The 68,499-nt window shown below is 43.7% G+C and overlaps 1 protein-coding gene across 1 annotated transcript; it reads right to left on the bottom strand.

Moving 5' to 3' along the window:
• Window positions 1–13,030: 13,030 nt before the first annotated feature.
• On the bottom strand, window positions 13,031–49,982 carry RIMKLB (ribosomal modification protein rimK like family member B; the record flags this gene model as incomplete). The annotated part of the gene is made up of 5 exons (XM_084277744.1): window positions 13,031–13,603; window positions 14,972–15,175; window positions 18,063–18,149; window positions 20,136–20,366; window positions 49,808–49,982. The coding sequence occupies 5 exons, from the start codon at window positions 49,980–49,982 to the stop codon at window positions 13,140–13,142; spliced, it is 1,161 nt and encodes a 386-aa protein (XP_084133870.1). The 3' UTR covers window positions 13,031–13,139.
• Between the last annotated feature and the right edge of the window lie 18,517 nt (window positions 49,983–68,499).

Genomic DNA, 68,499 nt, shown 5'->3' with positions numbered 1-68,499 from the left:
TGACCACGTCTATAACCAGCCCTGCCACTGTGGCCTCAAACTCTAAATGTACATTATCTGATAGTTTAAAGATTCTCTGATAGGTCAACAGAGTTGTAGTTCTTTGTCCAGCAGTCACCAATGCTACCAGTATAGTACAATTCTCCTTTTAAAACTCAAGAGACACCGTCTTCTCAGAGACTTGGGTGAACTTGTAATATGAGTGAAAACCAAAGGCCTGATACTGAGGTTTCCAAGGCATTCAGGAAAATTATTCATGTCAATATAAAGCACTTCAGAATCTTAGGCATTAAATTAATAGAGGGGAAAAAAAAAAAGGCTGGTGTGATGAATAATATCCTACAGGTTTTACTTTTTTGGCTTAGATGTAACAAATCTGCAAGACTGACAGGTTTCTAAAGTTAACCCATCACTTCAAGGATCAGGAGTTGGTGCAGAAGACAGCAAAAAGAGCCTGACACTCTCATTAATTAGTATTCACAAACTTTTTATTCAGTTCTCCATGTTAGTGGGACAGTGTTCATTATGACTGTTAACCCCAAGTGGTAACATCACCCCATTCCACACTGCTGCTGGTCCATCCTTTCTTCCCTTCACTGTGAAGGGGGCATTACCAAGAGATAAGCGTTCCCGCAGGAGGGAAGAGAAGAGCTCCTGCTGGTGTAGAAAAACCTAGAGAAATAAACCATTGAAGAAGTTAGTATTTTCCAAAAAAAAATATTCATATCAGAAATTCAAGCAGACATACAAAGAAAAGATCTGGCTTCTTTGATAGCTACATTACAGATGCACCAAGGACTGAGCCACGAGTACCAAACTCCTCTTCTGACCTTGGAAAATGGCCTTTACAGGTCAAGGAGTGAGATGCAGTGAAGGCTCTGTTCTAAAGGTAAAATCTAGTTCCTGTTACCTGTGGGTAGAGGAGTTCAATCTCTGCATCTGCTGATCCAGCATCTTTCACAAGTATTACATTCCTGAGGAAATATTTCACGTGGACAAAAAACTGTATAGAAATTTAGCAGAGGTAGAACTGCAGTCTCTTTCTGCCAGTTCTCTCAGTGACAAATCTTCATTATTTGCCATCAGATAAACAAACATTTCCATATAGGCACAGACATGTACCCCTACATCCCATGACATTTGCTGTACTCATGTAAAGATGGGTGGGGAGAGTAACCTTAACATTTGTATTGTTCCTCTTGGCCTCGTGCATGTTGGTGGGAGGGGAAAACGTACCAAGTTTCCTCATGAAACTTCCAAAATACAAGTTTCAGGCTTAATATGAAATACCACTGAACATCACAGTACGACAAAAGCAGTTATCTTGGCTCCTGGTCTCCCACCACGTTGACAAAACGGAGTTGAAAGGATACCTGTGTATACAGCTACTGCTTTGTCTTCGCTCTCTGCTTCACGGCACCTTCCTGTTTAGTCCACGCAGCTGTCGCCTCTCAGCTCCTTTCTCCCCAGAATTTATTTTATAAGACAGATAAGCTAAGCAGCAAGGGAGCTCAGTAGTGTCACTGCTTCTACCATAAACAGAAAATCTGCACAGAAAAAAATGCATGACTGGCCAAAGAGGTAACAACAACTAGGTTACTAGTTAACGTAACACGGATCTTGCCTCCCTCTCTAAGAACAAATGCTGTTTTGTACAACAGGGATTGTCCCAATAAACTCTGGAAATTAGCATATATCCCTGAAAATTTATGAATGTGAGAAATTATTTTTTCTGATTACAAATGTTATTGAGAAAAATCTAGTGAGTTCTAATAATGCTCCATTTCTTATCCATTCCTGTATTAAAATGCCTCTATTCAAATTTGTCTAAGACAAGAACTCCACCCTGATTTGGAAAACTCTATCTATCACATTACATTAAACCACAGATTAACATAATACAATGCCTACACCCAGGAAAACGCAAAGCATGAAGTGACAAGGGAAACTTAATGTTCCATTATTGATCAAAAGCAACTGCACCTTCCAGCGACAGCTACACAGGATACCATCTGACAAAGACTTCTGCTACTATCACACACACTGCAGTAAAAATACGCAGCCTGGCAAAATCTATGTCAGACTTAAGCCTTCTGTCCTCATCTGGTCAAGGCCCAGATTAGCAGAGCTGACTGTCCTTGGTCAGTGTGCTCCATGCCTACTCCCCCTCCAGCCCTGGCCTCAGCCCTACACACCACAGGCCTTTCAGCAGCCAGCAAGTTTTTAGCAATGTTAGTTTACAGAAGCACATCAAAGGTTTCTGAAAGCAAAAAGAAATGGCAACAGAAGAGGCAATACAACATGCACAACACTTTCAAAGTCCTTTCTCAGATGTTTCTGTCTCCTCTTATCAAAGACAGACCGAACAGCCTTCTCCACAGCAGCATCAGTGAGAGCTCACCTGACACCAGACCCTGGATACACACCAGTAGTGTAGTTCCTGTGCATTCCAACTGCTTGCTCTTAACCATTCTGCTCCCTATAGAAATGCACAACAGAATGATGGATTTACCTCCCCAAACACATCTCCTTCCTTCTGAAAAAGGATCTACTACCCTAAGGGAGAGTGCTATATGCAGTTACATTTAGCAAATTGCCCCCCAGCAGACTTAGCAGACACACAAAAATTCACATAAATCTTTTATGGGCCCTTCCCCCCCAGACACGTGGTGGAGGTTAATACACTGCTGTATCACTATGCAGGCTCTGGATGTTGCACTAACATAAGCAACTCTTTCTAAATGAAACAAAAGGGGGGTGCAGAAATACCTTGAAAATGCCTGGTTTCATCTTGGATAGAGGTAGTTTTCTTCCTAGTAGCTGTTACAGCTCTGTGGTTTGGATTTAGGGTGAGAATAATGTTGATATTACACTGATGGGTTTAGTTGTTGCTAAGTAATACTTATAGTAAGTCAAGAGCTTCTCAACTTCCCGTGCTTTGCCAGCAAGGAGGTGTGTAAGAAGCCAGGAGGAAGCACAGCCAGGACAGTTGACCCAAACTGACCAAAGGGACATTCCATACCGGATGACATCACACTCAGTACAGAAACTGGGGGAGTTGGCCAAGGGGTGATGAGCACTGTGCATCACTTGGTATTATTTCCTCTTCTTCTGCTGTCCCATTAAACTGGTTTTATCTCAATCCAGAAATGTTAATGTTTTCCCACTGATTCTCTTCCCCATCCCACTGGAAGTGGGGTGGAAGGTGAGTACCTACGTGGTGTGTGGCTGCTTGCCAGGTTAAACCACAACACATGCCCAAGTACAATGTCAATGGTAACTCTGCCATCAGTCTAATCTGCAATCTGCATTTCAGTTAGCACAAGGAACCTACCCATTCCTCTTTTCACATACCTACCACACCCTGTGGTGGTCTATGGTAAGAATGGAAAACATTCTGCCTCCTTCAAATATCCACCACATCAAAGTTGCAGAGAACAGGATGCTGTGTCACATCTAATAGAAAAAAAAAAAAACCCAACCTTTTGTACTGACAGCCACACGTGAAAACGTGGAGGATCTGAGGGAGTACTTTAAATTCCTGCTTTTTACACCCAGAAAACCTTTCCTAACAGTTGACCAAGTCCCCTGTAATGGTCCCCTTGCTCATTACAAAGGCTTACATACATTTCTATGCCTCTATCCCTTCCTATGCTGTGAAGCAAAAGGCTGCAGGTATATTTGAGCAAATAAGACCTTATTCCGGGCCAGATTAACACCATCCTTCCCAAGTTTTACTGTCATCTAAACTCAGTGTGGCAACACTTTCAGCTCTACTCCTGGATATACAGTCCCCAAAGGCTACCACACCTAGCATGTATTGTGCATAGGAAATCCAGTGACATTGCCCCTTACAACAAAAATCTGGGAACGCTCAAGATCTGCAAAAACTGTTTTACTGACTTGCCTTCCTCTCTCCTGACAGACGCTCCAGGCTCCTTGGCCTCTGCTACCAGTGTTCATTTTCTTTCCCCCTCTCTCTCTCTTTCCCCCTCTCTCTCTCTCACACATCTCCAGTCTGACTGGATTCAAAACGCTTTCTCCACGAGTTCCATCTCACATAGACTCTGCTCATCATCATATTTAAAAAAAAACTCTCTTCAAATCTAAAATATTTTTAGGTTTGCACGTGTGATCTCCTTCCATTCTGCAGTCATTCAGCTCCGGGATTTCCAGCCTGTGGTCCACGTTAATACTTTTAAAAGCCAATTTAAAAGTGAAAAGCCACTCAGAAAAGCATACCATTTGCCCACAGTTGTACATGGCACCTGATGTGCACTGGAGACTATTTATTTGCCTGAATATCAAAACTCAGACCCAGCTTAGTTCCTATATATACACATTGTTCCCAATTTTAGTGTGACTACCCCAAATAACAAGAGTTTGAAATTTATCAACTAATACTTAGCTGTGAGTAAACTAAAACCACATATGAGATTACAAAAGTTACTGCTGTGTTCTGCATATTAGTATTTATTCTGATGACGTTTTTTTTTCCCCTGCATCTTCAACTGATCCAGACTCCAACTGCCCCTATGGCAGACAGTTCACCAGCACTTCCATATCCTGCTGTTCTCTTTTACTTTCTTTTCAGAAAAAGAAGTCATCCTGCTAGAGATCAGCATTTTAATCCCTGGTAGGGGACTTAGTTAAAATTGAGGTATTGTTACAATGGAACATTTTAATGATGTGTGCAACTATCGTTCCTTGATGATGTCTAGATCAGTGTTCTCCAAAGCAGAGTGTGCACTCCCCAGGGGGGTACACAGGACATATAACGTACATATCAGTGTGTGTGTGTATCTTAGAAATAAAACACATATTGGAGGGAATGCTAAAACTTATTTTTACTGATAGCAATGTGCAGTTAAGAAGCTTCAAACACCAGTGGGCTAGATAACTGAAGAGATGTCTGCAACTGCTAGCCATGAAGTCAGAAACATCATAAACTTTGCATTTCCCACCTCCAAAAAGAATTTTAACCACTGCTGGTTTGAATATTACATTTTTTAAATTGTGACATATACCAAGCCTCCATAGACGACACCGTCCTTTACCATCATAGTGCTTCCATGGCATCTACCTCTTAATCTATAGAGTGCTCTATAAATACCACTACACAGTAACTAATGCCTACATAAGATACACAGAACAGAAAAACAGATACAGATTTTGGCTTATCCTAGTTTAAATCTTTTGTGTGATATTTCCAAGTTGGGACTGATGGCATTTGGGTTCCTGAAAACATGACAAAGTTTTACTCTGTTCCTGTATCAGTATCTTACCTCCCTCTTACACAAAAATCTCTTAACGTTATGTAGAAACAATTGTATGTTATGTAAAGACATTTGAGCAACTCCAATTAGTAAGAATTCCTGAAATCCTTTTTATTATATCATAATGGGCTAATGTCTAGTACAAGCCTAAGAAGCAATTTAGAGTTTGTACTTACCCGTTGGGATTTACTGATGTGACTGTTGAACTAATCAAAAAAAGGCCAGGGTTCAGAAACAGAAGGGAAAGTCTCAACCATGCTTTTTATATATAGGAAACTTCATACCAGAATTTTGAAAAATTTGTTTCAATTCATTTGAGTAAGTGTGCACCATTGTACCTACCACACAAAAGGGTGATTTAAGGATATAATTTGAAGTCAAACTCTTTGTTACAGGTGAATCTCTGCTGTTGTCCCTCAATCTCAAGTCACCAATGGGTATCCTGTGAGAATTCTGAATTTGTCAAGTGTTGTTACAGCATGGAGCTTGTTACTTGTTATATGCAGCTGTGAACTCTGCTCCTTGCACACAAAGAATGCATGTTGACAATACCAGGATGGAAGATCATAACCCTAAGAGGGGTACCAACCTTCAGATCCAATTAACCAACATCTGGTGTGAAATGTTAATATATATATATATACACACACACACAAGGAATTTCAGTCACCACCAAGTAACACGGTAACAAAATACTCAAGAACATTTCAAGACCAGAACTATCTGTACAGGAAGCACATAAGAGAATCACCCCAAAAGTAGCATTAGGGAGCACATGGGCAAAATGTTAGTAGTAAAAAAAAGAGATTTTAAAAAAAAAAAAAAGTCAAACCACTAGATGGGCTCTCAGCCCACAAAGCTGACCACTGGCTGACAGTAAGGATACTTTTTACCATCATAAAATAAATTTCTACAGGTAAAGACTGCAAAAGCTTCCCCATTCATCCCTTGGTTTTTAAACCAGGTTAAAAGAAACACATCAGCAATGGCATAAGGATGACTGATCCTCCTGCGGGGCAAAAAAACGTATGGATGAGCTAAATTCCTTCCAGCATAGAAATGTGGTAATTTTGGTGAAGTTTAATTTTTTAAGGCCTTACAGAGGCAGTGGTAAAGTAGAATGTTGACACGAAGATCAAGATTAGGACACCAGGTAACCAAACACCAAGTGAGACAGGTCTACGTGCCTACTGTACTAGTCTTTTGATTGTTAGAATTCTGTAAATTAGACTCACCATTCAAAGGGACAGTTCAGGGACTCTGTCTCTCTCCTCCGGCCCCCTTACTTCAGTAAATATTTTGCAATCCATTTCTCCCAGTACTGGAGGTTTCTCAGGTCACAGTCACATGAGTTTCTTCTGCTGCTGCCACCTACCAGTTTATTACTCTGTTGCAGCAGAAGGGCATACAGAAGAAGTTCGTGTTCAGCACGGACATAATCATGATGCTTTGTCTAAGATGTCATGGCTTATTAAAGTTCTACATTTCCCCATACTCTAGGCAAAGCACTGGGCACAACCAAGATCAATACCAGGCTCTGAAAGCCGTTCCATAAAAGGTAAGGAGCACGATCTGTAAAACCACCTTTCAAGAAACATTAAATATTAAGAGATTAACTTCTGCAGAATGCAGTAAATGACTATCAACTCTCCCCACCAAGGATCATTTGGAGACACTGCAAAGAACTAGTATTGCCTTTCTTTAGGGAAAACCTTGGGGTAATACATATAAAATTAGTTAGAGATGCAAAACCATGAGCCAACAGGAGCTTGTTCAACAAATGTCAATGAAAAGAATTCGTTTTTTCGACATTATTCCAAACCCACAAATCTCTCCCACAAAAAGACACCCAACCACATGCCTGAAAGTGTTACACCCGTGTCCTATAGCAGCTGATGCACAAAAATATACACAAATAAAGGAATAGGCCTGCCCAGTGCCGAGACGCAAGAAGTGGGGGTGTCTGAAAGGGAAAAGCATTGAAAACATAAATATAACAGCTCTGTAAAATTATCTTGCAAGCAAAATTAAAGACAAAGAGACAAATGATATACTTAATGATACCATTAAAAATGGATGTCACTCCACTGACTTTCAGAGTGATTTCAGGTTTATCTCAGTGTAACTGAGAGCAAACTTTGGCTCTAAAATTATTCCCTCCCATCTTAATTTGAAGCTGCAATTTATGGTATGGTTGATAAATTTGTAGAAAAAACCCCTCTGAAACAAGTGCTAATTCTTTACAGATGTCCTGGGAAATACTCCATCAGGAAACTTGGAAGCCTGTCTCTGAAGGCTCACATTCTTCCACTTTGAATGGTATTCCAATAGTCTAATATTTACCTCTGCAAGTAAAATACAGATACTCCTCCTTTGACAAAATAAGTTTTTAAAAAACACCAAAAAAACTAAGTCCCCAGCACTTTTAAGTGGTTTGGGATTAAGGGAGGGAGTTACCAGAGAAGGATAAAGTGGTAAGTACTGAGATGTAACAGTACAGGCAATACAAAATGTGTCACTTCATCCTCCAAAACCCTAAGTAATCAGCCCCACAGTATTTTTCTTTAGCACACATTGTCTCATCTGTCCTCTTTATAGGATTTTGCTCTGTTTTTTTTTGCTCTGTTGCATTTTATCAGATTTAACAGTAGTAGCAGTAGTTTTACATACCTATCGATTCCTAATGGATGCAGCTGTAATTTACGTTCACTTGGCAAACGGAAAGCATGGGTATCTTTCAAGCTAAAACAGTACACTTGAAGGAAAACTTGGTTGAAGTGATAAAGAAGATGTGGAATTAATGTGTTACAAAACTATCCCTCATATACTTACATGAGGGGACTCACTTTTGTCTTACCTGAGTAAAGCAAAGGACAGTGACAGAGTTTTCTTAAAGGTCAAGGTGTATAAGGACAGGAACATAAAGAGAAAAGTGGGATTTTCTCTGAGTATCTTTTCTAAATAAATCATTTGAGAAGTTTCACCAAAATGAACTGACGGCAAGAAAGGAAGGCAGACAAGTTAGCAAACTTATGAAGACTACAGTTAAGAGCAGAAAAGAGTCCATTTACCTGACAACAGGTCGGTTTTGGATGTCACCAAACTGCTGCGTTTACCATTTTACCGACTTGCATTACTGGGGGGAAAAGTTTAGGAAGGAACATTCTCAAGGACTTTTCATAAGGTCTCACTCTTGCCATCGGAAAGGGGAGAAGGGAAGGTTTTCTCTGGATTGTTTGACTTTTTTGGCTCCTGAAAAGTTTTGCAAAGAACAGTAACAAAGTGTGAACTGTTAGAACACATTTCTATAAGAAAAGCTAGAATAAGTGACAAAAAAATAGAGCAACAACATATCCCACCCAAAATCCACACATCTAATTCGTGCTGTTGGTTTAAACAAACAAACAAAATGAAAACTTTTCAACTCAAACTGGAAATGTGAGAGGTTTGGAGATTTCCAAGAGCAGGCCAAGATCCACCATCAGAATACTCCAAAAGGCACCCTCCAAGGTTAAGAAAGAGTTAAAGAAATAAAACAAAGGGAAAGGAAGCGAACATCTGGTTATAAATCCTGCAGCATTCAGTTTAAAACAATTCCTAGAACAGTGAAAAAATTAAAAATGAAAATAAAGACAGCAGCAACAGAAATTACCTGTCCGAGCACCTACTATTCCATAGAGAGGAGTGGGTCGTGTGTCTCACACCAGCCATAAAGCCCATAAACCTTCTCAAAAAGAGTGAGCCATGAGAAAGATACCGTACATGCAATTTGCTTTCCGAGTCTCTCTAAGCCCTTAAAGCCCCTTGAGCTTTAACTGACAGGTTTCTGCAGTAAGGGGGGGGGAAAGATATAGCAACCATCACTGGTTTCATGTGTTGGATTTTAAAGTCCAGTGTAACGCCTGAAGAAGGATCTCCTTTGCATCTGGCACGCACTGATGTTCCAGAGGTTATTTCCTGATTAAGTATCACACATAAAAGACACCATATGAAGCGGGAGAAAACGCTCCAAGAGCCACCATCAGCTCAGAACAGGAATGTTACCAGTCCACACACACATCGAGCATTAACGTTGTGTTACAGATGAGGTGTTGTAACAGCCCAAGGAACTGTTTTATAAGAGCACAGTAAAGCACTAAATACAAGGCTGAAGATACAATCCGTACACTGACATAGCAAGACATCAACTGTAAACACAGCAAGTTGCACAGAAAAAAAATCTCCATTGTTACACAGAACAAAACTTAAGGAACTTATCCTTGCAAACAGAAGTTTCTACCTGGCTCTTCCAAAGATTAAAATGTACAAAACCAGCTGTATCACCATCTGCTGCATCAGCATTATCGTCATCCAGCGCTACACTGACCGTTGTTTCAGCACATGCTTCCCAACCCCTACTGGGGGGCAGCCTTAGTGCAGCTCTAGGGAAGATGAGCCTGTGGTTTTCAACATACAGACCTGAAGGGAACGCAGTGTGTAAAGCTGCCATCTGTAAAGTGCACCTCCAATAGTTAACACTGCCTGATTTCCACAGGCTAGGTTTGTTGGGTTTTTTCCTTTCAGTTAAAAGAAGACACCTTTCCCTACCCCCAGCCCATTCTATACATTTTACTAGTTCAGGAGTAGTGGATAAGTAGGGAGTAAATACATGAGACAAGTGTGCCCCTTTGTACCAATGAACCCTGGAGTAATGTCTTCGTGCAGCATCAGTACCAAATGTCCAAACAAATGCACATGTGTTTCAAATCCTGTCTCCCTCCCTGACCACTACCACAGGCTTCAAACTAGCAGTGGAAGCACCAACCACAGAGCAGCATTTTATCCCGAGGGTGACAAACTGTCAATCTCTCAATCCACTGTTTGTCTTTCCAAAAAATATATAAATCTTATGTTTACTTCACACATTTTACTACTGTGAGGTGTAACCTGGACATTCTGAAAGGCTGACAAATATAAAAGTTCCTGTGAGCCACAAAATACTACAGAGACTCAAAAACCAGTCCAGAATGTTCAGCTACCAGCTCTTTCCTCTAAAAGATGCCTCCTGTGATGGAAATGCAGAGATCCCACTCTATCAATTAGCACATGTTTAGTCCCTGCTGTTATTCCACACATGCTCAGTGTGTGCCACAGCTGAAAAGTGAAGGACTGACCCTATCAGGCTCTCAGAGTGCAGACACTTACCAGCATATAAAACAAAAATCAAACAAACAAAACGAAAATAAAACAAAAAAAACACAACAACCCAAACCCACCAATCCAAACCACCACCACCCAAACCCCCCTTAGATAAACAAGTGGAGAAGAGTCACTGGAAAGAAGAGTTTCCTGCTCAGTGATGAGAAAATTAGGTTCCTTTCATGTTCTGTGCTTCTGCAACTCTTCGTGGAAGTTAAAAACCTTTGTATTCTTCAGGTATGACCCTGTGCACTTGAAGGCTCAGGAAGACTTGAAAATACCTTTACTGCTGAAGCTCCTTTTGTTGCTGGACCAGCTGGTCCACTCTCCTGCTTAAAACCAACAGTCAACCTTTCACTTGATTTTAATAATAATATTTAATTCTACAAAAAAAAAAGAGCCATTTTATTACATTCCTTTTAAAATAAAAAAAAACCAAACTGTACAAAGAAGCGTGATCAAACCTCCATAAAGCAGGTTAATACTGTTCTGTTTATTGCCTCTTGAAGACTCTCTGCATAGTGTCCGTGAGTTGTGTTTAAGGTCCAAGTGAAGGTAGAACAGCAGAGCGGCAGAGAGGTGAGGAAGGGCCACAGAGGTGGGCAGTGCAGAGCCTCAGAGGGTACACGGGACATGCTCCATTAAAGTATCCAGAAAACAGCAGCATTGCATACACACAACCCCTCCCCCCTCCAAACAAACCCTATTTTCACAAGATTATTTTTCAATTGTAAACATTTTCCTTTTTCTTTCTTTTTTTTTTTAAAAAAAAAGATACTTATCTTTTTATATCTTTTTATATGTGTGTATATATAGTTCCAGGGCTTTATGAACCCAGAGAATGAAAGAGGAATGAAAAGGGAGGAGGAGAAGGAGGAGGAAAAGGAGAGGGAGATCAAGACTGGAAAATGGACTCTCTGTATCTGTGTAGGTTATCCATTTTCCAAAACAGCTCAAGGCTCATGAGAAAATGCACAGCCAGAAGGACTAAAGAAAATCAGGCAAGCCTGCAAAAAAAATAGGAACTAAACATCCCAAACCCCAAAAAATGAATAAAGCAAAGCAAATGTGCACACACACACGCTCACAAAAGTGTGTGCACTCACACCACACACACATAAGGGTCCAGGATCAGCATGTTAATTGTTTGTGGATCTAAGTTCTTCTCCTTTTTTCCTTTTTTTCTGTTATTACATTCTGGCTGAGCTCTCTTCTTTTTTCCTTTCCTTTAATTTTTCCAATTTTTTTTCTTTTTTACATATGCTGCATGTTTCCCAAAGCTAAGAAGTGAATACTTCTCCCCAGTTACACTCTCTGGATTTCTGCCAACCTCAGCTTTTATGTTCAGTGGGGAAAATGTAAGCCTGGTAGGTATTGTATGAACTGCAGCTTTATTCTAAAGGACCTCTAGATGTCTAAGAATTTTTAATCAATTTTTTCCTCCTCTGCACCTCACCACATTTCCCCCCTCCCAAAGCAAAAAACCCAAAAAACCCCAAACCAAACCAAACCAAACCACCCCACCAATGTACAGGCTTTAACTCAAGTGTTTTCTTAACAAACAGTCTGCAGTGTTTTCACTTTGGCCACTGTGAAAGATGCAGGCATAGATAAGGGAGTGTTGGACTAGCATGTATTAAAGAAAAAGGAACATTAACATCGCAGATCTCTCTCAAAGACTAAAACACTAACAGATACAAGTCAATGCACGTTTGCTTTAAACTAGTGTAATTCTTTTTCACATTGGATTAAACATTATTTTGTACACCAAACATTACAGTGCTGTTTATCTCCTCCAGTCATGCAAAAAATAGTTAAAACGTGCCACTTCTGCCACAAACATAACCAATTCCCCTACATACCTTCCAAAAACAGGATTTGAAATGAGAAAAACACAAGTACTAGAAACCTCCTTCAAAAGCTTTATAAATAAATATAGACACAAAGCTGCCAATTAATACCAAGATGGCACAAGTTACAGATTTTACAGAAAGCTCGCATTATGTCAACTGACACTTCTCTCAGCCTCATCATTTGAAAAGCCATATCCTGCAAGGGCAGAAAGTGGTGACTCTGAAATGATCCTGAACTTACAGCTCCCCTCTACAAGAGTAGGAACAGCAAGTGTCCAGGAACTTTGAAATACCTGGTACTCAACACTTCCAACTCACATTGAGAACTTGAGGCACTCGGCAATTTACAGGATCAAGCCTTACAGAGGTAGAAGAGACTTAACTGGTGCAACAATTCACAGAAGTTTCTAGAGAGCTGCCAGACAGCTTTCTGAAAACCTTCAGGTGTGAATCATGCTTTTAATACTTTTCTGTGAACACACATGAACTGCAATAGGTCTGGGGACCAAAGCATCATCCAAATAAAATTCCCACTTAGGCTGTAAAACCAAGCATCTTCATTCTATAATGAAGTGTCTTCATTAGCTGCTGAAGAACGAACACAATTTTGTTCCGCAAAAAAGCAGGGGCAGCAATCGCAGCACGCGTGCCTTTTACTCTTGCCTTCTTGATTGATACCCCCCTTCCCCTTTCCTCGTTCCTCTGAGCTTCTCTGATAAACAGCATTGCAAGTTGGTTTTTTTTAAAAAAAAAAAAAAGAAAAAAAAGAAAAAAAAAAGAAAGAAAAAATTTACAAGAGAGAGTTCTGTTGGTCATCTATTTACATGTGGCATCACTCCACAAGAAGTTTGATCTCATTGGCTAATAGCTGGTTCATGTTGAATAGAGCCCCCGGGAGCTTGGTGAGCAACTCTCTCTCCGTGGTCTCAGGGTCGCTGTCGACAGAGCTGGAGCTAGCACTCATATTGTCGACAGCGGCACTAGCTGGAGGGCCCAGCTCTGGCTCGCTAGTCTCGCTTGCCGTGGACACCACAGAGAGCAAGGACATGCGCCGCGTCAAGCGGCCGGGGGCGAGGAGAGAGGCGGCATAGTCCGCTATGATACCAGCTACATCTAGATTACAAGCCTTGTCGAAGGCAATGAAACCTACGTTTGCATTGGCCTCGCAGACGTAGAAGGAGCCGTCGTCCTTCATCAGCAGGTCGATGCCGCACACGTCCATCCCCAGGATGTTGGACACTTGGACGGCCAGCTGCTTGCCTTGTTCGCTCAGGGAGCACATCATCCCTACGCCACCTGGGAAACGCGAAGGGAACTTGCGGTCAGGTCATAGGTGACTGACATCCTTCTCAAGCAGGCAGTGCTTCTCGGTTGGGAAGCTCCGAAGGGAGCCTGCAAGCATATACTGCTGATGATTCAGAAAGCAGCCTCCCTTCCACAGTCACTACTAATGAACTTGAAGCCACAGCAGGACCTCCAAAGACTCTGACCTGACAAAAACAGGTCAAGACTGTATATACCTTGTTTATAAAACAGTTAAGTGCTGACTTCTTAGTCAAGATACATTTTTACGATCCTGGGATATTAAAAAGATGACCTAATAAACCACCCTTGTTTCTTCTAAGGTAAAGGCTTTCCATGTAAAATTAAACCACATGTTCCTGAAGACTACAGCTCCTTGCAGATACAACGGGGGCCCAAGGGTTAAGACATTTTCATCTGCTTGTGTCCCTCCCAGCTTGCAGTTACAGGTTAATGCCTCTACAGCAAGAATAAGGGAATATTTGTGTCTGAACCTCAGGTGGTCCTGTTCATAGCCCATCATCTAAGTATTAACCCACTCAGACTTCATCTATCACAGCACTTAAGTTTCAAAAACCCAATCAATAATTAACAAACAAAAAAATGATTTAGCAGAAAAAACACTTCAAGCTGTATTTCCTCAGTATCAAGTGGTAGTTGAGACCTCTGAGGCATTTTGACTAACCAAAACTGTACTACACGTGAACACTTTTTATCCCATCCCTGCTCAGGTTCAGTACAATTTTGGCCAAGAAACCTCAACTCTCCTTCCTCCTTCTAACCTCAGAAACCTCCTGTCCTACAACCAAAGCTATGCAGAAACTCCGTTCTGAGAATGCTACTATCAGTGCGGTAACCCTCCTCTTCCTCCAGGCATGGTCTTTGGGGGGAAAAAAGGTAGCAGGAAAGAGTATGACAGACTGAAGGCAGCACAGCAGCTGCACAATGCAATCCAACTGCTTATTGCCTTCAGCTCTTTCCTCCCTTAACACACTCTTCTACCCTCTTGCCTCCCTCAATTTTGTATTATGTCTTCCTTCTTTTTCTGCTCCTCCTAACAGGATGAAATGAATGGTACCATGGCATTAGCATGACACTGCCACTACCAGATCAGCTGCTCCACTTGTGTTCCCACAGCCTTGTCTCCCTTCTGCATCTGTCCTACCCATCTAATACCTTGGGCACAGTCTCCCCTTCTGTTTGCTCAGCCTGCATCTGACTTAACCCTCAATCTCCTGTTTCCTCCGTAAACTCCCAACAGCTGGCACAATTAACAGAAAATAAAACCTGAAGCTTATTTCAGCTGGGTTTGGCATTTCTCAGCTGGACTGAAAGACTCTGATCGAAGAATGCTTTTCCTACCAAGCGAGCAGTTACTCTGCATCCTCCCGTCCGTCGAGCAGCGCAGCATGGTGCCCACCACGCGGCCCCCTACGACGATGACACGCACGTCCTTGCCGTGGGACTCCTTAACGTACTTCTGAAATAGGTACGGGGCGTCGTGGCGGATCAAATGGCTGAGGTCTGCCAAATGGTGCTTGTCTCGTGCCAGGAACACAGCCTTGCCTGCGTGAAGGGAGGAACATCAGAAGATTGGAAGAAGTTACTGGTTTGAGCCGCAACAGTGATTCAGCACTCTGAAGTCAAACCTGTAGCCAGCCTGCTGCCCATTTCTCACAGGGCCTCCTCTGTAGTTCACACCCATTTACAAATTCATCTGTGGACATCAGTGTTCCACTGCTTCAGCTCTTCTAAGCATTCAAGTAAAGTACTGACAGAGTTGAGGAGCCATATGAAGAGTAAATTAAAAAAATACAAAAAAAAATAGAAAAAGAAAGGAAAAACAGATTTAGATAAAGGAGGTGGTCTTGTAATTTCAACTCCTTTTGGTACAAGTCCTTAACGAGAGAAAACAAGGAAGAAATCCTTAAAGAGCAGCAGACATTTAATTAATGACACAGTTTTGTTAATCCAAGAGGACCCACAGCCTACAACTCTGACAGACAGAAACCAACGACATCAAGCTGTTAAGTAAATGCTGGGGAGCTAGGAACTCTGAAGCTGTTACTGTGCCACTGTAGAACCAACCACTTCCCTGCAGGGAAGTTGCCAAGCTGTTCTTCCCAATACACACAAGAGCTCACAACTCCAGAACAAGGCTTTGCAGTGGAACAACTACATTCAGAGGAAAACACCAGACTCCACAGCATCCAAGGTAACTTAGCAGAAGACTCCACAAGACATAAAATAAAGGGAATGTGCTACAATTTTGAAAAAAAAAACCCTCTTTAGAAATCACTAGCTTTTCTGCAAGCAAACTCTCAAGCAATTACTTAGTTTAACCTAAAACATGTCATTTAATTCCTTTTCATTTTTTGAGAACACCAATTACTTCTTTGTCCTTTTCCAATTTCACTAACACTGATGAAAGTCACTTCTGAAACACTCCCCTACTTTCCATCTCATTTCTAGTCTCACAAGATGGCACCCCTTTCCATCTTCAACTACATTTCCCAACTACTCTTCCCCTTTCTTAAGGGCTTTAGATTTATGTTTTGCACTAAGGCTGCACAATTTTTTTTGTAGTAGAATTGCCACTCAATTATGCTACAATGTTAACAGAATACAAAAATCAATCGGTAAGCTGCCTATCTTAACTAAGGGAACAGAAATGCAGCAGTAGCAGAACATGTAAAGAATTCTGCCAAGTGCTCCAAAGCACAACCAGAGTAGCCTCTATTTTGTCAGGATTTAAAGTCTCCATAACATAGAACATTGTTTGAGAAACAGAGAATTTCTCATCACAAAGTAGCAAAATATGAGCTTAAAAATCACGAAAGAAAGCAAAAATCTCCATGTGCTTTCTCCCATTCCCAACTTTAGCTCCCCTACTGGCACTTTGTTACCCTACTGTATTCTTAAAATGGGATAGGAAGAATGATGCCTTGGAGGGGGGCTACTTAGTTCTTGGGAATTATGCAGCATCGTGACATCCTGGCAATAGTGAGATTGGCACATTTGCTGCAGCAGCAAACTACGCAGACAATGGGCCTAGAACAGCATAGTTTGTTCATAAGCCAGTACCCATGACCATGTTTGCCTTCCCCCTCCCCCCCCAAAAAATACAATTTGCAAATAGTTGCTCTTCAATTACTTCAAAAACATTGCCCCCAAATCTTTTAATGTGGAAGGATATATACTGTGCATAAAGCTGCACTAACTGCCTGGTATTTAAAGTGCTCTAAAGCAGAACTTATAAACAGAGATTCACATGAAGTCTGGCTAAAAAAGGTAGAAGTCAATATATGCAAACTCTGTAATTACTTAGTAGATCTTAACAAGAGGTGGTATGAAGTGAAATCCACTGTCTCAGATACTCTGTAGTTGTCAAATTCAGCTTGCTGCAAAGTCAAACTCCAACTCAGCTTCATAGCTCCACAAACACTTTAAAACCATATAAACACTATCAATTGCCAACAGAAGTAGGACTGATCTTCCCCTGCCCCAACCTTTTGTTCCCACTCTTCCGTTACATCTACAGAACCTTTTGTTCAAGTAAATGATAAATCACCCAAGGAATTAACCCAAGTAAACATGACCCATCAAGATTCATCCAACATCAGTTCCTGAATGCATTTGCTACATGGCTACAGAAACAAGCCAGAGGAAGAGATGCACCAGAGCAGCACAGAGCAGGAACAAACTAAAGGACAAAAAGGAAGAAGTAGTGCCTCTTTGTTGTGCTTTTGTGTAAGGTAACTGCTGGTGCTTACACTTCAGTGTCAGTCTCTTTTTACTTCTAGTATTTATTAAATGGGTTTTAAAGTAAAATAAAACCAGTGCAACCCGCTGTGCAAATAACCTCTGAAATGTACTTTAAACCTGGTTTCCTTTGGTAGATCACTAATTTAATTTAAATAAAATTGATGTATTGTTTCATATTTGACACTTAAAATATTAATAACAGAACAATTTCATCTGAACCTGCTGCATTATCACCAGCACTGTCAACAGGTATTTTTTTCTGAAAAACAGTGATACAGTTTGACAAAGAATATATGAGCTTTTATTTAAATCGGAATCCTAATTATAGACAAATTAAATAAAGTAAGACTGCATTTCTTACACCTATTTAGAAACATCCCTAAAATCCATGTAGGATTCTCTCATCTTCCCTAAGGGCAGACTTTCTATACTTCCAGTTCAAACTTCTCCTCACAGAAGTCACCAATGCACCATGATTTAGAACCCCTATCTCCCCTGTATTGCAAGACTAAGCTCTACTGAGACTATTTCCTAATGGTGCAGCCTGCTCAACGTTCAGTTGAAGGGTGGTATCATTTAGATGTCCTGCAAAGAAGTCCAAGACCTAAGAGTAGACCTTCTTAACTATCACCCCTTAGGGAGTGCTGTTCAGAATACTCCTTCCCGTCACCCCTGACCTCACACCCACCTCGGTGACCCCGCGTGTTCTTCACCACCATAGGGAACTCCAGCACTTCCGCCTCATCAATCATTTTGGCAAAATTCTCATGACCACCTGGCAAAAAGAAAACCAACAGCATTATGTGCCACCCACCTGGCGTGGCCAAATGGGGATGTAGTTGCCACACATTCCTCCCACCCTTTCAGCTTAGGTAATGCAGAAAACAAACTATCAGTTAAGAGGAGCATGACCCGATTTTGAATGTGTTTGTAATCTGTGGGATACTAACTCCTACTTCCTTTGAAAGAGAAGGCACAAGTTGACAAAGTCCTCCTGGTTACAAAGCCAAGAAGTTCAATCCAAATCTTCCAAATTTGAATGTTCAAATTCCAACATCTTTTTCTAGTTCATACCTTTTACTTTATCACTCCCATCTTTTCAAATGTCTAGCAGGAAAATAACACCAGTAACAGTTCCACCCAAAAGACTAACCAGGAAAGCAACGTGGAATACAAGGACAAAACATAATCCAGAGAGCAGCAACAACCCAAATCTTGCCACTCTGCCTCCTCCCTTTCCAATGCTCTTGCATCTCATTCTCCCTATTTTCTGAAGTAGTACTTCAACCTTTTCATCTCATTGCATCTGTAAGGACCTTAGAGAGTAGCTTTTAATGACCATTCACATGATTATGGTTGATACTTCAAGTATTTGAGTTCAGTTCAATTCACAGAAGGCTGACCCCAGTACCAGAAATACAGGAGAGAAAGTCAGCAGACAGAGGTATGAGACTCCTCTAACAGCGTGTGCAGTACAGCGCAGAAGCCAAGCCAAGACACTGGTCACAAAGGCAGCAGCAGCCATCACTACCCTGACATGGATTTTAACGTGTGGCGTGGAATAACCCTAGAATAACCCATCGTTCAGCACATCCTGCTTTTCTTGGCAAAGTCAGTTCTCACTGATAATACTTGTGGGGTTTTTTGTTAATTTAAAAAAAAAAAGAAAAAAAGAAAAAAGGAACAAACAGTTATTCTTCCTTCAAATTCCAGACGTAGGTATTAAAAGAAGTGGCAGGGAATTATGAACAGAGATATTCTGCAATTACCCCATCATTCATGGCCTCCCTTTTCCCCCCAAAAAATTAAAACATCATTCCGTTCTCCAAGAGCAGGAGCACACAGCTATAAAGAGAGGGTATGTTTACTCTCCATTGCGTTTTCACAGTTATTGATGGAAATAACAATTCACACTAATTGATGGAAACACATGGTTTTGTTCCATGTTCGTTTGTGGTTTTGTCAAGTTCCCATTGCAAAAGCCTAATGGTGCAACCACAGAAACAGGAAGAAAGCACTGATGTTTCCCAAGAAGGAAAGGAAGGCTGAAAGGTATCTTCAGTACTTTACTATATTGTAATTGAAAGCAGAAATAGCATCAGGGTACTTCAGACAGATGGTTCTTCTAATCTAGGGCTCTGTCAGGAACCACGGACTCCTGAAGTAGGCACAAGAAACTTTAATAATCATAGAATTATAGAATATCCAGCCCAACTCCTGGCTCCATACAAGGCCAGACAAGTCAGAACTGCTCTGGTAAGAAATAAAACCCAAATAATTGTTAAAAGTTGAACACAGGTGCCTATACTCTTCCTGCACTTTCACAATTACTAATATATATATATTTGCAGATCTATTTATTTATCCAGAAGTTTCATCTACTTCCAGGTTTTACCAAACTCTACATCTCTGTATGGCATTTAGTTCTCCAAGTTCTTGTGTGTTGTTGTTTTGGTCACCTGGAAAAGAGTTCAAAGCAGTTTAGTAGTAGCTCTGTAGTAACAGCCAAAGTTAGCTGCTCAGGAAGCTGAGGTACAGTTAAAGTACTCTTCCCAAAGCATCACAGCTAATCAACAAAGCCAAAATCAGAACCTGAGTGTTGTGACTCATCTCCTATTCTGGTTACTCAACACCTATTTGTGGAACCAGCCACAACACAGTTCTATGGATTTCCAAAACTTGATTCCTATCTTTTGCACGGGAAAAGCCTAACTTACAGCAGGCAGCTATGCTATCTATCCTTTTGATCCAAACCCCTTACCATATGAAAAAGTGTCTGGAAGAGGCACACCATGACCAGCAAGTTCTTGAAACGTCCAGAACTTGTTGACACAGTTGAGGATGGCTTGGGGACGATTCATCAGTCGACAGCCCATCTTCTCCAGGTGGCGAAGGACTGTGATATCACTGTCACTCTGGACCCAAGGTGTTGGTACACGCACAACCACCACTTGTGGGTAGGCAGTAATGAGTTCCCCGTTCACCCGTAGACCTGCAGAAGGAAGAGATAAGCATCCCAATCAAATTACAAGGTCTTGAGAAGGTACACAGGCAAAGAAATGCTGCACTGTATGTGATCACAATGAGCATTAAAACAGCACAACTTCCCCTAAAGTGCCAAAGTAACAGACAATAGGTATGACCCTAAAAAACAAAACAAAACAGCACCATATTTTTAACACAAATATTTAATACAAGTCAGAATGTTGAAATTAAGTACTCAGAAATAACTTTATCAGCTTACAGGGCAGCACTCTATGATGTCAGGAACTAAGGAGGAAAGCCAGTTTTGCCACCAAGACCAGTGTATTACTTAATCATGACCTGTAGCTTTATAGACTGTATCTCTGAAAACAAAGCACTGAAATACAGGCTACAGGAATGGAAATATGATTGGTTTGGACAGGAAGGCATCAAGGCATCAATGAAAGACAGTCTGGCATCTGAGGATGGAAAAGGACACACAGGATTTGATATTCACTTACGATATCCGCATATGCCTTATGTTCCAAGTAAAACTTTCTGACTTCAGCAGCTCACACTGCTGTCAGCACATTGAGGGTTAAAACAGAGAAACAAGGTGAGCTCAGAAATCACAATGCCTCTCTATTTCTGTGCATACGAAAGGCAATCCAGATCCAGCCAAAATTAATTATCTGATTAGCTCTAGTCCAAATACGTTACTTTCCAAATACAGACTTGCATCTAATCAACCTGAAGACACATACTGCCAGGCAGTGTATTAAATTTCAAGGTGCATTTGAATTAATGGAGGCAGGAGGGAAAAGGGAGAGTGTCCCCATCTCCCTGTACTTTGCATTTTCTTCTCCCAACTGGGATGTATTGCAGGACTTGCCTTAAATACAGTGAAACAACCACTTGACTCCCAAAATGGAAGTAGAAATACGCTGCCCAGTCCTCGGGAGGACACAGAACCACAATGCGGAAAGGCCAAAACAGAGCCACATCCAACACAAATCCCTTTCTCCAATCCCCATTGCCATAATTGCATAGAGATGAGGAAACACAAGCAGACGGGTGCTCTGGCTGCTCACCTCATTAGCACCAAGCGCTGCCGCATTGCAGCTGACATGACTTGCGTGTTTAAGCAAGCAGGCTCCAGACACACACACACACACCATCTTACAGAGGCATTTCAAGGAAGATTAAAAACAAGACAGCGCTAAAAACCTAAGCAGAATACAAACAGCAGGAAATGGACCGCCACCCCCTTTAACAAGAAAAGGTGCACAGAGCAGCAAGCAGAAGATGTTTAGCTTATTAGTCAGACTCCACCTTACAGATGTATTTTCCCATTTAGGTGCACGCCCAGTTACACTTTTTTGCCACTGTAACTGCATGCACACCCTGCTACATGTGCAAGCTGTGTAGCAATCGTTTTTAAAAGAACCCCGTTTTCTACAGAGCCCCTGAAGCTTTGCCACTGTAGCTTTGTTGCGAACCAAAATTACATAGTTTCCTAATTCATAATCTTTCAGAGCCTGTTTTCTTGCTTTGCCTTAAAGTCAAACCACATGCTGAAGTTCTGCACAACAGAGTCTGAAAAACAGTGGTTTGAGCAGATGCATATGCCTCACCTGCAATTCTCCTCAATACCTGCATTAGATTTGACTACCAGACTGGTGCAAATTTAGCTAGGCTACCATCCCCCCATGGAGTGACTTTGGAAGTACAATGATGTTATCAAGAGAACAATCTGAGCTTTTGTTCCAGACTCAATCATTTTCTCTGGTCTGGATACTTTTCTCCCCGGGAAAAAAAAAAATAAATAAAAAATAAATAAATGAGATATTCTCTCCCCTCAACAGAAGACAGTTTACAAACAAAGAGAAGAGCTACTCAATGAAATGTATAATTTGAATCAGTACTACTGACATGCGCCATAAAAATTAGCTGCAGTCTCCCAGCAACACAGCGCTGCAAACAGAAGCAGCTTTATCACCGCAAAAAGGAGAGCCAGACTCTGCCATTTTGGAACAAGCTGGTATTCAGCATTCCATACGGGAGCCAGCAGTTAAAACCCAGGTCATTGTTGCTGAGTGGGATGATGAAATAATATTTATTCACTATACTGTGCTGAAAGCAGTAATACAGAAAATATTAATGCATACAATTCATTTACTTTCCCAAGAACCAATTCATGAATGGAAAGGGGGAGAAACTAAAAGAACATGTTACAGAGATGTTACTTAAAGAGTGGTTAAGAAGTAATCAAACTTTTTCTTTTTTCTTTCCCCATTTTTTTTTTAATGCAGATCAACTCTCTTCTCTTTGCAGTAACAGTAACGTCCTGGTCCCAGAACATTAGCAGTGAAGTTACAGTCACAGCTGCCTGTGGACAATGACCTGCCCTCACACACATGCAGAAGGGAAATGTTCAGATCATACAGAAGCACCTTGACAAATACCAAGTTGGTCCATTTGTCGGCTTTCTCTGTTGGTGCCCATGACACTGCAGACAGCTACACAGTCCCCTGAAGTACAAATACTGAGAGCCAGGAAAGGGAGATTTCATGTTCATCTAAATACTATGGGCAACCATTTATCAGTGCCTGGGAAACAGTTTCTTAGGTCATCATAAAATATCTGAGTATCCTTGGGTGCTATGAGATTAAGACTCCTGAGCTGGAGTATCATACTATGAAAATAAATGTAAATCCTGCACATGAACAGGACAGGACCTGTTCCTTCCCTCAGTATCAGCTTGCTTTGTTCTTCCTCTGCAAGACAAAACTCTCAAGAAAGGAATATGGTAGATTTTCAACATTATACACCACCGTATTCATTTGGAAGTAAGAAAGGATTTTCTGTAATGCAAATTGCAATCTCCTGATAACAAACTCAACCAGTTACACCACATCCCTCAAATAAGGGTGAAAAACCTAGAGTTCCTCCAAGACAACTCAAAGCATGACAGAACTGAGTGGGTAAATACATGACTCCTCATCGCTTGGCCCAATCTGCCCTGCTGCTTTTCCTTCACAAAGAACAGCAGGTGAGCTTAAAGTGCAAAGTAGCTTGTCTCTGCTAACAAGGCTTATTTTAACCCAAACCGATTAGAAGTCGCCACATGAACCTGTGATGCCTAGAAAACGGACACAGCATTAAACTCCAGTGAAGACAGAAGAAAGAAGCAGAAACTTCTATTGCCGTTACCAGCGAGATCAGAAGACCTATACCTTAAGAAAGTTCTCAAGATAGTAACAGATAACTAGATAGTAACGTGGTAGAGCCTATTTACATAGCACGATACTCAGGATGACAGCTGCCTCGACAACCTGATTTAGTACAACTTTAGGGTGGATGCACATACGCTGGAAAAACCCTAAAATCCTGTAACTTCCCAGCCCTCATTCATGCTTGCAGAGATTTTTTTTAGTACCTTCTGTCTTCTTCTCTATGACAAATTTATCTCAGAGTCACAATTTCTCAATTAAAAAGCTTCACTCTTGAGAGTTAGATGGCACTCATTCCCAGTGAAATGCTTCAAAATACAAACATACAAACAAAACTGACTTACCCTGATTTAACAAGTTGCTGCTCATCAGCAGCAAGATGACTCCTAAGATGACTATGTGGTTGTTCCCACCCTACAGCAAAACCCAAGGCCAAACTGCTTGACCTTGAGCTTCGTTACTGCAGAATCCCTTCACTGAATCTTGTCACACATCTGGGACAAGCTGCATGCCCACATGCAGGCTGCAAAGCCTGCAAGCCAAGCAACTCCTTCTGCAACTCAAGCACAACCACAGACAAAAGCCCCACTCCTTTTACCATCTGTAAACACTGGTGCTTCACCTACCCAGTTATCCTACTTCCTTGTGCTTTAGAAGCTCTAAGAAGCACTTCCACATTGATGGCCTTACGGATGGATACAAATCATCAAGATCTCAGTCCTGGGTAGAGCTTCTGAACGTTTTAATTCACACCCAAACAGCATTCTAAACTGCTAGGCATTTTTGAAACTCATTCTATTCAGTTTGCACTGAATAGTCTACACAAATCCCTTATAATCTCTCCAAGAATCAGTCCATCAGCAGAACTGTTACTGCAAAGCAGTGTATCTCATGTCCAGCTTCCACATTATGAACAATTGTACTTCCAGCTGAAACAATGCAAATCACAGGAGGAACTTGGCTTCAGGAAATAGGTCTAAAAATCTCAAAGATTTGCAAGGACATAAAAAATAACTGCAGTTTAGCTTTTATTATAGCAAATGAGGCATTTTTAACAAAAATAATTCTCGGTAATATAATTTATAATGATATTTTAATTATAATTTTGGAAAAACAAGCAAAACAAGCAAACTGAGTCACCAAGATCATGAAGTACTCAGGACTCAGATTCAGATCTCCAACTATATCATGTGACCATAAGAACCACAGGCAACGTCTTGAAGAAAACTGTATGATACAAAGCTAAATGCTCCAAATGTCTAATACACAAGCAGGAGATTTGAGTAAATACCAATTTGAGTAAAAACTGATATCAAGCTTTTATTTTTATACAGTTTGAATCATCAGTACTATTTTATAGACTACGATAGGTGAAAAGACTAAAGTAGCTGGAGATGTCAGAAACTATGGCTAGGGGAAGAAAACTAAGTAAGATTGACATAATAGTAATGAAGAGGAAACTTTCTCAGGGAGAAATACTAGATTTATGTTTACTTCTATAGCTAAGGTACACTCGAAAAACCTAAATCAATAAGCAGGTTTCCATGATGAAAAACACCAAGGTTTTCAATCTGTGCATGAAGACAATTGCTAACTGCTCTGCTACCTATGGAAGAAGTTCATGACCCATCACATCCCGTTTCTGACCAATTGGTCAAAAGAGCACGAATGATGCACAAAAGGTGGGTTTGCAGAAGCTCCCTACTCGGTGCTGCCATTAATCCAGCAACAAAAAACATCCCAGTCATTAAGCCTTCCTTCTTCCAACCTGGCTTGCAAATGTACACAATCCATAAATTACACAGAATTTATCCAAGAACTGTGTGACTGTGAGAAGTGCCCAAACGTGTCAAGAAAGTTAAACTAGTCCTTGTAGAGCATGGATAGCTACCAAAAAGAATCCTCACCTCTGTGGCCACATCTGTCAAAAGTAGCCACTTCTCAGAGGAAATCAACTTCAGTGATTGACTCTGTCTTTGGCAAACCCCTAACAAATGCCAGCTCCTCTGAAATGTCTAAGTAAAATGAAGCAGGAAAGAAGTACTTTGGCATTCAGACAGATCCAGTACACAGAATACATTTCTAAGAGGTGCAGCACACAAGTGGAGTAATGCACAGTCATCGTGCATGCAGCACTCCAAAAAATAAACATTTCATCCAATTTTCCGAAGCAGTAAACACACACTAGTTCCCACCACATTCCCTACAGGAGCTAACCAGGACTTCAACTTCCAAAAACATTACCCAGATTCTTCCTCAGAGATCTGTATGCTATCCTCAAAGTCTTCAGCTCTCTCAACTTCAGTAGACCAATTTATCCATCCATCCATGGCATTGCTAAACATTTCCCAAATGAACAGTCACTCAGCAAGCAGCCTATAATGAATTCAACTTGGCTGGAAGAAACAGGCTGTAGCCTTCCATCATACAAACCCTTCCTCCTACCTTGAGGACATCACATCCTGATACTTGTAGAAAAAAATCAGTCATTTTTGTCAGTTGTGCTAACAAAAATTACCAAATTTTTCTACAAACCAAGACTCATTCCTGTTCTCAAAACTGTGTGTTACTATTTCTGGTTCATTTGTCTTCCCAATATCGTCACCCACAAGACACTGCATAGTATCTGGGCAAAGTTCTAAAGTGTTTTAATAATTACTTGCAGTTTACCTGTAGGGAATTAAATGTGTTTCATCCTAATTGCTATGTAAAAGCATACTTAAAGCTCAGAAGAGAAATACCCTAAACTCTAACCACACATCACTGGCAGTAACAAGATATACGTTCCCTCAACAAACTCAAACACAAGCGCATCTCTAAAATAGTTCAAAGTCAGCAATACTTAGAACATAAATTCCGCCAAGAGTGTCAGAATATAGGAATAATTAACAAAAGTAGAATTAATATTAACAAAATACTATTCTATTCCTCAAAAACCTGCTGCAATACCTTGATTTAACTTCATTTTATCTTTTACCTACCTTAGAAAACAACTCTACGCAACATAAATTCCCAGGAACTGGAATATACAGTACAGTATAGCACTTCAAATGCATTTTCCTTTAAACTAGAACTTAACCTCTGAAGAGCAGATAAGCACTGGGTTTTTTGAAATCCACTGATGTATTAACACCAAACTTCACTTGCTCCTTTGGAGTTGCACAGGCTTTTTCTCCTCAGCATCACTTACCTCCTGACAACCACAGTTTATTCGTTTGAAGACTAAGTTGTCACAATTTCTCAAATCTTTCGCTGCCATGCAAAAGCTCCTTTGATATCTAGTACTACCAAGCTCTTCTTCACTCTAGTGTACACAGAAGAGGATTTCTACAACAGACCTGTGCTGGGTGTTTAAAGTTTACATTGTCCCCTTCCTATCCTACTTGTTTTTCTATCACAATTAAAAAGTGCTGGCATTTAACCCTGTATCTTTAATGACATAAACACATAAACATCACCAAAAATGCTGTTGAAGTTGAAGTGAAGCAGAGAGAAAACTTATCTAAAGCTGTATTAGCCCATTCCACTTTGAAACAGGGAAATAAAAGAGGAGAAGCTTCAGCTTCAATTCATAAATTCCTAACTGCACTGTGAAAACTCTGACAGAAGGCCACTCCAAGCTGCACCATGAAACAGAAAGCAAGCAGGTACACAAGTTAAATCAGTGCTACTTCGTCTCTCTTCCTTGACTCCGAAGAGCTCTTCCCTTCCCCAGGAAGAACACAGAATCACACTCAGAAACAAACATGTAATTGAAAATGGTGATCACAAACACAAATTAATTCCAGAGCACCATCTTGCTCTGAGAATTGATTTTATGGTAGGTGTATAAACATCAAAACTATACTGAAATCATGTTAAAGCTTTATCTAGAGTCACTAACAAAGAAATACATTTCCAGACACTACTTAAGACATTCAAACTAGAAAGAAATATACAGTATTTTAGCCCTACTCCCAAACATGGATGAATTAGTGAAATAACTTTTAAGCTGCATTTTAAATGGAATGATGTGAAACGACTGTAAAGAAAAATGCTACAAAAGGGGAACTGAAAGATTCATCAAACACAACGAAACAACGTTGAACAATATGTGATTTCAAACACCTTGAAAAGTCTGTTTTTATGTTTCCCACCGAGGGTTTTGGGTTTTTTTAAAGTTCTCATCACCCATGCTTTTATAATTTCTTCCCAGGCAAAGTTATAGGAATTTAAAATATTTTTTATAGCATAAAGTCAAAAGAAAAAATGTTCAGGGTAAGATACACTTAAAATTACTTAAATTAAAAATAAGGTGTAGTTGCTTATTTTAATTATAACGAAGTCTCTCACAGCTCAAGTTAATGACTCGAGTGCAAGGGAGATGGTTTGATTTGAACACTGCAAAAATGTCCCTTGATTCTTAAACAAGTACACGCATGCACACATGCCATAGTCACTGCGTAAGCAATCATACTGTAATTTGTCTATTAGATTCTCCATCAAAGCTCTAAATGAATATAATGATTCTTCATACTAAGAGAAAGCTCATGCTCACAAACAGGATTTCTCTTTTCTGCCCTCTTTATATGCCTTTATAATGTATTCCTAGTAACTTTCTTGCTTTTACACTTAAAAAAAACCCCAAAAAACCCCGCCCCAACACCCAAACAAACCCACCACCTTGGTTTTCATTATCAGTTCAAGGTGAACTGATCTAATCCAGAGCTGACAATCTTCCCTTTTACCATACACAGCAACGTGCCCCCAGCATCCCTCCTTTGTCCAGGTATTAGTGACTGAGGCGAAGAGGAAGCCAGGTTGGCGAGGCGGCACAGTACTAAGTTCTCAGCTTACCACAGCTTTACAGTTGTTAGTATCAACATTCTGAAAAAAAGCAAGGCATGATGAGAGAGAGAGAACCACTGCTACTTTGAGTAACAGAAAGGTATTAAATCAGCCTACACAAAAAAAACGTGAAGCTAACTTTGGGGTGAGGTTTCACAAGGGATCTGAACAAACAAACCTCACACCGAAAGGGAAGGAGGCAGTCCCACTGCCCTGCTCTGACCACATCATTCCACCCTCCTTTGCTGCATTTCTGGCACTTGTCACATCCTCTGAGTGAGTTATGTCAGACAGATAAATTTGCAGAGCACCATTCAGGACTCAGGTTACCTACCTGAGACATTTGTGAGGCAAGATCTCACTTAATCACATCTCCTACTGCACAGACAAGGATGGGTGAGGATTAGGACAGACTGCCCTTTGGGCAGGGAAAGCCCAGTCAGTTCAAACACATGACAAACCACCATACTTGGACACAAACACAGTACATTAACACAAGTCAACGCTGACATGGAAACCAACAGTCCTGCTCTTCTGCTGTTGAAGCTGCTGCTTCCAAATCCCACAATCCCTCTCCACTTTACCTGCAAAAGTATTTGCACACCTACATGATGATTTGAAGCCCCAGGAAAGCACAGAAGCAAAAACATGCAGGTAAGAATAAGGAAGGCTTTTTAGTTATTAGCTTCTTCTTAAATGGAAGGAGAAAGTTCTTGGCCAGAAGAAAACTACAAATGCAGAATACAAAAAGGTAATAGGAAAAAAGCAACATTTAAGAAAGTCTCTCTGAAAGGAAGCTCTCAAAAATAATTTTTTAAAGGTTCTAACACAGCACCTGTCCTATTTGCTTAATCAACTTCTAGTGTTCTTGTTCTCAACGATCAATAGTGCTGAAGGCTGCAAAGTAATTCCAAATTTTAAGCTTAGAAGTTTGCTGGAGAAAGGGTTTGTTTCATTCTTTTAATACAATAATAATAATGATACTAATAGTGTATTACTATTATTTTTATTAAAACAAGGAATGCCTTTTGGATGCGTGATTACATTCCCAAGTCTGACAGTAACACTGTTACCAGTAGCATCCATAAGCAGGAAAGACTTGCCTACCAGTAACTGCAAGATTGTTCTGTGCTAACCAATCCAAAGCCTGGCTGTGTAGACCATGGAAGTAGAAATGCTGTGCAGTAACTTCAGTAACCACACCTGTACAAAGGAATGCTGATGAATTTGGGGGGGTTAATGCAGTTTCTCCAGAAAAGTCTAGAATACGCCATGTTGATCTTCCCTAAAGAGAACGTGGAATCCTTTCTAGGTAGGCAGACTTCATAAAAAAACACGGGGAAGACTCCCCAAGAGAGAAGTGTTCAAATAAAATATGTAGCTTTATGTTGTATTTAACATGGTTTTACTGCGTGTTGCAGCAAAAAAGAAGTCACCTCATCCCCTGTACCGCCACATTCCTAATGCTCACCTTGCACCAGACCTAGTGACTCTCATAGGAAGTCAAATCATCTTGTTGCTCTGAGATGCAGGGTGGGGGGAGGAGATAAAACTAATACCAATGATTATTTTTGCATTTGATAACTAGCTAACCCAGCTCATCAAGCAGTCATTAAATCCTTAAGTGTTCCTATTGCTTTCCCTTGCAGTCTAATGTGTGAGGGAAGAGCAGGTTTCTCTCAGCAATGGTCTCCATGTATGTTAGGATACATTTTATTGTGCTTTTCACTTAATACTGTAGTTGCAAGACTTGAGTTTGCACTGGCATTCAAAAAAGGTGTTCCTATTCTACTCATAACACTCCCACTCTAGCTCTTCAAACTGTTCCTTCATCAGTGCTAGCTGCAACGTTCATGTAGCTGTAAAGTCAATCAGATAAGGCAATTACTCTGAATTAACACCAAACCACTAACACTTTCTTTTTCTTTTTCTTTTTTTTTTAAACTCCAGAGCAATTTCTAAGCTTGGTTTGTTACATAACTATTAAAAAAAGAAAAAAAAGAGTGTGAGCCAAGTGTGGAACCAGTGTGACAATTAAGCAATTACAGAGAGACCCATCGGCTGAGCACAGAGACAAGTGCTGGCCGGGCTATCACTGAGCAAGACTTGTCTGAAACAGTAACAGAGAGCAGTGAGAATGGTCAGGAATACAGCCCTATGCTGAAGGGTGTTATTTATTAACAGAGGACTCTGCACTACTTCCTTCAGATTATGTTTTGTCTTTTGCATTATGGTTTTTCAACTTAGAAGGGTATTCAGATAATCTGCAGTAAATGTGAATGTCAAATTAATATGATATCCTGACAACTGAACATGGTGTGAAGCAAAGGTGCATCGATACATTGATACAACTCTCATGACTGGCACCAACAGGTAGGAAAAACCCTCAACACAGACTGAAAACCCTACCATTTCAAAACGGTACCAAAACTATTGCAAAGTTAGTATTTATTATAAATACTTTGTACACCGTTAATAATGGTCTCAGAAACTCAGTGGTTTAACAACCTACAAACACTGTGAAAACAGACTGACAATCCCAAATTAAAAGCTGCTATCATATTAACATGCCAAAGCCAGCATGAACCAGGTCTAAGAAAAAAGTAAGGATAATAAAAGGAAATTTATCTATCTAGAAAACAAGAGATGAGACTGGAACAGACCACGCAAAGTTTAGTCAGCAGGGAAGAACTGGAACTTAGACAAGATTACTTGAGATCTTAATTCAGAACTGTCCTCCTCCCCCTTATCTACCTCTCTTCTGCTTACCAGACCTGCTTTAGTTAACAAAAACTGCAGCATCCTAACCCAACCAAATATCCACCAAATTAGAGACTCAGCCGTCTATTCGAGAAAAGTGAAAACATGGAAACACAACAAGGACATGTTCTGCCATCAAAGGAAGATATTCCTATGCCCATCTCCCTACTGCTTGTACTTAGGGCCAACTTAGGTACCCACACACTTGCATCACAGGCCACCTCAACAAGCCTGAGTGCCAGAAAATTGACAGGTGAGAACAGGTAAGATTTTTTTTTAATTTTTTTTTTAAGCAAACTTAAGTAGCCTGTGATCAGAAAATGAGTGAGTACTTGCTCAAGGAAGAAATTATGGCATAACTGGGAAGAGAGGTGTGAGAGGGAAACAAGGTCTCTCCATTTTGGAAGCCAGGAGCTGTGAATTTATTTGCAAGGCATCATGATGCAACCTTTACCTACAGCCACTACTCAGCACACACCACGCTTCAAAAGCTAAAGCAGACATCTGTTTATAATTCAGCCGTGATCTTTGAGTTTCTATGTGGCTGTAGGTGAGGCTTCTTGTATCTCATTAGGACTTTTGCACAATGGTTCCCACTAGCAGATCTCAGAGCATTCCTGAGGAAAAAAAAAAACAAAACCCAAACCCAAAACCAACCACGTTTTACAGGGTTTTAGAAGTCTAAAGCATCCTCAACTGACAGAACACCCTCTTGTGACACATACCCACCCAGAGCTCACCAACCCTGAGAGCCGTAGAAAGAACAAGTTCTGGTATGTATGCTCCCACCCCCAACTGCAGATAGTCATAACCTCTAAACAACCCCATCCTAAAGTGGAAGTCTTAAACGTTACAGAGTAAGAATAGAGCCTAAATATATGTAGACTAACATTACTGCAAACTCACCCCACTCTGAACACTCAGTCCCTCCTATGTTTTAAATGTCCAATTTCTGTTCATTTTAAATAACAGGTAAAGACAATAAACTAAGGACACACCTGAAAAGAAACAGATAATTGGAAAGGTCTTTCCAAAAGCAGAACACAATCCAGAAAAACAATTCAAGCAACCCAGAATGGCAAAGGGCTGTTCTCCCATCTAAAAAATCTAATCTAAAAAAGGAAAATCTAAAATTTTCCCCTCAATGCCAAAAACCTACTAAATGCCTTTAAAATGCATAACTTGTGCACCTCATCTCTCAATACCTTCTTTAATCTCAAAAATTCATCCCATTATTTAAGCAAACTGCTGAATGGAGAGGCATCCCATGGGAGTTTTCAACTTATAGCAAAGATATGCATCCTTCCTATCTGTCCCCCATAACAAGACAGACATCTAGAAGCACTTCTACGTTGTTAGAAACTTGTGTTAAATAATATCCCTTCCACGTGTTCCTGAACATATTTAAATAAGCCTGAATTCTGGGGAATGGAAAGAGCCCCTCAGATTACTGTTTTGACCTGTCATTCCACCCTAAGGACACTCTAGCCAAAGTTGTGTTAAATTTGTAAATTGGAGGCACTTACGTTGGAGACAAGTTTGTCCTTCTAAAAGGAAGCAATTTAACCATGGTATTTTAGGAAAATTTTGGGTTAAAACTAACTCTAAAGTTTGCACAGATAACATCAACTCTTATCTCCAAGGAGATTCTGTGTATCTTTTATATTTTGTGTGTGTCTGTGTGTGTCAGAAAAAAATCTGGATTTACTCAGGTACACACCATACAAGACTTTTGTGTCTCTTCATGAGTACAGTATTTTCCTACACCAAAAAAAAACCCAAAGGAAGACATAAAAGTTTCTACCAAAAGACATAACCCAAAAATTCTTAGTTTTGACAGACATTAATGTAAAGCCATACACAAAACAAACCTAGAGAAAGAAGAATTCCATTTTCCCCCACACATCTGCAGGCTCACTCACTGGGCTTGTTTCCTCTTTCCAGCTTTACAGGATTGAAACTACGCTGCGGGAGCGGCATGTGCTCCATGCCTACACTGCAATGGAAGCACAAGTATGACACCACAGTACTGTTTCTCACCTGTTCTGGATGCAGAAACTTCCACCTCGTGCCAAAAAGATGTTAACTAAATTAAGACATTTATTTAGTATGTTCCCCAATTAAGACACCCCACACAATCTCAAACTATCTTCTTAAAAGGAAAATGCTCCTCCATCACACAGGTACACAGCCCTTCCAAACAGACCAGTGAAATAGAAAAATCATGCAGTGGTAGTACTGTACTCACAGATAGCAGACTAAAGCAAGCAGAAGGGACATCCCCCACTGTCAGCTTGTTTTCACCTCTGAAGGCAACACATTGAGGAGATTAACTGGTTTACCACTAATCTCTGGATTATAAATGTAGTCCTGAGTTTACCAATGCCTACAAATTGCTAAATATCTTTATATGAATTTATTCTGCACTACAAGGTCTAAAGCTCTCTTTGTCTTCTCCGAAATAAGCATCTGCCCAATTCACAAAGAAACAAAAAGCACTGAGGGGCTACTCATCACCAAAAAAAACAATGGCAGAGATGGGAAACAGAAGCTTTTTTACCAGCAGCAGGTATGACAAGCTTCCTTTGTTATTTCACTCTTCCATAGATTCCTCTAAGAATGTCCTTCAAATATTTGCAGACTACATGTTTCTTCAATTTTTTCCACTTTACATCAACACAATCATAGAAATCTCATTACCAAATGCCACTCTTGATCCACTCTCAGTAACAGAATTGTAATTTACATTCACTCCTCAACTCTGCCTCTAATAATTTTAAAAGATTAACAATTCTTAGAGGAAAACGTTTAACTGCATGCTATGCACCTCAGAAGACACAAGCAAGAAAGGGGAAGAAAGGAGCACCTCTCCAGAAACCCCTTTGCTGGCCAAAACACTTAGATAAGGTTGCGGTTCTAAAACAATTTAAGTCACACTGCTGATTTACTCTCCAGACCCGTGCAATCCTATGGTGGTGCACAGTACCACCTACTCCCTAGCACTTGTACCAGTGCTCCTCACAGCCACTGGTGAGCAGGTAAGCTTCCCACACCACCAGGAAGCTGTTCTGCTCTTCTGTGGGATTCACTGTCTGCAGGTATCGCAAGCTGGACCGATCTGATCAACCCAGGGGTCAACTGCAACAGAGGCTGAATTACAGCAGTAACAGCCAGGATCTGAACAGCTTCAGCTGTCAGGATAGTGTCGTTCTGAGACTCTGAACTGTCTATAGTGAGGTTTCTCTTTTTTCCTCAACTCCACAGTCACTACACTAGCCCAGCTTCTCACATTTTAAAAACAAGCCTATCAGACCGATTTCTCTTTCTGCCTCTTGCTCTTCTGTCCTACGCAGCCAATACACACTGCAGTGGCTCCCACTCTGCCAGGTAAGAAAACTTTGCAGCAAAATCGCTTTCAAGGCCCAGCTGCCAGCTTTATTCAAGCATGACAAACAAGTACAAGCATTAAGGCATGCAGTTCACACGTATGGCATCCCTTTTGCCTGCAGCCACAGATCTTACTCGCCTCAAAGCATCCACAAAGGGCATGCACTTTCAGAATCCTGCCTCACCTTCAGTCCCAAGCATGTAAGGAGGAGTGCACAAAGAACCATTTCAGTCTTAGGCCAGAATGATCCTGGGAAGATTGACAGAAAAACAAAAGGAAGCAGGGTATGAACATCCACATCTCAAAACTGCCAGTCATTATTAACTTCTCTCTACCCTTCTACCAACACACACACAACGACTCCGGCCTGTAACCTCTCCTTATTGGCAGCTGGACAGTTCATGTGCCTGGAGTGCTCTGGTGAACAGATATATATGGGCTGCAAAAGTGAGAAGGGTCTGTGCCCCTTGCAAAGGAGCAGATCACATACTTGCAGCTTCAGGAGACAAGTAACAGATACATCTTACAAGCAGAGTTGTGGCCATGTATTTGCATTCCTCTCCCCTCGGTGAGGGTTGGCAAACTTTGTGACATATTGCCCTGAGACGTTATGGAGGCTCCATCCTTGGAGATAAAGAAAAAAGACCCAACTGGATATGTCCCATGCAGTCTTGATTTAACTTCAGAGCTGGCTCTAGCTTTCAGGCTGGCCCTGCTTTCAGCAGAAGGTTGGTCCAGACAACTTTTAAAAGGTAACTTCCAAACTAAATTATTCCATGGCTCTCCGTGGCATTCTCCTGTGTCACACCTGAACTCCTATGTGGCTGCAATCATAGGGTACATGCTTCACAACACACTATTTCACAGCTCAAACTAGATTTGTGGCTTCAGGGGGGAACACCCTTACTTTCTTTTCCGCAATCAAGATCATCTGACAAGTTTTTTATGGTCATTGAACAAAAATAAAGTTCTTCATGCTGAAAGTGAAAAGCATCTCTATAGGTCTGACAGTTATGAAGGAATCCACAGCCCAATTCGCTGACCACAATGAATGGAAAGAGATTTAAGAAGTTCAATATAAGGCATAGGCATACCCTGTCTGGAAAGCAGAATAACAAAGGTGTGGAAATGGTTGTGAAGCTTTTATTGTTAAGCTATGAACAAATAACTGAGAATAGGTTTTGCTCACCACTATTGCATCCTCCTTGCAGATGCAGCCATCCAGCAACAGTCCTTCACAGAAAGACATAGGAACTTGTCAGGGACACAAAAGGTCCCTTTAGGTCCTGAAATGAGTTTGAATCTAGTTTTGTGGAGCAAGTAAGAGCTACTCCAAACCTTAAAAAAAATGTTAAGGTACAACTACCAAACTGTCTCTGTGGGAATAAGCAGAGATGGACTGCAACCCAGGCAAAGGAACACTATATCTTTAATCTTAGTGTACAGGATATTAACAAAGATCATCTGAGTCAGGGAAACAGGGACACATAGTAACACTAGCAGGAGAACTCAATATTGTGTCTTTTATTATTAATAAATTACCTTTGTTGAAAAGGAAAAGGAATGAAAGCCACTCCTGAACAAGGTGAAGATGCGAGATTTGGATGACACCACCTTCTAGAACAGTGAGCTAAAAGATACATGGGGTTGGTGCAGGAAATCCTAGAACTCCCAAAAAACGATTTCAATATCTTAACAACTGACTGCTTCTACCATGGCAGGCTCAGCCAGGGTCACCAGTGCACCCTTCCTGCTCCATATAAAGGAATTTTTTCAAAAAAGCCAAATCACAACACGTCCCTCAACTCAAAGCACGACATCCTGCTGGGCCACAGGACTAAGACTGTAACTCACCCTTTGCGTTCCTCATCCAGAACAGAAGGTCCAATACTTCATGTTGATATTCAGAAGTAATGTATTTTTAAGTATATACACATATATACATGAAGAAGTTCTTAACCATGAAAGGTTAAGGTCTGCGAGGCACCTCATAAAATATAAAATACAAACACTGAGAGCAGTGCTGTCAAAAGAACCCAAACAAGAAGAATTCCAGGAATGGAATAAGCCATTTTCCAAAGCAATTTGAAAGTACAATTGACAGTGGGGACGCATCGATTTACATATTCATGAAAATAAGCATAAGGGAAAACAAGGCACAAGCACAATCTCTCCAGGTATTTGCACAGGTAAAATGTTTCCTCTGCCTCACTGGCAAGATACACAACTATCCTGAAAGTAAACATATCCATGGACTACTGTCCAAAGACAGAGCACTGGGTTACCCAAGTAACTGGTCATCACTGCACCTACGTTTTCCAAACCCTGGCCAGTAACCAGTGTTTATGTACCATCCAGCACAGCCCCTATGTGAATGGACATACATTATTCACCAAGAATGTGTGTATACAGCATTACATCTAAAAGCTACATTAAGGAAAAACTATAGAAGCCACAATGTCAAGAAGGTAAAGGTTAGAGAAAGCCACAACTAAGGCTATGTCTGTAACACTGATCGGCTACCCCACCCACACACCATCTTCAATTACACCAGCACAACAACACAGCATTTATCTCATGTGCACAGGAGGTACAGCAATCACTCAACAAGCAGCTACTCAGTGCTCTATTTTCTTTTATGTTGTTCAGCGTGTCATCCATGGATTGGGGTACTGAAATCCTTGCTTGAAACACACTATTATTAACTTCTTGAGTTTTATTTATTTTGCTTATCACAGTAACATTGAAGTGCTTCAAAATCTTAATTTATTTTGCCAACACCACAGGAAACCAGTGAGTCTTCTACTGATTTCCCATATGGGGAAGGGAAACCCAGAGATAAGTGTTGAAGGAGGACTTGTAAATGCCACATTTGGGAGACCATGTTTTCTTAGTTGCTGAGGCTGCTCCGACTGATCTTATTTGTGGATGCAAGCATTCAGCACTTTCACAAAGCTGATTCTAATCCTCAAAGTTTGGGTAGTCAGAAAATGCAAAAGCATGCAATAAAAGGCAGTTTCTGAACAGTCCAATTTAAATCACCAGACTAACACTTTTCTTCCAGCAATGTTCTGCTTCAATTGACACAAGTCCTCTCTTCCTCTATGCTGCAACTTACCTTTCTAGAGCAGCACACCCTGTACTTTTTAAGGAAGCTGAAGAAAAAGTAGCATGTGATCAAGTAAATTAAAATGCAGTATCTGAAAACAAATACACAACAAAGGAGACAAAAATGCAGATGTTTTTGACAGATCCTAATTTTTTTGGTTGTTTTTGCTGTTGCTCCTTATAATTTTGTCTTTATATTTGCAGTTAATCAAACACAAACTTCAACACTAAGTAAAATGTAAGTAACACATGCATGATGCTGGTGAAACAGGGCATGAGGGTTCGCATTGTTCCATCTACCATTCACACCTCTGACATCAGAGCTGACAGCTAAGAGGCAGCAGCACTGGCTCAGCAGCTTCTCCATGGAACAGCACTTAAGGTGAAGGGATTCCAGGGTCAGCAAATGCTTGTGTAACTAACTGGCAGAGGAATGTTTCTCTGCAGGAGAGAGCAGCTCTGGAAAGTTTGGTTCCACTCCAGGCATGGGAAGTCTGCAACTACTGCATGCAGCTTGCTTTGCCCCAATTTCTTGCTCATCGCTCACCCCCCATAGGATTCACCACCCTAGATGTCACACCCAAGCTTCCTCTTTCTTTGTGTCCCACTTTAATTATATTCACCTTATTTTTCCAGTTAATTTCCAAATTACAGACTTCTACTGTCAAGCAGCTTCTCTGCCTGCAGTTCTGAATACCACTCTAACCACTCAGTTTCCTGCCTTGCCTCCAAACTTACTGCCATTTGAGGCTCCTTGTTTTGTTTGCCTCTCTTCCCAAGGAAGTTTCCACACACAACCCACTCCCAGCTCCAATTTTTTTCTTGAGGGAAGCAATTTCTTACCTAAAAACAGCCTAACTACAATCCCTTCATGCCATCATTTCTTGTTCCAGCATGTTGGCAAAGCACACTTCTTCCGCACCAGACTTTTCCCCATGGACACCACAGTCCCCAATTCCAAATCGACTTCACTCTTCTTGTCCCTGCTACATTTGAATGGAGTGATTTACTCCACTTGGGTCTTTGAGAGAAGGTATAACCAACACAAAAGGAAGATGTCCATTTTAAATTGTGTGCTCAGACCAAAGTGTAGCCCATCCCACAGCAGACAAGGCCACAACACCTGAAGCCCTTTTTTTGCATAATACAGGAGTATTTTCCAAATGTTTTAGCTGTGAAGCTTAAGCAAGCTTTTAAGATGCTTAACAGCCTATTTTTTGAAATGGTAATAATTTGGGACAAATTGATGTCTACTTCCACAAGCCAAAGCCACTTCAGCCAAACTAAGTTCCTCTTCTAAGCTAGTTTTTAAAAAAACAAGCTGACAAATACAGGCAAAAGTAGAAAAACATGTTCTTTTTTCCTTAAAGTGCTTTCCTTACACTAATCACTTTGCAGAAAAATTCCAAAACTCCTTCAAGAAGAGTTAAGGGGGCAAGGGGGCATATTAATACAGAAGGGCTATCTTGCAATGGAGAGTTTGGACTCATTGTAATGTTAAGACAGGTGATAGGAGACCAATCCCCAGTGTCAAAAAACACCTCATACAATGTTTCATCATATACAGTATGTCACTTAGGGACAGAATCACCACTAAAACCCAAGATTTCCTCACCCACACTATGCAAAATACCACTTTTCTATCAGTGTCACCTGCCTGGCCATCAGATGAAATGATGTTTTTCTTTGGTTTCAGACGTAAGAGAGAAAGCAAGCAATACACTCTTCTTACTGGAAAGCAGGCAAGAAGGCATTACAGATTAGGACACCTTATCCATTTACCATCTTGAGTGTCTTTAGACTTTTACATAAACCCCGACTTTCAGTGGAGTAAACAATGTCAGTGCATCAGCAGTTCCAGCAGTTGGGTCACCCATCCAGGTGTCAAAGCATAAAATGGGTAAGTGATGTTGGAAATGCTGCTCTGAGTACCTAGAAGCGAACAGCTAGCAATACAGTCATAGGCATGAATCAAGTCTACTTAATGCAATGCCTTAGACAAGTCTCTTAACTTCCCCACATATTGTTTCTGCACTGGTACACATGGCAAGTCATTGCACTCATACTACAAGAATATTACTGAAGTTTTATCTGTGTTTTCAGAAAGCCCTAAAATTTTCAGATTCATATTAACTGGAGACTACTGAGTAAAACAGTTACACAACTGAAAAAAAAATCTGTTATCTCAACCTCCAAAACCTATCTACTACTAAGAGCTCAGACTCTTCTGTAGTAAAACAATATATGTGTTTGTGTTCCACTGTGATGTGTGGTACTGTCACTTTGAAGAACGCTGTTTGAACACATGCTCCCAAAATAGCAAAACCAAACTAACAAAAACACTAAAGGCCACAGTTCCCTTGAGTGTCAAATTTAATTCCTTCTAATCTATTTAAATAGTGTTTCTACCATAAATTAAATCCTCAGATGATTCACAATTCAGTGGTCTAAGCAGCTTCGAGAGTTAATTGAAAAATGAAGGCAAGTAATTTTAATTGGGGGTGGGGGAAAGCAAGAGAATCAATTTATTAATTCAAGATCTGCACAGTACTATTTGGAGCCTAAAAAGAAACCTGGAAGCAGCAGCTTGACTTTTCACACTAAGTTCACAAAGAGATTTTGGCACTTTCCATAGTAAGCATTCAGTGGTGGTGGAGATAATCTTTTACCTCAACATTCAAGGAGAGTTACTTAGATATGGAATCCAAATATTGACACAGTCATTAGGCTACACAATCTTCCTAAATCAGTCTCTCTCTGCTCCTATCAATTGGTTTTGTTTTACATAAAGCAAATGCCTAAAACAAGTCACAGTTGAAAACATGACACCTCTAAAGCCCAGGCACAAACCCAGGAAGAAATACACTTGCATTCCGTTACTTCCTACACCAAGGACAGAGGTTGTAAAAGAAGTCTCTTACATCCCAACAAATACTCCGGATTCTACACAGCTGACAGCTCTTCTTGCCATAGGATGATGGATCAGTAAAATCCTGAAATGACTCAGTGGAGGGTGGTGTGCTTGTGAAGCTCTGGGAACAATGTAGGAAGTGACTAGCCACACCGGTGGCAAAGCAAGCTGACCTTATACAAAGACAAAGGGAACCCAAAGGTGCAGTTTAAGGTAAAGGGGACTGACTCTCTGAGTGTATCAACTGGTTGTGTCAACGTCCAGGAGAGCAGCAAGAACAGGAGTATCTTCCTGAGATAACCAGACCAGCATGGGGCAGCATATACAGGGCTCAACCCACAAACACACACACACAAGGTTGGAAAAGACCTTTGAAGATCGTGAAGTCCAACCATTCCCATCCTAAGCTAAACCATGTCCCTAAGTACCTCATCTACCCTTTTTTTAAACACATCCAGGGAAGGTGACTCAACCCCCTCCCTGGGCAACCTGGTCCAGGCCCTGACAACTCTTTCAGTAAAAAAATTTTTTCTAATATCCAATCTAAACCTGCCCTGGCACAGCTTCATGCCATTTCCCCTTGTCCTATCTTCTGTCACCTGGCTGAAGAGACCATCGCCCACCTCTCTAAAACCTCCCTTCAGGTAGTTGTAGGTGGTAATAAGGCCAAACTAGAGTATAAAAACTGATGAATTATCCAAAAGATCTTTGAAGAGAGCAATGGACTTAAGCTACATTATGCCTTCCCAGTGCCTGGAGATGACCAGCATTGTGATGGTGGGTGTATCAGAAAGACATATAATGAAAATCACATCTGTATTGTGATCCAACAGCTCTATGCTACTTACTTATTTCCATTCCTAAACTAGTTCTCCAACAATCGGGTTTTGTATTCTGACCAACTAAAGGAAACAGCTTTTTTTAGAAACACTTTCCCTTTCTGTCCTTGCAAAAAACTTGCAAGGAAATTTCTCCCAGAAGTTCCACAGCACTGAACCAACACAATCAACACTTTCAAATCAAGTTCTTAGAACTCAAGCAACATACTCCTTATCTTCTGACCGATGTTTCCCTACCACATCTAATTCTTTTTTAGGCAGAAACTGCAAAGAAACAGCATTTGATAGCATAGATTTTGAGCATGTTATTTCAGTGATGTAACATTATAAATACTACTGTAAGCAAAACCATCTGCCCTATGTGCTGTGTCAGTGCAGCCCACCCCTCCTTCTCAGCTAAAAAAATCCATGACAGAACCCTGGCATATATTTAGGTTTTTTACCTCATCCCTTGCCAAAATGGATCAAATCACTAGTCTGTCTCTTCCACTCTGCTAGTCCTGGGCACATTTCATTTTCCCATATTCCTGCCTGTATCGTGCAACATTCTGTGTCTGAAAGAGAGACAACTTTCTTCACGTCAAGCACGCAGCGCAAGTACTCCACCGGATTATTATTTTTACTTTAGCTTCCCTCACCCCTCTCTTTCATGAAAATATATTCCTAGGGTCTGGAAACCAAATTCTTCACTGGTACAATTTCACTAAGAGGGAAAAAAGAAAAATAGAATGGAAGCATGCCCTTTCAAGAAAAGGGGAAAAAAAAAATCCACATTTTACTTTCAAGATGTGTCAGGGTGAGTAACAAGCTCAGCAAGACAGCCCCTGTTCAATACTTCCAGTTTGGAAGTACAGAGCAAGAAAACCTTTCTGTATGAGAAGAAAAGCTTTCTACTTGTTAAAGCAGTTAGGCCATTAATTCATGTAATTCTAGCAGGATTCCTCTGACAACATGAGCAGAATACCATTGCTCTCAGGTATCCTGATCATATTGTCAGAGCACATATAACACAGTCTGTTAATCAAAGTTTGCTTTAGCTTTTGACAATCATAAAAGCATTTTATAACTACATACCACATTTTTAATCCTAAAGTGGACTGGACCTTTAAACAGGTATGGAAATCATGTAAGCCCTTCCATTGAGAGACCAATAATTAAAAGGACACGAGCACAGATTTTTGTGACATTATAAATCTTAATTATTTAAAATACAAGGAAATAAAAAAAAAGAGTGATAGTTTCATTAGTGACACTTTTTTGTTGTTTTGGTTTTGTCAGATATAAAAGGAAAGTGTAATACTTGAAGCTGGTATTTCACCACACTTTATAGACAAAATTCATAATAAGAAAATACAGGGACTTGTCCACAGCCACTGGCACTCCTAGAATTCCGTATCAGGTAAAACACAGATCTGCACACCACAGGACCCATCTCAACACTGATCCAAGTTCAGTGCTACCAGTTTCTTTCATATTCAGAGTCACCAAGGATCAGTCAACTGCTCATCATTCACAAATGGGTAACAACCAGACTTGGAGAAAAGATGGAGAAAACTAAAGCTACTGTCACTGCTTAAAGAACAGGCAAGAAATGACTTCTATGATCACAAATCTGGTAAAACAAACGTAATTGTGAGCTTCCCAAGTTTTTCATACCGATACTTGTGGTGTCTCCTAATCTCTCACACCACATCACAGGCACTGCCCTCCTGATTTAAGCACTGCAGCACACCACATTTTGCGTGGTCATGTTGTCACCAGCGTCAGAGGAGTGATACAGCATTAGAAAACACCCTCCACCACACACAGAATGATTTGCTTTAAAACTACACCAGAGGGAAGACATGGTTCACCATGCAATGACTGTGCCAGCACACAACTTGTTTAGGTGACACAGCACGAGAACAGGGATTGTTGGAAAAGGGTCACAGAAACCCCCAGCCAGTTAACAATCGCTTTCTGAAATGTTAGGCTCATTTTAACTTCTTGACTGCGATGTAGGGCAATACCCCCTTCATCTTGCTTTTGGCTTTTTTCCATTGGTTCTTCCCCAGGCAGCCATTCTTGAGAATTCTTACAACACATTAAAAATCTGGTAATGTTTTCTAGCATTCTCAGATATGATGACATGCATGTATGTTCTAGGTGATGTGCCTTACAAGTCTGATTTTCCTGGCTGACTGCTCTAGAACACATGCAAATCAAGAACTTCTACCCTTAACACAGCCCTGTGAAATGACAGCAATAAAATATTTCCCTGTTTCCAGAGGCAGAAGCATTCCTGCCTGTCCAGCCTGCAAAGGCAGCTTTGGAATGAGCACGTCTCCACAACTGATGCTATACTGACATTTACTAAAGAATGATTTTGAGAAGATCAAATTCTTAGCCTTCATTATTTAGCATCAGCCTGAGATAACAGGTGATCATTCATGTAATAATAGAAATCCCTGACAGCAAAGAAGAAAACTGCAAGAACATACAGGGTCACAAGAGTATAAATCCTTTTTTCCTATAAGCATCATAAGAAAAATGTGTTTGGTGTCACAGCTCTGAAAGAAAACAATTCTGCCTAGAATATGAGACAGCTGTTGAAATGCTCTGTTACTACAAAGCAAAGCTTTGAATTGTTTTTTTTCTACCAGAGATGTGTTTGAGGTACCTAATGTTGGGGTGGTCAGAGTCACCCACCTCTCCACACAGCTACCATTCCAGAATCCCCTCTCTATAGTCCGTGACTGCCAACCAGTAACACTTACTGCTCAATAAGCTTTAACATCAAGTTGATGTTAACAGCAAGTGATCAGTTTCCATAGCAAAAGAACATCAGAAAGTTTCAAGTGGTTCTGAGCCCAGCACTCTGAACAAAGCCACATTCCCCTCTATGCCTAACCACCTTCCAGCCCTTTGCAAACAAAGAAGTTTCTTCTCCAGCTCTCACCAGTGAGTTACCAGCCATTTTCCCAACTCTGCAGATGAAGCAATGGCTGCTCTGGCTGTTGTGAGCAGCAGGAAAGAGGCCAACTCTGCAGTGCTCAACAAGGCACCTTGCCAAAGCCACTTGCCTCTGCTCCATCACTCCCAGAGCCGCTGCTGCGCACCTCAGGAAGAGCTCTTACAGTAAGGTGCACTCCTAGACTAACAAGTGCCAGGGAACTGCTGGAACAGCCAGCAGGAAGAGGAGGTGATTATGTTCCCTATTGTGTGATAGAAGACAATCTTCAGGTGACTTAAAGATGATTCAAAAATATTAAGAGCTCTGGTATTTTGAGATATCAATCATTTTGTAGATGTAAAAGCCCTCTCTTACCGTGGATCTAGCCGATGGAGTGCTTTTCTTACAAGACACTGAAAACACAGAAGTCTTTTTTTCCCTCTGCTTTCTATGCTGCACAGAAATCAAACTACCCTGATTCCTCCATGTTTATTTCCAATGCTATCTAACCCAGTTGGGGGGGAGGTGGAGGAAGGGGAAGAGAGGAAGTAGAAGATCACAACAGTTGTTACTACTTCAGACCAAATTAGAAACGAAGGACAGATCATATGATGCAAAATCATATTTTGCAAGATTAAAGACTTAAACTAAGTAGTGACTAATATTGGAAATTTCAGGCCCACACAGGAAACCCAGATGCCTTAACCAGCACACTAGCAACCTTCACCAAGCTAAAGGCATCTTCTAAATACTTCCTCTGCAGAAAAAAATGAAGGCAAGGGATAGTTCCCAGATGTCATCCATCTGACTTAAGGAAAACCAGCTGACCATGCACAATGTATTACTGTTTGGAAACAGATGACTATTATGTCCTCACCTACAGCAATCACTTGCTTTTAAATTCCCAGAGGGAAAGCCAAGAAAGTATTAGGGAAAGTTCACACTTTGTTCTATACTTTAAGACACTCCACTCATTCTAGCAACTTTAATAGTTCAAAGTTCCTCAAAGCAACTTTTATTAGGACTATATGCATTCATAGAACTATTCATAGAACTTCCCTTCTTACAACTATTTCCCTTCTGACAGTATCAGGAAATGCAGAGATTTAAAAAACCTACAATAAGGGAATTGGTGAGTTACTGGCTCAATGATCTCCAACTTCTGCTATTATGGTAGCAAAGAATTTTAATGAAGATCTAGTATATAGCTTTAACAAAGGAAAGATCCAAATTTCCCTAGCAGGCTCTTCACTCATGAAGAGCTCTTGAACTATGTTTCTCTACAGGTAAGAGTCCAACGCACTAAAGGAAGGAAAGAAAAGGGGGAAAAGAGAAGGGGAGGAGGAAGGAGGGGAGAAGGGGATGGGGAAGGGACCATTGAATTATCTTTTGTCTCTTGTGCACTAAGGCTCACAGCATACTGATCACCTACAGGCTTCCCCCACCCCATCCTACCCTACACACTCCTTCTGACAAGCTGTCATTTGCCTAGTTTCAAATTCCCAGTCTGTGACATCACCACACCAGCAAACTCAGAGAAATTGTTTTAATAAGACTCACTTAAATCTTCAGATGTTTGTCTAAAAGCATCACAAAGAGTTTTGTTGAATTACCTGCTATACATTCCAAATTAATATAGGAATTGCCAAGCTAGATAAAGCAACTAGCCATATAATTCCATAATCCACTGCTTCCCTTAGAGCAGCAAATACCAGATGCTTCAGAGAAACTCATACACACAAATGCTAAAACTGCCACTGTCAAGCATCCCAACCATAACAAAATGCCTCTGTTTTAAAGTATGCCTTGAAGCTAGAACTAAACACAAATACAAGCCATTCCCTAAAAGAGTAACCCCATTCTCCCCTGCCCTCACATAGGAGAGCTAGCAATTGTATGACCACAAAATGGTTCGATGCAGCAAGCTATTCCAACAGAAAATTGTTAATTATCTGGGCAGAGTTATTGTTCCATTGGATTAGCCAACTCAACTCACACGAATGCCAGATCCTGCAATCGAGCGGAGAATTGGTCAACCTTTTCTTTTTTTTTTTATTTAATTAGATTAGCTTAGCTAAAACATGAAAGCAAGCCAAGAGAGACATCAAGTCCTTACACAAGGCAAGCAGAAATAGCAAAGCTGCAAAGGGACAAGTGAAACACGGCTGCTCCATTCTGCAGACCAGAAGTGGTTTGGCTTCAAGAATTTAGCTCGTAAGAAACTTTGGTTACTGCCACACCATAGTTTGAGCCATTTTAAATCAGAATAACTGCAATAACATCCTCCATTTTTTCCATGTATGCGTTCCTATCCATTCCTGTGCACCAGTGTGGTGCATGTCGGATTCAGTAACCATTCAGTCAGGCTCAGCCCACCAAAACAGCATAAAAATATTCAGTGTTTTATGCAGCTGGACTTTTACACCTCTTTTAACTCAGCTTTTGCCTCAGAGATGCAGGTTCAACATGCAGCCAGCAATACTGAGGGGGGTGCTTGGGATGCTGGGTCATACCAAGTTTCAGCTGCAGAAGCAAAGGAACCAGCAGAGACTACTGGAGCTACGCTGCTGGCTTGCCCAGGAACCCAGCCATGCTTCACATCCAACCCTGCAATACAGCAGAGTAACGGCCCAAGGAATTGCTACTGCTGTGTCCACCAATGGAAACAGCCCCACCTCTCCCTTCCGCCATGGCAGGTACACAGGGAACCTCCTCATTCTCCGACACGGTCTGCAAGAGTCCCAGCATCATGGAAGCCGCATGTCCCTGGCTCCAGGCATCCATGTGCTCTACTGTCAAGGTACATCATGTGATTGGTGGAAGGGCCAGTTTGCAATTTAGGTACGTATCTCACTGCTCTGCTCAATTTTCCTGAGTTTAAAGTGTCCTTTCCGCTCTACTTCACCTCTATGAGGTAAATCATCTCAAGCTTTTTAATGTCCTGTGCTGAACTTTAGGTGTCTTGAGTCTTCAGCCAAGTTCCTGACAGTCAGCAAGTCCACAAAGAAGAATCACTGATCACATCACCTAAAGAACTACTGCATTTTTAAAGCTTTAAATAGCATCCTGTAACTTCCAACTTGGCTTTGTAAAGTTAGTATTATTTTAACAATTTCCTTAAGAAACTGCCAAGGTTTTAAAGCACACACACACAAAAAGATCTAATCACAAGTGGATGTGAAAACCTATTACTTCCTCCAGTAACACGTATTGCCATCAAAGTTTGAGCCCTGTATTGCTGAGCTTTCAACACAAATAACAGCAGAACTGGAATGAAAAGCAGGTTATTACCCACTGAAGATACATTCTCTTCATCAAGTCCTCTATACTGTACAAATTTTTACTGAACCTGGACCCTTCATACAGCAGCAGATAACAGAATGTTACCACCTCCTGGATTTTGTTCCAGGACACCTTTTCCTAGGCCAGCTAAGGACAAGAGAAATGAAACAAAACTTTTGCTTGTGTCCTCCAGCAGAAACCTGTATCAAAACGTGTGAGTAAGCACCAGGAAAAAGAAAACTGAAAAATTAAGAGGGAAGATTTTTTCATATCTCTCCAAGAGAAAGAATTGTTTGATATAACTCCCACCTCACCCACCCACCACCATAATCAGCCAGTCCATATTATTTATAAGGAAATTTCTATATGCAATCTTTTAGCATTTATTTTCACTCCTTTTCTAAAGGTCAATTATTGACACAGGTTTGGATTAGCACTTTGTATGAAAATAATTTCCTTCTCTTTGCACTCTCTTTCTGCTCATCTCCCTAATTTTTCTCATTCTTGTATGACACATTCCTCAGAACTAGTTTTCAAACTTGCATACTGTATCTTTTCTTCTTGCAATAGATACAGCATTAGGAGACATTAAATGGAAGAAAGCAGAAATGCCCACAATTCATGCTTGCCATATTTAATTTCCCAAAACCAGACAGAAGGCAGAAAAGAAGCAAAATCCACCAAAAAATAAAACCAGTGCTGAAATTCTGAAGTACCCATTATGCATCTTAGAGCCTGCAGGTACAATCCAGAGGACAGTACGCTCAGAGAAAGAAGATGTTGAGACCTTCTGACAAGAAGTTGCCTTGATGTGAAGGCCTCCTACAGAATTTTGAGACTCCAATAAAAATCAAGAGACACCTCAGGATAAAAGACAAAATATGTAAATAAAAGTTTAGCAATGCCAGAATCAAAAATCCTGTCCTCCCATGCATTTGTTTTATGCTTGATTGATTCACACTACAGTAAGGTACAAATGCTCCAGAAGTGTCTGGACGATGCACTCAGTGCCATGCTCTGACTTGTCTGGCCCTGTGTGGAACCAGGAGTTGGACTCGATGATCCCTTGCAGCTCAGGATATTCTACGGTTCTATGAAATTCTGACCCAAGTTCTTCCCCAGAGTCAGTTATTTCTGCTCCATACTGATTACCCACTCATGAACAAGGGTGTAAGATGACATAGCAGCCTCTTCTTCGGGGCTGAAGGTACCTTTATATTTTCTTCTCATGCAGATTTATTCTAATGCAGCTTTCAAAAATAAAATTCTTCCCTCAATCTCCAGTGATATTTTCATTGACCAGTACATGGGGAAGTGAAATGGAAAGGTAAAGGTACAAAACAACGCTACAGTCTCTTTCCTTGAGGAAATCCAATTAAAAAGTCGGGGGGAGGGGGGAAATGTGATAGTAAGCATTACACAGCTTAACACTGGAGGTATTGTTTGTTCAACACAGGCTTACTAACTACAGAATCATGTTACTTAGTGTTTCTAATGCACCTTAACATCTTGCTTTTCCTTTTTGATCACTACAGGGGAAAAAAAAAACCCCTAATAGGAAAACAGAATGGAAGCCCCACAAGTTATCTTAAAACACTGTAAGTTGAAGTAATTGTTCACATCGTTGTGATGCCCATACTTTGGTTTTCAGCCCCATTCTTTTTTGCCCTGTATGTAACTACACATCCGTACAGCAGCATGCTTTATTTATGTCATGTTCTTATTACCTCTACCTCCATGACAATTTGTACCATCCACTGAAAAGCCCTTATAGCTTATTTCCAATCTCTCTGCTATGTTGGGAGTCAGAATACAAACAGAAGAGTGAAGTTCCCCAAAACTCTTAAATGTGACCCCTAAATTTCAAGTACTTATGTGAAAATGAACCTCTGTAATTTCTGCTTAATTCAGATGTCCTGTAATGCTTATCCTGGAATCAACAAACTAAAGCAACCAGTTCCTCTCTGTTCTACAAAAATAGGTCTAATGAAAATTAGCAGAGTTAATGGTTATGTTTGATTAACACTAAAAATGGTAAAGAACATGGTATCATGAACACCTACGTGATTTAGATGATGTGTGGTAGTCTGGCACACATGGAATTCATTATTAAAGAGCACAGATGCTCCATTTTACAATCTTTTCCCAAGTACCCCTTCAGCACATCCCCAGCCTTAGCTCATTCTCACCAAGATTTCCATCCTCAATCGTCAGCACCACTTCATCCATCACCAGGGCTCGGAAATCCAGCTCCTCTTCACAGCACTTGGCCTTCAGTGCTCTCAGGATCTCCTGCTGAGGGTAGTCTTCTCTGATGCGACGGTCTGTTAAGAACCACAGCCTGGGAGCAACCGAACTGCACATCTTGGACTTGTCTTGCAACCTTCACGGTTTCTTCTCAATGGAACTTCTAGATGGTGGAGAAGATGAGACTCTGTTAGAGGTCATGGGCTCCTATCCTCATGTTCCCCACTGTACCAAGTCCTACTACTCCCCCTGCGCAAGTCAGTCCTTTCCAGTGGCATGCAACTTCCAACCTCCAAGAGGGAAAACAATGTCTACACCTAATCTGCAACAGAAGTAACAACAGAAACAAATACATTTACATTTAAGTTCATTGTAAATGCTAAAAAACAGGTCTTGGTCCTCATCCTAGTCTCATCACAAGAAGTACACACTTGACATAACTACTGCTACTGGTAGGAGCATCCCCCTTTCTTGACAACACTAAGAGGCAAGCCAAGGACTGAAAACATTTGTAATGTCCATCTCTGAAGACCAGAATTTCAACTTAATGACTGGGATAATTCCTTGTAACTGGAAACAACTCAGCCCCTCTCCTAGGTACGGCTAAAACACCAGTGACACACTTGATGTATCCCCTTCCAACATATATGGAAGACAACAGAGTGTGCCACACTCTTTTATGTCCAGAAGAAAGGAAAAAATCCAGTAAAGCAGAACTTTCACATAAGTATTTCAAGACTGATTTCTCTTACAAATGTATCTACTGTGAAATATATTATTATCCAGAACATATTAATGGAAAAAATAAAAGAACAAGGAGCTTCACAAAATGCTAAGAATACCAAACAATAGCACATGTAACCTAAAGCAAAATCAAGGTTTGTGCTAGCCCTCTCCTGCTCCATTTTTAAAATTAAAACCACCTTTGTACATAAGCAGCACTAACGAACTCGGCACCAAAATTTTAGAAAAAAATAGTTCAAACTGAATGGTGTTAGAAGTACTAACAGCAAGGTACTGCTCCTTATGCTTTGAAAACAGAGGACTTGAGACTACTTTCTACTATATACTGAAGTATTTTAAAAGCTGTAAAACAATTACAATTAGTGCTAATGGACTGCTCATTTACACTCAAGAAAAAGAAGCAGCAGCATGGTGTAGGGGAAAAGAATCCTGGATAATAACAGAGCTGTTTTCTGTGACACATTTTAAACTTTCCTATTAAAACCAAGAGATAGAAATTTTTGTTTTCACCCATAAAGCTTAAATGAGTTTCAAACGGAATTGAGCTCTGTGATAGAAGCAGGAGTTTTGCCTGCCATCAGCAGAAAATGTAAACGCAGAAAGGCCACAGGTAAACAACTGCTTTAATGTAATATTACAAGTAAGTTTAGTTTCTGCAGCAGGTCTTAGGGCAAAAGGACTGTTTTGCTATAACCATAAGAACAAGCTGGGGGTTTCTGGGGGGGACACGAGTTGTCATTAAAAAACAAGTATTTTTCTGCTAGTAGGGCTTTTAACTAACAAAAAGATAAAATTTTGGCTCTCCATTTTTCTTCCTGGTACAGAGAACCACAACGCCAACAAACACAGACTGTGACTTTTTTCCCATTGCTCTGGTAAATGAGGAGCAACAATAAAGCCAAGGAGTAAAGTTCATCCTAACAGATTCAAAGAAAGCAGAAGCTAGGGAAAGGCAATCACAGACACACACCAGCCCCTTGACAGCAGTCAAGATGTTCAAGGTAAAGTGGGAAAAGGAGTGTTTGCTCCCTGCAGGAAAATGGGTTTGGGAGGTTGTGAAGAGTATCTTTTGATATGTCAAAGCAGCCCTTTTTTCTTCAAAGCAGCTGAAAGTAAAACGGGCAAGGTGAAGCTCAGGCTTGCAATGGCTGACAACGAACGGTCAGATCCTGCCCCGCTTCTGGCTCTCTCATCAATGGGTTTCTCTAAATGGTATTTACAGGAAACTTGCTGGGACAACATCCTCGGCTAAGAACTGCAACAACCTGTATTTATTTTACAGAAATGGCCCTGCTAAGGCACAATTCGGAAGGCTTCTTGCCAATTTACCTTTATTTCTGCTGTCTGCGTGAAGACTGGGGAGACCAAACAGCCCCACCTACTGCCTCTCTCTTGCAAAGCAGCTCAACCTAACAGGTTAGCCTACCTCATTTAAAAAAAAAAAGGCTATAGAACACTAAGTTAAAAATATATACCTGTATTAGACAGACTTTGTCATAATTTAAAAAAAAAAAAATGCCATTACAGATTTTCAGCCTGTTTGGGTTTGTTTTGGGTTGGGTTTTTTTGTGGCTTCGTGTTTGGTTTTATTTCTCCTGTCAGTATGGGTTTTAACACTGGTGGGAAGAAACAAGTACCCTTCTTCCCCATTTTTGCTTGCTTACTACTAACCCTTGATTTCTTTGCCAACAGGAATCTGCTCCCATTTGTCTCAAATCTCTTTTCTATGTGGCCCCACCTCCACCCCCTCATCTGCAGAAACCATGCCAGTTAACCTTTTGTGGCTGGTAACAACCTCAAGTCAGGAGATAAAGATTAAGAAACTCACTTCAGATCAAGTCACCAGCCAGTAGCAGAGGCAGAAACTACTAATCCTGTCGGTTCCTTGACCTCCAAACCAATACTATACTTTTTTCCACATGGAGGAATATCCTTTTCACACTAACACTCTGCTACAAAAACCACAATCTACTTACCCGTTTCAGCCTCTCCTTATAATCTCTATTTTGATTGTGTAAGAAGTCTCAGAGAACACAAAACCTGCAATTTACCCTATTAACCCAAACATATTAACAATCCCTCCCACATTTTGAAAGAAAATGGTCCGTAGGAGGAAAGCTTGCCTTGCAGTCAGAGGCACGAGAGCATTAAGCTCTCAAGTTGGGTATGATTTCCAGAATTTTTCCCTGAAAACCCATTGAAAGCTGGAAGACACAGCCTCAGACAATGCTGGGTGGGCATCGAATGCTTCCTAATCCAGGAGAGCATCTATTGCAAAATAAGTTTCGTATATATAAGGGTAAGAGCAGATGTTTAAATGTCTTTGAGTTGATCAGTTGAAATGCAGCTTTCACTCAAAGCTGCTATGCTCAATGTAAGTACAATCTTTCAATAACTACTTAATACACTTATGAAATGAAAAGGAAAAAAGAACCCAAAACATCACAAACTTAACTGCATAAAACAGACCACAAACTTAACTGCATAAACCAGATTGGCAGAGGTAAAAGGGTGGCATCAAAGTAAAAGCTCTGTGATAAAAATCAAACTAACAGTGTACCCTGTCAGCCAGTCATTGCTGCATCCACTTCAGAGAGATGCTGTATGGAACAGATTCTCAGCAATTTATAGAGGCAACAGCCCAGACTCCACTTTGAGCTGTGGCATCCCTGAATTGTTAAAGCTAGACTTCATTCTGGCATTCACACAGCAGCTTCCTCCCCTCCCCATCACATGCAGACGTGTTTCCTGCTGCATTCCTTGCATCTGTAATACACCTTCAGCAGCTGTTCTAACAAAAGCATTCACTGTGCTACTTTTCTACTTTACATCATATGAGAGTATGTTTGATTGACATAACAGGGAATTCAGCCAATCAGATCAGCTGTCTAGAGAGATCTAGAAGTCTCCTCTGAAGACCACCTTTTTCCCTTGACAGGGTCTTCTCTTTACAGAGAGAGCCTTAGAGGCCTGCCTCCAGGAATGGGAGGCTGGTCTTCATTGCCCGTTTACTCCTTGTCCTGTCTTCCAACACCCAAAAGCAGATGAAAATTTAGTATCATTTTCTTTTTTCATCATCATATATTTTCCCTTAATCTGAAATAAGAAACCAGTTAGTAGGATATACTAATTCACTTATGTATTATTGATAAATACATAAGAGATCTCTAGTACACAAAAAGATTGGTTATGCACGCTTTCTATTCAGAACACAACTACTCAATGCCTTTGTAAATTAAAAAGACTAGGTTGTTTCTTCCCTATGGGAATGACAAATGAAATCCCAGACGTTTTGTAGCATTAGGAATCAATGTGATCTAGCTATCACAACCGCTCTACTTGTGATCTGGGGTGTAGCACACTCCCATCAATCACCAGCGTATCAGGGAAACAAGTTAGTGAAACATTTATTGCCCTCAGTCCCTCCCAGGACTGGTTTTGTTTGGGGCTTTTTTTGCACCGTGGCTCAGACTCTGGGCCTCAGTTTCAGCACTACGCAGCTAACAGGGCTGTGGATTTCAGCAGTTAATAGAGAGGTATAACCTAATCTCAGTTTTTAGCATACCTCTAGGCACGCTTAATCCCTACTGCTCAGATAACGGTAATAAACATCTCATGGAAGTGAGAAGGAAAGAGCAAAGAGACTGACAGCCATGACTGCCATGGGAAATGGAGAACTAGGAAGAATATAGCTCCGAGCACTCACCTCCCTATGAATAACACTGCACCTTCACACGTATCATTAATGCATACCCCTTCACCTTCATACTTGTTACCAGAACGGAGTCATTCAGGCTGGAAAAGGTATTTTGCTTTCCTTTTTATCATGAATTAGCTAAGGCTTGACAGTGAGTATGTATGCACTTCCCATGAACCAACTGTCTCTACCACTACAGCAGTTTCTAGAATGCTGTTTTGGAGGCCACACCTCAAGACACAGAAGATCTAAGAACACTTGGCAGATGCTCATAATTTATCTCCTTTAGGAGATACCTCAAGGCAGATCTGAATGATCAAGTCAGTCTTAGGTAGCAGACCGGTTAAACAGCTAACGAAGGGCCGTCCGGCATTATGACCCAGCACATGATCCATCATACGCTGTCATGGGAATCTCTGCCTCATCTTAATGAGGAAAGAGCAGCACTGGGAACAGCCCAGAAATACAACTTACTCTGTCACAGGTCTGAGAACAGTTCAGTCATTTCACATAGAAAGCACAGTTTTTTCCACACAAAGACACCAGAACTGATGATCACCTAAAGAAAACCTTCAGGAAGTACGTATGGATGATGAATATAACCCATGGCAATATACACAGAGATAAAACCTGACATCTTCAACCACTTGTTAAAATCGCTTCAGAAAAAAATAATCCAAGACAAATCAACTCCTTCCTGACACTGCTGCTTCATGGAGATCCTTAAGGACAACCTCAAGAAAAATTCCTCTCTTACCTACCAGAGACTAGTCTTCCTAAGACTGTCACGTAATTGTTTGAGAGTGTTTGGGGAAAAAAAAAGCCCACTTTTTTTAAAAATGAAGAATCTGGAAAAAATAGAGTATTTATTTAAATGCATTTTATATAATATATTGAGCAGCTGCAGCGCAATCTGTCCAGTTCTGCTGCATTATCATCCGCCCTCTACACATGCATCACAGAATTTAAAGTCACTGCAGGCAGGTGAACCCCAAGCACACCTCTTTGGAAGCACAGCACGGTATGCACCTCCTTTTCCCAGTGAGATTTGTAGACTGCAACAGTCAAAGGATATGGGAATATATTAATCCTTCCCATTCATTCCCAGTACAGCCGCCCACCCTCGCAGACGGGCAACTGCACTCCCTGCGATGGCTTTTATCTGCTTGTCCCCACCTTTGCACTGAGTAACGTGAAAGATGCTAGCAGCAATCCTTCCAGGCACAATTGCCTCTAAAAGGCGGACATCCACTCACCCCATCCACACGCACACACCCACCCCACCCCAGTCTCTCCTCTACCTTCGTGCTTGCAAGTAGGTGATAACATTCCTCATTCACACACCCCAGAATCTGATCCCCAGTGAACAATCCATTCTCTTCCCTCTCTGCAACACCATCCCGATGCTGGTCAGCATCAGCTACCCTCCTACTTCGGGCTCGGTATTCCCCCCCACCTCCCCCAACAGGCTCTCGGCTCTTTCACCCTCCTCCACCATGCGTGTGTGTGGCACGCACGCCCGTGCAAACAAAACGTTACGTTTCCTCCCACATCAGCTGCTTTTCTAAAAGGGTTATTTTACACCTCTGCCCAGGTCCCCCTGCAGTAAGGTACAATGCACCCCCCCCACCCGCTCTCCTCCCCGAGCCGTGTGTACACAGCCGATTTTCCCTCCTCCCTTCCCCCACCCCCCTCTCTGTCTCTGTGCACGCTTCTCCCAGCGCCAGTGGGGGAAGGGAAACATGCACCGTATGAATGAATGGGCTGAGGACTTACCAGAAATTTGGTGAGCAAGGAGTGGGAGACGGGAAGGAAAAGAGAAGTGGGGGGAAAGAAAGAAAGAAAGAAAAAAGGGAAGGAAAAAAAAAAAAAAAGATACCAAAGATGGGTGCTTCCTTCAGTGTGCCAAGTGCTTCTTCAGTTCTGGCTCCCTTAATGAGGTCACGTGTCTTGCTAGGTACCCCTTTTCCTGGATCCTCTACTAGCCAAAAAGGGTGGCAAGGAAGTCTCCTGGATGCCTCTCTGCACTGGACACTCCGAAGGAGGGGAAGGTACTACCCAAGCTCCTAAAGCAAGCAAGGGAGGATGATGATGATGATGATGATAACGTTCTCCTGGTCCTATGCCGGGCAATATGTAGCCGATGCCTCAGGGACCAAGATGGATTTCTGAGGGGGGAAAGGGTGAATAAATGACTGCTACAGTAATTCCCAAATTGTCCTCCCTACGGGAGGAGAAGGAATGGGAAGGAGGAAAAAGAGTGGTGGTGAAGAGCTGTAGCTTTCTATGTAAAATAGACTCAATCCTCGTGTCTCTACTTCCCCAGAACTAAATCCCTAAATGACTCTGAAGTCACCAACACCTAGGGAGGAAAAATATATATATATAAAAGGAGAAACATCCCTATCAGACATAAACAAACATATAAAGATATCTAATAAAGATAAGCTGAATCCCAAGGGAAGAAAAGGTACCATACAAGACAGTAAGCAAAGCCAGAAGAAGAATATGCGATGAACACAATTAGGGGAAATGTGCAACTTCAGATAACTTACAGAAATATAATACCACAGAGACCCATTTTAAGGGTCAAAAAAAAACCAACCCCAAAAAACCCAGAAACGGAAGGTTAAGTAGTCTGTGCCTTTACCTAAGAACGTAGGTTCAGAGGAAAGATAGATCTACACGTGACTGTATTAAGACATTAAGTTTTAAAACCTCCAAAAACTATTCCTATTTATTTGTGTGAGCCTTTAAACCCCTCCCCTCCCAGGAACATTTAGAATTCAGATGAGGAGACTGAAGAAAAAGTATGTTTCGGGTCAGGAGCAAATACCCCTAACGCATCAGACCCCACTCTGCCACAGAAAACCATGTACACGGGGACAAAAAAACCACCCCAACCCCAAACCCCAACAACAAAAACAACCCACCCAGAAAACCAACCCCAAAACAACACGTCTAGAGGATGGCTGCTGAAATGATGGGCTGAACTATTAGAGGTTGAACAGTCGCACACGAGGAGCCCCTGGTAGCTCCTAGGCAATTAAGTCACCCATGTGCAATTAGCTCCTGAAACATCGGAAAACAAAAGAGACCCAGTTGTAAAGATTTCGTTGTAGGGCTCGGCGACAGCCGCACACACAGACACACAGACAGACACACACACACACCCCTGCATCACGTGAAAAGCTGCCCCCGACCAGCGCCGATCTCCACGTTCGCGCTCAGGGGAGCGGCTCCCCACCCCGCGCCAGCGCCGGCGTGCGCCCACGGACGCGCCTCAGGAGCCGGCCTCCCCCCCGCCGCGCACACGCACCGCGACACCCCAGCGCGACCCGCCGGCGGAAGGCGCCGGGAGAGGCGGCGGCACCCAGACCCGCCGGCCGCACCGAGACCCGCCGGCCGCGGATTCTCTCTCCCGCTCCCCCTACCCCCCCTCCCCGCCTTTTCCGCCCGCCCCTCTTTCCCTCCCCCGCGCACAACGAGCGGCCCCGGACACCACCCACCTGGGCGCCGCGGCTGGCCGGCCCGCGCGGGCGCGGCGGGAAGGCGCCGGCAGCTCGGAGCTCTGCCGCCCGGCTCCCCGCGCAGGGATGCACAATCACCATGGGCGCAGCGCGGCAGCAGGGCGGGACGGCTGAGGGGACGGTCCCAACCACACCACCGCTACCACCACCCCTCCGCCCACCCCCCCGGGCACGGCGGACCCCACCCCCGGGCTCGCACCCGCTCAGTCCGACATCTCACCCGCCCCGGGCACCGCCGAGCCCGAGCGGACGTGAGGGGACCCGCGGGGATCCGCCGGCAGCCCCCCCGCCCCCAGCCACCCCCTCCCCTGAGCCGGCCCCTCCGGCACCGGGCCCAGGAAGGGAAACCGCGGGGCGAAGAGAGCTCTGGGGGAGACTCGCCCCTTCCTCCCCACCGGCAGCGGTCGCTCGGCAGCGCGGTCCTAAAGGGGAGCGGGCGACACGGCACGACACGACGCGACGCTCCGTTCGCCGCACCCCCACCCCCCCCCCTCCTTGTCCCTCCTCCCCGCGGCTGGAGTGAGGAGGCCGGCTGTTCCCTGCACCGAGACCCCCGCCCCCCGCGGCCGCCGCTGCCGCCTCCTCCCGCGCTCGCTCCCGCCGCCGGACTGAAGCGGCGACAGCGCCAACGGCCGAGCGGTGCCGGCTCCCGTTGTGGGGCGGGGGGGGGGCCGCGAGGCGGGGCGCACGGCTCTGGGGTGGGGCGGGCGCGGGGAAGGGCGCGAGGGCGGCCGGGGCGGCGGTGGTCGCGCGCTCCCGCCTGACGACCCCGCGCGCTGCCCGGAGGCGCGAAGGCGGCGGGCGGGCCGAGCGGGGGCGGAACCGAACCGTTTGCCGAGGGCTGGGCGAGCGGCACCGCGCCCTCGCTTGATGCCACCCCTGTCTAACGGCCGAGACCTCCTGCCCCCTCCACCTGCCCCAGCCAGGGGTCTGGGCAAGCCCCGACCTCCCGCCCCGGCCGCGAGTGGCGGTTGCAAGCTGCGGGAGCGCGGCTCTAGCGCCCGCTCTTACAGCCCGGCCGGGCACCGCGCTGCCGTCTGCCCCCCACCTTCCTCCCCTGGCTGCCCAGGGCTGGACGTGGCCCTGCTGCCACAGGTGACCAGCACGGCACCGGCCACACCATGAGGTAGTATGGCAAAATGTATGCCAGCTGCTGCACTCCTCCCCGCTGCTGTTGGTGTGTGGCACACCAAGCCAAAACCTGGGTCCTTCGTGTGACAGATGAACGTGTGACATGTCCCACTCACCACCTGCCACGCACCATCACATGCCTGACATAACCAGCACGGAGCCTGGGCTGCATCATCCCTTGCTGCTATCGTTTCTCTGAAATAATAACTGTTGGCAACAAACGACCGTGACACATCGTATGTGTTAACCAACACACCTTGTTTATCAGTTTCTACGGCACACCTACGCAGTTTCCTCCGTACCGCACCGCAGTCCCGGTACAACCAACTGCCTGGTCCAACATGACGGCTAGCAGGATATTCCCACAGGTATGGACTGGCTGGGAGCCTGCCCTGGGTGTATCAAACCCACGCTGTAGCCCCATGCGCACCGAAGGGCACGTGTACAAACTGCACGTATACAGAATCACAGAATCACAAGGCTGGAAAGGACCTTTGAAGATCATCAAGTCCAACCAATCCCATGCTAAGCTAAACCATATCCCTGAGTACCTCATCTACCCTTTTTTTAAACACATCCTGGGAAGGTGACTCAACAACTCTTTCAGTAAAATTTTTTTTTCTAATGTTTTTCTAATATCTAATCTGAACCTGCCCTGGCACAGCTTCTTGCCATTTCCCCTTGTCCCATCACCTGTTACCTGGCTGAAGAAACCATCACCCACCTCTACAACCTCCCTTCAGGTGGTTGTAGGCGGTGATAGGTCTCCCTTCAGCCTCCTCTTCTCCAGGCTAAACATCCACAGCTCCCTCAGCCGTTCCTCATATGATTTGCCCACCAGCCTGGTTGCCCTTTTCTGGACTTGTTCAAGGACCTCAGTGTCCTTCTGATGGTGAGGAGCCCAGAACTGGACACAGTACTCGAGGTGCGGCCTCACCGATGCCGAGTACAGGGGCACAATCACCTCCCTAGACCTACTGGCCACACTATTTTTGATACAAGCCAGGATGCCATTGGCCTTCCTTGCCACCTGGTCACACTGCTGACTCATATTCAGCCTGCAGTCAACCAACACCCCTAGGTCCTTCTCTGAATGATGGACTGTCATGCATGTATGTGGCGCGCTGAGCTCCCTTCCATCCATCGCCACGGGATCACAGAGTAGTTGAGGTTGGCAGTATCTCTGGAGACCATCTAGCCCAGCACTGCTGCTCAAACCAGGGTCAGACAGAACAGATTGCCCAGACTCATGTCTAGTCAGGTTCTGAGCATCTCCACAAACTCTCTGGGGAACCTGTTACAGTCCTCGACCACCTTCATGGGAGACAAACAAACAAACAAAAAGGTTTTCTCATGTTTAAGTGGAATTTCTTTTTGTTTCAGTTTATGCACATTGAATGGACAAGAATCTTCACTGGGCATGACCAAGCAAAGTGTCTCTGCCTCTCTCTCTCTCTCTCTCTCCCTCTCTCTCTCTCTCTATATATATATATAGTTACCTATACACATTGATAAGATCTCTCTCAGCCTTTCCTTACACAAAAAGATGCTCCAAGCCCCTCATCATCTTCACATCCATTTGTTCAACTCATCCAGTATGTCTATGCCTCTTGTACTGGGGAGACCAGAACTGGACACAGTCCTCCATGTGTGATTTCACCAGGCTTCTTCATCTACAAAACACTGCAGCTGCAGGATAAAGATGTGCCATCCAAACCTTTCATGCGGTACCTCCAACACTTGACTGACACAGCAATTCCCTCAGTAGTAACCTATATATTACGAGAATGTCCTAAAAGCTGTTGCAGTATCCATTAATACTGCAGAGTGAGGTACCATAGTGCCACGTTCCACCTACTGCAAAAAATTACAGCTCATCATTAAAATACTCATAGCACAAACAGCAGCTCTAAAAGTGATTTTACCGAAGGGTATGTGTGTTTGTTCACTTGGTTCTGCAAACATCCCCAGACCTCAGGTGTGACTCAGACAGCTCTTCGGAAAAAAAAACAAAACAGCAAAACAAAACAAAACAAAAAAAAACCACAAAAAAACCAAAACGTTTGCCTCATGAGTGTGCTATAGAAAACATTCACCTCACAATCGTGATCAGTGGCCAAAATCCCCGTTTACCCAGGCATCATCTGATGCTCTCCTGTCTGCTTAGGTTGCTCGCCAAGACTTCTGGCTTCTCATTAGTCGGTGGCTGCAAGCCAGAGACCACTTCTGGATTCCAGGCTCCCATCCACTCAACTCACTACAGCAGTATAGGGAAAAAATACACTATTGCTCGCTTGAATGACAACTGGAAGTGCAACTGGAAAGCAGGAAGCAGCTGTAGGCAAGTCCCGGCGGGGTAAATAAGCAAGTAACACCAAAATGCTGGGCAGTATTATTTTTTGTTACTTTGGCAGTAACAAAACAGTACCTTCTTTGACAGCATTCCCACATTCCACACGGTGTGGAGTACAGCTCCCGCGTGCGTCAGGTTCACACTTCTGAAAGTTGTCATGTCAGGTTGTGAAGTGCACAGGGTTTGTTTACAAAGGGAATTTACTACCGGAGAACTACTGTAGTAACACTACTCTGCTGAAGGTGTGTGCGACCGCTACGCATCATCCAGTACGCGCACGTAGTCCAGAGTAAGGATCCTTTCAGATTCATGTACGCTGGTTTTGAGATGGTATAAAGAGAAGAGGAAAGAAAATGTCCACATTAGGCTTTATACAGCTACAGGATTTATAGAACTACAGCGATAGAACAATAGTGGGTTTCTTTTTTTCTATTTCCACAAGCAGCCAAGCTGGAAGGCAGGTGCCTCCACATCCCAGACATGGCTAGCAGTTTGTGGGAAGAAGAGAACCGCACAGCTGGGAGATGATGCAACACAGATTTTTGGCCACAGAAATATGCATTTGGTTATAAGACACCTGAGAGAAAGTCATTCCAAAAGGACAGGAAAGACAGCACGGTGAGAGCAAGACATTTGATTGGTAACTCAACCCGTTTGGGATATTTCAGCCAGGTCTTATGATTATCAGTAACAATTTATTCTACCAACTACCATTTGCCATGTTGACTAGTGCCCTCAGTGTCAGGGGTCCGGAGTTCCACCCTTTAGGAAAGAAATGGAACTGTAGTATCAGCGAAGAATGGACGCCTCTGAGCACTAAGGGCTCCTGGCACCTTTCTTTTGAGATTTTTCCCATGCGCTCTGAAACGCATCATGTACGGACTGGTCCAGCGCCTTAATGTATGCAAAATCTGATTTCACGGCTGATTCCATGGAGCATCTTTTGTCACCCAGTTCACTAAAAATGCAAACCAGCCATTTAGTCCTGAAGCCACAGCCTGCAGGACATCATTCCGCCATTCACATCAGGAAGGGTTTATATACTACCTCTGGTTGGGTGTTACAAGCTTGAGATGGGAAAATGGTGGAAAGTCCAGCCTGCCACTGAGCTTAATTATTTATACCAATTTGCTTAAGCCAGTGCGCTCCCTGTGTCTGCAGCAGCAACTCATGTGGTCAACTAAGTCTCACAGGGATCTTTCTGCTTCCTATTTGGATGGCTGGATGGTAAATAAAAATACAAGGAGAGGTAAACGTCCTTGTTCACACACCGCTGCTTGGGTCTGTCCACAGATGGACACAGATGGTCCCGTGGAGGGAAAGTATTTCTGGAGCGTTGTTTCAGCGTATCATTCTGCTTTCACACCGTGTAAAGCGAGGACTGTGTGAGATGGTGCAAAAGAGCCTGTTAATTTCACGCCGCCTCAGTTTCCCACCGGCTCCGGTGGCGACACTGAATTCCCATTCCGAGCAAGGTACTGTAAGACAGCCTAAGAGCGGAGGCAGGACTGCGAGCGCAGCGGTCTCCCAGCTGAGGGGGTCTGCGGGTGAAGCCCCGGTTTCAGTGCCTCAGGCCCGAACGCACTGCGCCCGCAGCACCATCACCCAGCTGCCCCGGGCTCACCCCTCGCAGGGCTGCACGGCCAGTCACCGCACGCAGCCCCCGAGACCGCGCACGCAGCCGTCACAGGCACACCCCGCCCGTCACAGCCTTCGAAGAAGCCCCGGCCATTGCCCCACCACCGGCGTGGGGCGACCCTGCTCCCTGCGAACAGGCTGAGCCTCCCCCTTCGCCCCCCACCCCCGCCGCTCCTCCACCCGCACCCGGCCACGGGGCGCGCATGCGCATCCTGCCCGGCGCGCTGCCGCGGGCGGGCGGGGGCGCTGCGGGCCGCGCGCGGCCTGGCGGGGCGCGGCGGCGGCCTTGGTGTTTCAGGCCTTGCCGGGGGCGGGGGGTAGCGGGGTCTCCGCAGGCAGCCACTGGGGCGGGAGGGCGCGGCGACAGCAGCCTGGGGATGGAGGGGGGAAGAGGGGTGCTGCTGATTTGTCTCAGTTTAAGGAGGTTAGGGCCCCGCCCTGGTGCGGAGAGTGGTCCCTCTGTGCCTCTGGCAGGTGGGGGGCATGGCCGCCCGTTCCCTCTGCCGGGCGGTGGGGAGCGGGAGAGCTGCTGGGGCGGAAAGGGGCCGTTTCGGTGTAAAGGGTCGGGGCAGGCGAGCAGGAGAGAGCAGTCTGTGCTGGTGGTGGGATACCAGGCGTAGGGCCGCCCTGGTGCCCTCGTTTGAAGCTAGGAGAGCAAAGGCTTGCTCTGGGAGCTACCCTGCCTTGTCAGGGAAGGGTCTCCTCGGGCCCGGCCCCGAGGAAGGGCTGTTCCTGCCAGACTGGCCACCGTTTGGGGACACGAGGGAAGAGAGCACGCCTCTCGCTGAATAGGTAACTTGGGAGAAGGTCAGAGGCTGCTGCTATCCTTATTCTGGGCACAGTTTGAGAAGGGAGACACAAAGAAGCTCAGGCGGGCAGAGTTACAAACAGAAACAAAGGGAAGGGATGAATAGCAGCTGGTAGGCTTCAAAGGCTGGTATATATAACCAGCAGCTCCCAGTTCCAGAAGACAGAGGAGCATGTTTCTCCCAGCTAAGTTGCGGTTTTGCTGCAGGGAAACGGGGAACAGTACTGAGAAGCTGGACAAAAGGAAAAATGTGTTTTTGAGGGAAACAGTAATTTGGAAGGAAAAGGCTTCCTTCTCTCTGTATCTCCCTTCTGCATCTCCTTTTTGTCTCTCTGGCCCCTTCAACTGTTTTTCTCACACTGAATTTTTCCTTTACAATCTTGAAAATGTTCCTTTCCTCCCACCCCCCTCCCTTTTTTTTTTTTTGTCTGCCTGCTTTTGTTTCTTGCCCCTTTCCCTCTTTCTGACTCCTGTTCTGCCCTTTTCTGTCTCTTTCCCCATTGTCTTTTGATGAATGCTATCGCAGCGATGACTTAGGATTTCAGTGCCAGTTGGGAAGGAGCTGATGCAACCACGGGGTGGCTGTACCTTGCGGGCGCTTTGCTGCATGAAGATTGATAAGCATCTGCCCTGTGAGCTGAAGAGCTTCAGGCGGCAGGTTCCCAGTCTCTCCCAGTCGCGTTGGGAATGTCCTCCCGTGTCCCGCAGTCCTGTACCCGCAGCTGATGCGGCGGCGTTGCGGGGAATCTGTTCTTAAGGCTTCTCTCATTCGTGGAGAGCGGTTTCTCCATCCAACTCCGATGCTCCCTCTCGCCATTAGCCAGTGCGGTTACACACCCAGCGCCTGCCTGCCCGCCTCACAGCGATGGAGGAGATTTAAGGCGCATGCATGTCCAAATTGGGGTCTCCCCTCGCAGGGTCCGGCACCATTATGAGACCCGTGCTCAGGGGGGCTCTCTACGATGCAAGGGGACCCTTCCCCTTCCCTCCTTTTGCGGCCAGGTGCTAAGGGGGGAGGTAGGGTGGGGGGTGGAAGAGCCTTGCAGGGAGGCCAGAACTAGGTCAGTGTAGCTGGAAATTGCAGCTGGTGCAGTGCGGGGGGGGGGAGGAGGGCATTGGCGGGGGGGTTGGGGGTTGGAGAAGGGCGGAGAGCCAGCGATAGCCAGAGGGGGGCGAGTGAGAGGAGCCGCGCTGGATGGGGGAGGGTGGGGGGAGTCTCTCTGAGAAGTTGCAGGGGCGGGACAGCTTCCTACAAGCTGACTGCAATGGCTGCCAGCATCCCCCCCCCCTCCCTCTTCCCATCCTTCCCCAGACCCTCACGCCCTGCGCTCCCGCTGGGCTCCCAGCCACCCGCAGCCCAGCGACCCCCTGCCTGGTCCCCGGGCTGACGTCGCGAATAGCCGTCGAGGAAATAAGCCTGGGAGTGGGCAAGGGAGGACGTCCGCGAAAGGGGAGAGGGAGAGAAAGGGAGGGTGGAAGATGATGCTGGAAGGGGGATTGAGAGAAGGCTGTTCATCATGGAGAAAGGAGGCAGGAATGGAGAAAAATCTGGTGAGTGAATGAGGAACAGATGGAGACGTATACATGAGAAAAGGAGGAAGCGTGGAAGGCAACAAACAATGACAAGTGATGCTTCAGCGCTTGTAGTTGGTGCAGTGGGGAGGAGGTCATCTGCATTCCTCCCAGTGCCCAGGCAAAAAGGGCACATCCCCCTTGCCAAAATCCACGCGGCAGTATAACTCCTGCAGCGAGGCGCTGCCAGCGCACCGCTTGCCATCGCCAGTAGCTTCGGCGGCACGGCCGTACCTCGCTGCTGTCTAAAGGTCACGCTGTTACCCCCCTCGGGAGGGCAGTGGGAGCGCAGCTCAGTATGGCTCGATCGACCTTTTGAGAGCTCCCCCGTCTCCGGCACTGCCTCCCCTCTTACAGCACCGAAGAAATTCAGGTTGCGGGGGTTGCGTGCTTTTGTCGTGGCTGCACAACCTCAGCCTGACTTTCTCTCGCTCCTTCCCTCCCTCCTCCCTTCCTGCTTTTCCATTTTCCCTGGCTGCCGGTGCCCGCACTGCCTGGTGCCGTCCCTGGCTCGGTCTCCCTCAGACCTGGGCTCCCCGGTCTGCGGGGAACGCTGCAGCCTACGGAATCGCACTCCCCCTCAACCCCCCGCCATGCCATGCCCTCCCCTTCCCCATTTTCGACTCCCCCCCCCCCCCCGCCTCTGTTCTGATCAGCCCCCCAACTACATCCTGTCCTGACGCTGGCAGCGTGTCTCCTCCCTCCTATCCCTCCCCCTCCTCTCCCCGCAGTGCTCCCAGCCCTCACTGCAGTGCAATCCATCACTCCCAGCCAAGGTCCTCACGCCAGGGGAGGGGGAAGCCTGGCTCCCTGTGAGGCTGGGGGTGGGCAGGGACTGAGACTGCCTCCTCCTTCGCTGAGAAGCGAGAAGAGCTCGCAGAATACAGACCCTTCTGGAACTGAAAAACTCCCGTCTGCTTCCAGCTATTTTATTTATTCATGTACTTATTTAGTCTCTTTGTTTTCAAAGAAAAAAAAAGTTTCTGCCAACATTCCAGTGAAGGTGACTGAAAGGAAACCAGGGAGACAGAGAGAAAGCCAGAGTCAGAAAGGCTGGTGCCGAGAGAGAAACCAGGAGAAAGGGGGGAGAGGGAGAAGGGAGAAAGGGGGAGAGGGAGAAGAGAGAAAGGGGGGAGAGGGAGAAGAGAGAAAGGGGGGAGAGGGAGAAGGGAGAAAGGGGGGAGAGGGAGAAGGGAGAAAGGGGGGAGAGGGAGAAGGGAGAAAGGGGGGAGAGGGAGAAGGGAGGAAGGGGGGAGAGGGAGAAGGGAGGAAGGGGGGAGAGGGAGAAGGGAGGAAGGGGGGAGAGGGAGAAGGGAGGAAGGGGGGAGAGGGAGAAGGGAGGAAGGGGGGAGAGGGAGAAGGGAGGAAGGGGGGAGAGGGAGAAGGGAGGAAGGGGGGAGAGGGAGAAGGGAGGAAGGGGGGAGAGGGAGAAGGGAGGAAGGGGGGAGAGGGAGAAGGGAGGAAGGGGGGAGAGGGAGAAGGGAGGAAGGGGGGAGAGGGAGAAGGGAGGAAGGGGGGAGAGGGAGAAGGGAGGAAGGGGGGAGAGGGAGAAGGGAGGAAGGGGGGAGAGGGAGAAGGGAGGAAGGGGGGAGAGGGAGAAGGGAGGAAGGGGGGAGAGGGAGAAGGGAGGAAGGGGGGAGAGGGAGAAGGAGAAAGGGGGGAGAGGGAGAAGGGAGAAAGGGGGGAGAGGGAGAAGGGAGAAAGGGGGGAGAGGGAGAAGGGAGAAAGGGGGGAGAGGGAGAAGGGAGAAAGGGGGGAGAGGGAGAAGGGAGAAAGGGGGGAGAGGGAGAAGGGAGAAAGGGGGGAGAGGGAGAAGGGAGAAAGGGGGAGAGGGAGAAGGGAGAAAGGGGGAGAGGGAGAAGGGAGAAAGGGGGAGAGGGAGAAGGGAGAAAGGGGGGAGGGGGAGAAGGGAGAAAGGGGGAGGGGGAGAAGGGAGAAAGGGGGGAGGGGGAGAAGGGAGAAAGGGGGGAGGGGGAGAAGGGAGAAAGGGGGGAGGGGGAGAAGGGAGAAAGGGGGGAGAGGGAGAAGGGAGAAAGGGGGGAGAGGGAGAAGGGAGAAAGGGGGGAGAGGGAGAAGGGAGAAAGGGGGGAGAGGGAGAAGGGAGAAAGGGGGGAGAGGGAGAAGGGAGAAAGGGGGGAGAGGGAGAAGGGAGAAAGGGGGGAGAGGGAGAAGGGAGAAAGGGGGGAGAGGGAGAAGAGAGAAAGGGGGGGAGGGAGGGAGAAAGGGGGGAGAGGGAGAAGAGAGAAAGGGGGGAGAGGGAGAAGAGAGAAAGGGGGGAGAGGGAGAAGAGAGAAAGGGGGGAGAGGGAGAAGAGAGAAGGGGAGGAGAAGAGAAAGGGTTTTCCTCTCTCCCTTTGTTCTCTGTCTCTCTCTCTTTTTTCTCTTCTTTTTGTTCTGGAGAGGGAGAAGAGAGAAAGGGGGGAGAGGAAGAGAAAGGGGGGAGAGGGAGAAGGAGAGAAAGGGGGAAAATCAAGGTCAGTAAATGGCCAGAGAAACTTCACTAAAGGCTAGGGTTGGTAACAAGCAAACCCAGTGTGCTTTGATGAGAATGCAAATACAGCTGCATGCAAATGAAATTCCAGTGTGTTTTTATTCTCAGAACAATTAGAAATGAGGAAATAATGGATGAGTAATTGAAGTATTTTTTCATAAAAGTACACATACCCGGGCAGCTGCACTGATGGACAGAGGCAAGAGATTATTAGAATAATATCAAATTAGTTTTTTCAGCTACCAGTGTTGTTGCCCTTTTACAGTCATCTTGTAAAGGTAGTGTTATGCTCTGCATTTGCTGCTAGTTTCATCTCTTTAAGCAGTAAGCTAACTCAGTGCAGGCCCTTTTCAGGTAACTGTGGTGGTTTGGCCCTGGCTGAAGGCCAGACACCCACCAAAGCTGCTCTGTCACTCCCCTTTTCAGCTGGACAGGGGAGAACATACATATTGAGAGGCTCAGGAGTGGAGATAAGGACAGGGAGAGATCATCCTGCAATCAGTGTCATGGGCGCAACAGACTCCACACAGAATAAAGGAAAGAAAACTCTTAATTTATGGGGTGCAGTCATAGAATCATAGAATGTCTCTCAGTCTCTTAGGCCCAGACTGCTCCAGCCTGGTCCTCCACGGGGTCACAAAATAAGCCAGCCTCTACAGTCCTTGTAAAGG

The sequence above is a fragment of the Gallinula chloropus genome (assembly GCF_964237585.1).
Source record: "Gallinula chloropus genome assembly, chromosome: 1".
NCBI classification, from domain to species: Eukaryota; Metazoa; Chordata; class Aves; order Gruiformes; family Rallidae; genus Gallinula; species Gallinula chloropus.
This window is presented reverse-complemented; position numbering and strand designations above follow the sequence as displayed.